At 40.5% G+C, this 72,089-nt stretch overlaps 1 protein-coding gene across 1 annotated transcript; it reads right to left on the bottom strand.

The window, feature by feature from the left end:
- Nucleotides 1-49,862: 49,862 nt before the first annotated feature.
- Nucleotides 49,863-50,768, bottom strand: LOC107823637 (blue copper protein 1a-like). Its single transcript, XM_016650324.2, has 2 exons — nucleotides 50,530-50,768; nucleotides 49,863-50,221 (listed from the first exon to the last, which is right to left on the bottom strand). Exons 1-2 carry the CDS (start codon nucleotides 50,690-50,692, stop codon nucleotides 50,028-50,030), a joined length of 357 nt encoding a protein of 118 aa, XP_016505810.2. The 5' UTR covers nucleotides 50,693-50,768; the 3' UTR covers nucleotides 49,863-50,027.
- Between the last annotated feature and the right edge of the window lie 21,321 nt (nucleotides 50,769-72,089).

The following is a 72,089-nucleotide window of genomic DNA, read 5'->3' as shown; positions in this document are numbered from 1 at the left end:
AGGGCACGGCTTTGGCCGCATGAATCCATGGTCGACCCAACAAAAGATTATAGGATACTGCAGCATCCAACACCTGGAATTCCATTGTGAACTCGACTGGTCCAATAGTCAATTCGAGTACAATATCCCCTACTGTGTTTGTTCCTCCTCCGTCGAACCATCGAACACAAATGCTATTTTTGCGGATTCTATCCTCATCGATCTTTAACTTGTTCAATGTGGATAACGTGCAAATATTAGCGCTCGACCCGTTATCGATTAGAGCCCGAGTAACCATTGAACCTTCACATTTGACCGTCAGATAGAGAGCCTTGTTATGTTCTGTGCCTTCCATAGGCAATTCATCATCAGAAAATGCTACCCTGTTCACTTCAAAGATTTTGTTGGCAAATGTCTCTAGATGGTTCACTGAAATTTTGTCGGGTACATGAGCCTCATTCAATATCTTCATCAAAGCTCGGCAATGCTCATCAGAGTGAATCAGTAACGACAACAACGAGATTTGAGCCGGTGTTTTTCTCAGTTGTTCAACAATGGAATAATCTTGTACTTTCATTTTCTTCAGAAACTTTTCTGCCTCCTCTTCCGTCACAGATTTTTTGACTGGCACTGGATTGTCTTTAGCGCCCCTAGCCTTTCTCAACTCTTCAGGAGCGAAACAGCGTCCCGACCGAGTTAGTCCTTATGCTTCACAACTCTCTTCCTCAATTTCCTTTCCTTTGTATGTCACCGCTACCTTGTCATATTTCCACGTTACGGCTTTGCTATCAACAATAGGTAACTGGACTACTGGTTTTATGACAACCGGTTCTATATAAGCTCCTTTAATAACCACCACGGGCGCAGATACTGACCTTGGTACCACTATCTTGACCGGCTCCTGCTTTTTCTCGGCCACAAACGGTCGCTTTCCCATTACTAACACTGGCTTGTCTTTTATTGCTTTTAACTGAGCCACGGACTTGCACTCACTATCATTTCTTTGGATTCCGTAGAACGAATCACCATAACCACCTGCGAAGGTTTCTTAGGCTCTGCCCCCTTATGTATCAGTTCGATCATGTTGGCCTCATAATGCGCTGGTAACGGATTTTGATAGATGTTCGGGGCCTCTGGATCTTGTACTTCAATACGGCGATTATCAATGAGCTCTTGTATTGCATTTTTCAACTTCCAACATTTTTCAGTATCGTGCCCCGGCATCCCTGAGAAATACTTGCAGCTAACAGAGTGGTCCAGGTTTCTGGTAAGAGGGTTTGGTGCTTTGGATTCAACTGGGGTTAGCATCCCCAACTGTTTCAATCTGTGGAAAAGAGCAGTGTAAGATTCTCCTAGCGGAGTAAATGTTTTTCTGTTTGGGGCCTTCCACTTCTAAAAGCTTAGTTCGGGCGGAAGTTGGTTCCTGGTCTGTTATCCATGGGAGGTGGATAGGCGTTTTGTGAGGGTGGATGTGTATTTTGGGGACTTGGTGTACGCCACTGCGAGTGCACTGAGGGTTGAGTGTAGGTCTGGGAGTGGTGGATAGAAAAGTGTGGTTCTGGTGGTGGATAATAGTGTTGCGGTGGGCCATATGGAGTATATTGGTAGTTTGGGTGGTGGGGTCTGGGTTGGTTGTAGTAGAGTGGAGGGTTATTGGGCCTGGACCAAGCATTAGCTTCAACTGCAGCAACTTCTTCTTTCTTCTTCTTCTTCTTCCCTAGCACACCACCAGTACCGCTTTGAATGGTCTGGGTGGTTGCTTTCAACGCCAAGTAGCTCAATATCTTGTAAGATTTCAATCCTTCTTCAATCATGGCTCCCATCTTTACCACTTCGTTAAACGACTTTCCGACAGATGTTACTAGATGACTAAAATAGGTAGGTTCCAATGTTTGCAAGAAGTAATCTACCATCTCACTCTACCTCATGGGAGGATCAACCCTTGCAGCTTGTTCCCTCCATCGGAAACCAAACTCTCTAAAACTTTCCGTAGGTTTCTTTTCCAGTTTCAACAATGACAGACGATCGGGGACTATCTCGAGGTTATATTGAAAATGACCAATGAATGCTTGTGCCAAATCATCCCATGTATACCATCGACCGGGGTCTTGCCTCGTGTACCATGCTAGCGCTGACCTGCTTAGGCTTTGACCGAAATATGCTATCAACAATTCGTCCTTTCCCCCAGCACCTCTCATTTTGCTACTGAAACCACGAAGATGGGCTACTGGGTCACCGTACCCCTCATATAAGTCAAAATTTGGCATTTTAAACCCCACAGGCAACTGGATATCAGGAAAAGGGCACAAATCATTGTATGCGACGCTAACTTGGTCACCCAAACCATGCATGTTCCAGAAGGATTGCTCTAGGCTTTTGACTTTACGAATCACTTCCTCTTGTTCTGCATTCTTAACCGGTTTCTCAACTTCTCCCGGGATTTCAAAATGGGGAGAATAGGTATATGGCTCAGGCACTTTGAAAGTGGGTTTGGGAGGGTAATATTGGGTGTCATGATCTTGGAATATCGGCTCACTGGATGATCTATGTAGTGGAGCTGGGGGAGGTGCCACAAAGACGGGAACCATGGGTGGTGGAGGGTTCTGTTTAGAGGGTGGAGCTGGGGGAGCGTATGAAGTGGTACCATAACCTTAGGCCTGATAAGGGAAAGCTGAAGATGCGTGGGGAGTGGTAGGCTCCTGAGCTTGAGCCAGGGGTGGGATGTAAGATGGGTTGGCAGGATATAGTGGTGTCGGATGTCCCTGCGACCATGCCCGATGCATTTCAGCCATTTGTGCTTTTAATTTCCTCATCTCTTCTTTCATAGCACCCACATCTGTTACCTCAACCTCATTCGAAGGGTCTACGATGCTGATTTCCGAATCCTGCCCTGTCATTTTTACTTGATCCTTCGACCGGGTGTTGTACGGGTGAGTTTCCAGAATTGCCAATCAACTAACCACCTACCTGGGCTCACACATTTAGACAACCACTTTGTTAGCGATTAGGTCTTATCAGATTTAATAACCGCATGTTGACATGAATGCACTTATACAGTTATTCACTTCTATTATGCGTTTGCTCGATTGCATGCGTCATCCCGGCATTTCGTTCCTTGTTTCTTTTTACCATTCTTTCACCTTATCCCTCTCTTGTGCCTTTTTCTCTCAGTTTTTCCGCTCTTTTCTTTCTTTTTCTCGGTTTTCCTTCTATTTTCCTTTTCATTTTTTGTTTGTTTTCTTTACGGTTATGGTCGAATCCTATGGAGATTGCCTACATATCGTGACCCCACACGAATCAGACCAAGCGTAGTTCGGGCAAATAAATGCAACAATAAGAGTGGAAATAAAATTTTCAACTTTCATTAATAAAACAAATTCTTACAAACTCAACATTTTGTTTTTGGAAAGAAGCTAATAGACGCAACCTAAAAGCAAACCAATAGACTCTAAGACTGCAAACATACTTGATCCGGACATACAAAAGACCGACTCAAAATGATAGAAAATTACAGACACGGACTATGCATATTCTAGTGCTTCAAATCTAGGTGTCCGCGGGGCGTCGTTCGGCCTCGTCGCGGGTCTAGGATCCAAATCCCTTTCAAGCTGCTCTAACTCGTTCATGGTTCGCTTCACATAGATCACTACTGCCGAGACAAAAGTAGTACGGGTCATGTCTTCACAAACCCGACATCTCCTGACAATGGCATGAGCAATGGCTCTAATCCTGTCTTTTGTTTGCTTCTTTTCTATGAGCAAGCGTCTTATCTGATCGCTGCACATCTTTAAAGCTCGGGAGTCTTGCAAGTGCTGGTCTTGCAGCTGCTGCACTTCTGCCTCCATTTGGGCCAACAAGTTGTAACAATGTCCACTTTCAGTTTCAAAATCTCTAGTCTGCCTAACCGCTTTACCCTTAAGGGCAACCACTTTTCTCTTCAAATTGGCAACAATTTTCTCATGGTCCCTTTTCAACTGATTCAAGTATTGGCGACACTCTTCGGTTCTTGTCGCCCACTGTGCTTTAAGTTCTGCCATGACATTTTCAGATTTTTCCAACTCATCCCGCCATTCCCTGACTTTGTTTTCCAATCTTTTTACCAATTGTTCATCGGATCGGCTCCTTGGTTGCTTATCGATGGTTATTTTCAACTGTCGGATTTGGGTCCTAAGCGCTTCATTTTATTGAGCCAGTCTATTCTTTTCACCTTGATCCGCGGCAACCTGTACACTGTTCTCGAATTTCAAATTCTCAACTTGCTGCTTTAGTTTACCAGTCTCAACTCGATAGCTTTCTTCCTTTGCTAACCAATCCCACTGCTCTTGGGACGACTTGGTGAAATCTTCGAGATGAGGTCTTTTAGCTGGTCTCCCACAGGCTACGTCACCCCTGAACCACTCGTGATACCCTGGGGCCACTTTCCCTTTGACCCTATCAGACACACAAGTGTTCGTCATCAGATATTGACACTCACTCCAGATTTGACGAACCTCTTCCTCAGGGAACCGACAGTCAGGACTAATTTCGACCACCTGGGTACTTAGATCTTCATCTCTCGGTACTACTTAATATCTCCTGAGTTGCCTCAGAACTCGATATGGTGCATAGGGTTGTATGCTTTTGAGTCCCATCAACAAAAAATGTGGTCGGGCTGCTGGCATATATATGACTACTTCGATAGGCCACCATCCAAGCACCCACTGTATCTGGCCAGCCTTGAGGTTCCGAAATAATAATGCCCAAGCCGTGACTCCTTCAGGTAGACTAGCCCCTTTGATTCTCGTACAAAATTCTCCTATACAAGTTTTCTCTGCCGAACCATAACTCAATAACTGAGAGCGCGGGCACAAATGCTCAATCATCCACATTTGTAATAATAAGTTACATCCCTAAAAAAATTTGCCCCCAGCTTTGCACGCAGTGAGAGCTCTGAAGATATCATCCACAATCATAGGTGCTAAAGTGCTTTTCCCCATGGTTTGCAAAGTACTGACAACGCCCGCTACTTTCAAATCAATACTACCATCTTTCCTCGGGAATATTACGAGGCCCAAAAAAGCTATCATAAATGCTACTCGTATGTGTTCCTCCCATTTTTGTCGGCTATTTCTGCTGCAAAGCTTAAAGTTTGGATTATTGAACCCGCCCATATGTCCATATCTATCATACATGAATCGGAAACTACAGAAACCCTTAGCAAAATCTGGGTGATGAACTGTTCGGGGTATTTTCAAGGAATCCAGGAATCGGTGTACGGTAATGGCCCTAGGAGCAATCAAGTATTTGAATCTCAATGGAGCTTGATCACTTCCAATGTACCCCGCTATTTTTTCCAATGTTGGGGTGAGTTGAAAGTCTGAAAAATGAAATACATTATGTGCTGAATCCCTATGGGCGACCAATGCCATGATAATATCCCCCCGAGGCTGGATGTTTAATAAATCCGGAAGGTCTTTCAAATATTTTCTCACTTCATCTTGCCCCTTTTTGCCTAAGTCATTCCACCATAATTGCAGCTCAAAAGGGATTTTGGTCATTATTGAAAAGGGCTCATTCATCATTGTGCTCATCCTGCACATTTATTAAAGTGTTTTAAGCAAAAGAAAACTTTTGTTTGACACAAAAAATAAATTGTCTATATTTGCGACTCAAGATTGCCTATTTATTGTCAAGCGAGGAACTTGACTTTCAAACATGGTCTTTCAGTACTCTGAGAAAAGATTTTAAGGCTATTTATGACAAGATGACTCTACCTAGTTTTTTTCAAAAATAAATAAATAAATAAAAAAAACGAAAACACAGGACAAAGGTGGCTATTTACGCAGAATCAGCCTTCCGGCGTCCCGTTTGAGAACATTTTGCTAATTTTGACAAAACGACATTATCTGGTGTAAAAAAAATTAAAATTTTGATATTTTTTGGTTATTTTTGCAAAGGGAAGGTTGGACCCGATGAGGGTTGCCTACGTATCTCATGCCCTGTGAGAATCAAACCATGCGTAGTTCGGGCAAATTAACCGAACTATTTTAAAACATGACACTTTTTCCATTTTTTTAGCGTAAGCGAATAACAACTATTAAAAACAAAACCTTTTCTTTTTTTCAACAACTAAAGCAACTTATTTCCCAATTAAAAAAACGGACTCTCATTTTTATTATTTTCAACAGAATAATGAAACAACTGATGCTTTCCAAGACTCTTTTTCTATAAAATAATTCCCTTTTTTTTCTCGAAAATTTCGGCAGAGTTTTGTCCGTAATTGGTCATTGATTTCTTATTTCTAAAATAATCAATTAACTCTCCAACTGCTATTTATTTCATTCTCTCTTTTTTCCAATTTTCCAACACCTAAGATTCAGAAACCGGTCAACATGCAGGTTCAGAGCAAATAAATGCACAGCACAAGAGAATGCATCAGGATGGTCTTTTCATTTCAGGTTGCTAGTCCTAGACGGACCCAACCCCTGTGTTGAGTCCCCTAAGTCAAAATGCAACGTGATACAAATAAGCGTTCCTACTAGGGATCCGACATAAAGTCATGTTATTCTATGTTTAAAACCTGGGTCAGTGTTCTAGACTGTGTACCCGAGCGGACAACTCAGATCGAGGAAGGGGCAACTTACCCGGAACCAAAAGGCCATCCGGCTTCGTAACTTATCCGGCCTCTTTCTTATTTCAAGGTATGACACTAAAAGAATAGGGAGTCTCAACCAGTAAGCACATCCCCGGAGGTGAAGAGAGAAGGGTGTCGGCACAGTTTATATACAGTTCAGTTAATATCAAAGCGGTAACATTTAGCACATTTAACACAAAACGTGTAGGAAAATCAGATACAATGAAATACAACAATTTATCTAAGCTCGAATTCTGAACCCTGAACCAGAATTCTGGGTTTGGTCCCCAGCAGAGTCGCTAGAGCTGTCACATCTCCTTTTTCTACCTACACCCCTAGAAGGGCGTAAAGGAGTTTTTCCAATTAAAGGACAATCGGAACGGGATTTAATTATTAATTATTCAGAGTCGCCACTTGAGAGATTAATGGTGTCCCAAGTCACCTATTGAACCCCGAACCGAGGAAAAATATGACAACAGTCCGCGAACCAGAAATCCGAGTAAGGAATTCTGTTAACCCGGGAGAAGGTGTTAGGCATTCCCGGGTTCCGTGGTTCTAGCACGGTCGCTTAACTGTTGTATTTGATTTTTTCTGATTTTAATACATGCTAGCTTATGTGCCTTTTATTAATTTTACACCGCTTTTATTATAATTAATTTTAAGAATTGCGACGTCATGAAAACGCATTTCGAACCACGTCGCAATCAATGCACCCGTAGTTGTCCACACACTTCGACTTCGTCGAGATTTAGATTTGAGTCGCATCAATGCGCACCCTAATTTTAAGAATGTTATTTAATTAAATCGTGCCTAAAGATACTAACGTAGTGTTATTTTGGGGAAAAGCCATGAAGTTCGCTAAACGGCCATCCCAAATTCGAATTATTTCGATAATTATTTACTAAAGACCCACATTTATTTATTTTTTTTCGCGGTGAGGCTCGTCTCGATTTGTGAAACTCTTTTCTATCATTATTTATTTTTAAGAATTACGATGTCGCGAAAACGCGTTTCGAACCCCGTCGCAATCAATGCGCCAGTGATTGTCAACATATTTCAACTTCATCGAGATTTGAATTTGGGTCGCATCAATGCGCACCCAAGTTTAGGAAAGTAATTTTTAAGTAAGTCGGGCTTAAAGATTCTAACGTATTGTTATTTTGGGGAAGGTGATAAAATTCACTAAAATAACCTTTCCAAATCTAAATGGTGAAATAATTATGCTATTAATCACTTAAGGGTCCTAATTGGTTAAGCCTACAATTTGCTGAATTCAAACTTGAACATCTGGGCAGAAAAGACTGAGAAAAGGGCTCCCAGCCCCTAAAGTCCAATTCACGCCATTGCACATACTGCAGGCACGGGCTTCTGGGGCTTTCCGCATTGGGCCAAATGCAGGCCTGACTTCTAACGTATTGACAAAAATCGTTACAGCCCAGGGGTCGAGCCTCTTTTATTTATCTAATTCTTACACCTTGATGCACCTAGGCCTTAAATCAATTATCACCTGGCCAAAGTCTGGGCCAACTGTTAATATTCCAGGCCCAAAACTGGCCCAATATGAGGCTGTTAAATATGCAATTCATACTAGACCAAACTTAAAATCAACCATGCATATAGAACTCCAAATCAACTACAACGTTTGCAGATTTGACTTCAGCATACTATGGAATTCAAACAAATTGAAAATGACAATTGCATAAACATGAAATGCACAATTTAAACAGCCCACACCCTGGACTATATACATGAATCTAAATACCCAAATATCCACTTACTAATTAAAATGATCAAATTCATGCTTGACAGTTCATCAGTCTCAATTATACAAATCATTTATGGGCTCGAATCAACGCCAACTAAATCAATTACTAACAGTCAGACAATTTAAACAACTAAACTATGAAAAGGCAATCAACAGACAATGTTTCCAAAGGCAACAGAATTCCAGTAGCATTCTCATTTTTCTCCACTTCAACTTGGAGTTACATAGATGCGAGTCAAGGAAATGTACCTGGGAATTGTAATGAAAATAGAGAAAAGGAGAGGAATCAGCTATTTTCAACAGCAACAGCAACAAACCCAGCAATGTTACACCACAGAAACACAGGCAGATTGCTTCGAAAACCAGAAATATAAGACAATTCCCACAGATCAGTTTAACATACTTCCAACATACCCCTGACCCAACAGCTAAAACCAAACACTCCTACGATACTACTAAACCCCAATACCCAGCTGAAGTCCAAAAACTAGTAATGAGATTGTGAAGCTGTTTCAGATTTCTCCATATTTGATGTTTTTGTTTTCTGAATAGTTTTGGAAATAAAATGCTGATTGAAATCAAAAGCAATAATGAAGGCTCCAATTGAAACTTAGAGCTCAAGGCAGAAAGATGGAGAGCAGCCCCCCTTCCCAAGGCATTTCATACCCTTTTATAAGCAACCCCAAAGAGAATAGATTAGGTTCTGATTTGCCAATTAGTCCCTCCCTATTTTCAATTTAGTCCCTCTAGTTTTATCTTGCTAAACAAGTAACTGCACTACAATTATTAAAATTTACACTTGAACCCCATTCTAGAAGGCCCTAAGGTATTCTCTAACCATACAATACCTATATTGCCCTTCCATATACCTTGATATTACTATTCCTATCGGAACTACCCTTTTCTATACCAAGATTACCCCTGAAAGCCTTTCAAAATCACTGAACCTACCCTCATCCTTAACAGCTATACCCAATACCCTAGCCCAATCTGAAACTAACTGAAATTAATTAACTAGCTTTCAGAAACTAACTAATTAGACTAAACAAAACCAATTCTGTTCAATTATACCAGCTCAAACAGGCTAAACGAAATTAAACTGAGCTTAATCTACCATGATTAATATTAAGTGGACTTTAAACTAATTCTTAAACCATGAACTTACGATCATTCAAACAAATATCAAACTCAGAATCAACAGTAACTGACAAAACTTAAACTAATACAATTAAATCATAAAATCAACAGAAAAAGTAATGAAACAACACTGTAAATAACACTTCAAACATGCGAGTAAAAGGAAGCAATAAAACTCACAAAGGCATGAGGGATTCCGGCCAGTCAGACACATCTGAATCATTTCAGATTTTTGACGTGTAACATCCCTAACCATGTGTTCTTGCAAGAGAACACATGGTTAAGGATACTACGGTTCGAAATCAAAAGGATTTGGTTTTAGGGTTTGGCCAGAAATTCTTAGATCTAAGATTTGGGCCGTTTCATGATGATTTGAAAGAAAACAACCACGGATTAGTATTGGGGAAGGGCTGGGGGTTGTGGGGTGTGATTTTGGACCGACTTGGAGGAACCTATCACTTGGCCGGAAAACTTCAAACCAAGATTCGAAGAGTTCCGACCTTATTCGAGGTAAACCAGTGGGTGCAATGGAAAGATGAGGGTGAGGGGGATCTGTGGTGTTAATCTCAGGGTGAACGGTGTAGTTTGTGTTCACCGCCGGCGAGGGATTTAGGGGCGGCGCGGATTAGGTTTGGGAAGAAGAGGCGGGGTGAGGAAGATGAGGCAAATGGGGGTAGGGGGAAAGGTTCGGACACTTAAATACTAAGAACCTCGTTAGTTCCGGACCGTTGGATTGATGAGATCCAACGGTCCTGATCCAGGGACCCCGAAACGACGCCGTTTCGTCTCTAGAAGGGGGGGCAGACCGGGTAGGGACTTGGGCTGGACTGAATTGAGATGTTTGAGGCGTTTGGGCCTGAAATGTTTTAAGGCATTTGGCCCAAATTTTGGGTCTTAAATAAGACCACTCCTATACTCTTATTTCTTTTTCATTTTCTTTTTTTGCTTTTGCAATTTTTATAATAATTTTTATAATTTTTTATAAAGATGTAAAACTTAACATGAAATCCTGATTGTTTTAAAACAAAAACTAATTAATTCCTAAAATTGTTCAAAAACTATTTTGTGACAAATTCTCAATAAAAATCATTAAGAATGCAAAATTGAACTATTTTTGTGATTTTTCATGTTTTGTTTTAAACAAATTAATCCTTAATTGATACTAAAAATATAAAACTAAAACCTAAATGCAAAAATGCATATTTTTGTATTTTATAAAAATTAACACGCACAAATAAAATGCAACAATTATCAGAAAATGACGCCAAAATGCACAAAAATTGTAAAAATAAAGAAAAAAATATTTTGTTTGGGATTTTGGGAATTATTCATACATAAGGCAAAAATCACGTGCTCACAACAATACAACAAAAATTCTTAAATCCGAAACATCCCGAAACCTATCCGAAACTCACCCGAGCCCTCCCGGATCCAAACTAAAAATGCATACAAGTCTAAAACATCATATGGGCTTGTTCGTGCTATCAAATCGCCAAAATAACATCTTAAACAACAAATTTAGAATCAAAATCAATGAAAATCTCAAGAAATCTTAAAGTTTCCATTTTAACAACCGAGGGTCCAAATCACGTCATATAAAGTCCGTTTCTTACCAAAATTTACAGACAAAACATATATACCATATTAACCTGTACCAGGCTCCGGAACAAAAATACGGGCGTGATACCATCGAAATCAAGCATCGTTAAATTTCCATAAAAACTCTTATATTTTCAGTTAAATAATTTTCTTCAAATATTCATTTCTCGGGCTAGGGACCTCAGAATTTAATTCCGGGCATATTCCCAAGTCCCATATTTTTCTACGGACCCTCTAGGACAGTCAAATTACGGGTCCGGGTCAGTTTACCCAAAATGTTGACCGAAGTCAACTTAAATTCAAATTTAAAGGCAAAATGGCATTTTTCTCAAATTTTTAACATCAAGGCTTTCCAGAAGCGCGCCCGAATGGCGCACGCAAATCGAGGAGAAGGAAAGTGAGGTCTTGAGGGCCTCGGAACCCCAAATTGGGTTCTAAAACATGAGACGACCTTTTGGGTCATCACATTCTCCACCTCTGAAACAACCATTCGTCCTCGAATGGATATAGAAAAGTACTTGAGTCGGGGAAGAGATGGGGATATCGGATCCGCATATCGTACTCGGACTCCCAGGTTGCTGCCTCATAGGCTAACCTCTCAACTGCATACGAACTGAAGGGAAATTCTTAGATCTCAACTGACGAACCTGCCAGTCTAGAATAACTACCGGCTCTTCCTCATAGGTCAAGTCCTTATCCAACTAGACAGTGCTGAAGTCTAACATGTGGGATGGATCGCTGTGATACTTCCAAAGCATGGACACATAAAACACTCGATGCATAGCTGATAAACTCGGCGATAACGCAGGTCTGTAAGCTACCTCTCCCACTCTATCAAGGATTTCAAAAGGACCGATGAACCTAGGGCTTAGCTTGCCCTTTTTTCCAAATCTCATCACGTCCTTCATGGGCGACACCCAAAGCAACACTCGCTCTCCGGCCATGAATGCCACATCACGAACCTTACGGTTGACATAACTCTTCTGCCTGGACTGAGCTGTACGAAGCCTATCCTGAATGATCTTAACCTTCTCCAAGGCATCCTGAACTAAGTCTCTACCCAACATCCGAGCCTCTCCCGGCTCAAACCACCTAACTGGCGATCGGCACCATCTACCATTTAATGCCTTATAGGGAGCCATCTAGATGCTCGATTGATAGCTGTTGTTGTAGGCAAACTTTACTAAAGGCAAAAACTGATCCCACGAACCTCCAAAGTCGATAACACATGCTCGGAGCATATCCTCCAAGATATAAATAGTACGCTCGGACTATCCGTTCATCTAAGGATCAAACATTGTGCTCAACTCGACCCGCATATCCAACTCATGCTGCACTGCTCTCCAAAAATGCGAGTTAAACTGCGTACCTCAGTTAGAAATGATAGACAAGGGTAAATCTATGCCAACCGCTTAGAAGAATATGAAACCGCCACAGGAATGAAATGCGCTGACTTAGTCAGCCTATCCACAATAACCTATACTGCGTCAAACTTCCTCTGAGTCTGTGGGAGTCTAACAACGAAGTCCATAGTGATACGCTCCCACTTCCACTCAGAAATCTCAATCTTCTGAAACAAACCACCATGTCTCTGATGCTCGTACTTTACCTACTTATAATTCAAACACCGAGCTACGTATGTAACAATATCTTTCTTCATCCTCCTCCACCAATAATGCAGCCGCAAATCCTGATACATCTTAGCAGCGGCCGGATTAATAGAATACCAGGAACTATGGGCCTTTTCTAGAATCAACTCATGAAGTCCATCTACATTAGGCACACAAACTCGACCTTGCATTCTCAAAACTCCATCATCTCCAACTGTAACCAGCTTGTCACATCCGTGCCGCACTGTGTCTCTAAGGACAAGCAAATAAGGATCATCATACTGCCGATCTCGGATATTCTCAAATAATGAAGAACGCGCGACTATGCAAGCCAGAATACGACTGCGTTCAGAAACATCCAACCTCACGAACTGATTAGCTAACGCCTGAACATCCAAAGCAAGCGGTCTCTCAACAACTAGAATATACGCAAGGCTGCCCATACTGGCTGACTTCCTACTCAAAGCATCAGCCACTACATTGGCCTTCCTAAGATGATACAAGATGGTGATATCATAGTCTTTCAATAGCTCCAACCACCTCCTCTGCCTCAAATTGAGCTCCTTTTTCTTGAACAAATACTGCAAAATCTTGTGATCCTTGAGCAACTCACATGACACGCCATATAAATAATGCCTCCAAATCTTCAGCGCATGAATAATGGCTGCTAGCTCCAAATAATGAACTGGATAATTCTTCTCGTGAATATTTAACAAACCGACAGTAATAGCCTGCCAAACCCAAGAAACTCCGGATATCTATGGCTGATGTGGGTCTAGGCCAGTCCTTGACTGCCGCAATCTTCTTAGGATCCACTTGAATACCTTCTGATGATACAACATGACCCAGGAATGCTATTGAACTCAACCAAAACTCACATTTCAAAAACTTTACATACAACTGACTGTCTCTCAGAGTCTGAAGAATGACTTGAAGATGCTGCTCGTGCTCCTCCCAGCTGCAGGAATAGATCAAAATATCATAAATGAAGACGATCACGAAGAAATCCAAATAAGGCTTGAACACTCGGTTGATCAAATCCATGAAAGCTGTTGGGGCATTTGTCAACCCAAATGACATTACTAAGAACCCATAATGCCTGTACCGAGTGCGAAAAGCTCTCTTAGGGACGTCGGATGCCCTAATCCTCAACTGATGGTAGCAAGACCTCAAATCAATCTTTGAAAATACATTGGCATCCTGAATCTGATCAAACAAATCACCAATCCTTGGCAATGGATACTTGTTCTTGATGATGACTTTGTTCAACTGCCGATAATCTATGCACATCCTCATAAATTCATCCTTCTTCTTAACAAAAAACACCGGTGTACCCCAAGGTGAGACATTAGGTATAAAAAAGCCCTTATCAAGCAGTCCTGCAACTGTTCTTTCAATTCTTTCAACTCTGGAAGGGCCATAGGATATGGCGGGATTGAAATGGACTGAGTTCTCGGAGCCAATTCAATGCAAAAGTCAATATCCCTATCGGGTGGCATCCCCGACAGGTCTGAAGGAAATACCTTTAGAAACTCACGAACAACTAGCATAGAATCCATAGAAGGAACCTCAACACTAGAATCATGAACATATGGAAAATAGGCCAAACATCCCTTATCAACCATACGCCAAGCCTTCATATATGAGTTAACCCCGCTGGTAGAATGACCAGGAACCCCTCTCCACTCTAAATAAGGCAACCCTGGCAATTCTAAGGTCAGGATCTTGACATGACAGTACAATATAACATGATAAGGGGATAGCCAATCCATCCCCAAGATGACATCGAAATCCACCATATCAAAAAGTAGGAGATCTACGCTAGTCTCAAGACCCCCAATAATAATGACACACGAATGATAAACATGATCTACCACAATAGAATCACCCACCGGTATAGACACATATACAGGAGCACTTAAAGAATCACGAGGCACAACCAGATAAGGGGCAAAATAAGATGAGGAATATATGGACACTAGATCAAATAGAACTGAAGCATCTCTACTGCAAACTGAAAGCGTACTTGTGATAAATACATCAAAGGCCTCAGCCTCAGGTTTGGTGGGAATAGCATAACATTGGGGTCGGGCTCCACCACTTTGAACTACATCCCTAGGACGACCTCCTACTGGCTGACCTCCACCTCTAGCTGCCTGACCTTTACCTCTAGTGGCCTGACATCCACCTCTAGCTGGTTGAGCGGGTGGTGGAACACGCGGTGCTGGAACCATGACACGAGAACCATAGTGTTGAGAACTGCTCTAGGCTCGAGGGAAAAATCTAGAAATGTGCCTCGTATCGCCACAAGTATAACAAGACTTCGGCTGCTGAGACTGCTCACGCTAAAACTGACCCTGATGGCCTGAATAACCACCCTGAAAACTCTAGAGCAGAGGTGCACTAATAGAAGTTGGTGGTGGACTATAGGGAAAGTGATCAGAATACTGCATATGAGAACCACAACTACCTAGAGCACCATGAGAAGCGTGAAGTGCTGACTGAAATGACCTCGGAGGATGGACTCTCCAAAAAGAATCCATGCCTCCAAATGAGGCACCACTGAATCTGCTAGAAGGATGAGGCCTCTTATCAGACCCCTGACCGCTCCCCTGAGCTAGAACCATCTCAACTTGTCTGGCCACATTGGCCGCATCCTGAAAAGAAATCTCGCTCCCAGTTTCCTTAGCCATATGCAATCTAATAGGCTGAGCGATTCCCTCTATAAACCTCCTTACCCTCTATTTCTCGGTGGGGAGTATCAGAAGAGCATGTCAAGCAAAATCAATAAACCTTGTCTTGTACTCGGTGACAGTCATAGAACCCTATTGAAGACGCTCGAACCGCCTGTGGTACTCCTCTCTCTGAGTGACGAGAAGGAACTTCTCGAGAAATAGTTGTGGGAACTGGTCCCAAGTGATAGTTGGCGACCCAGCTGGTTTGGACAAATAATAATATCTCCACCATTTCTTGGCGGATCGTGACAGACAAAAATTAGCAAAGTTGACTCCATTGGTCTCCACTATCCCCATGTTCCGAAGAACCTCATGACAGCTGTCCAAATAATCCTAGGGATCCTCTGAAGATATACTGCCATAGGTAGTAGTGAAGAGCTTGGTGAACCTGTCCAATCTCCACAAGGCATCTGAAGACATAGCTGGCCCATCATCGGTCTGAACTGGAACACCAGGTGGGACTACCCCAAATGGCTGAGCTGCTGGAGTCTGAAACAAGGGAGACATCTTCTACGGAGTGCGAGTAGCGCGAGTCTATGCTCCTCCCCCAGCCTGAGAGATGGCTGGTGCTACAAGAAGTGTGCCTTCCTGAGTGACACTCTCCATAAGGCCCATTAGACGGATCAGAGCATCCTGGAATACCGAGGTAGCGATGAACCCCTCCGAGACCTGATCTGGGCCCGATGGAACTGTCTGGGCTGGAACCTCATCATAAACTCTACATGAGGATCCACCGCTGGTGCTGTTGCTCTGGCTAAGATCTGCCCTTGCCTCAGCCTTTTGCACGGCCTCAGCCTCGTCCACTACCCCTCGTAGGAGCTGCCACTGGGGGCTCGGGCTGCTGATCGGCTGATGAAGCTGTATGTGTTCTCGCTATCTGCGAAAGATCAGAGTATAAGTTCAATTGGCACTTGAGAAATCAAACCACATGACTAAGATGAATAGAAGTGAAACTGTTCCTAACTCTGTAGCCTCTGGGGGATAAGCACAGACGTCTCTGTACCGATCCCTCAGACTCTACTGAGCTTGTCCGTGAATTGTCAGACCTAAGAAACCTAGAGCTCTAATACCAACTTGTCACAACCCGAATTTCCCACCGTCGGGATCGTGATGACACCTAACATTGAACCCGCTAGGCAAGCCAATGTTACCGATCATTTTACCCTTTTACTTTATCCTTTAACGATTTACAAGTTAATATAAGGAAACAACGGAAACAAAAATGCAGAAGAACATAATTTAACAGTTTAACTTAGTAAAATTATGAAGCCATAATAAAACTCCACCCAGAACTGGTCTCACAATCTCGCGGACTATCTACAAATACTACAAATAGTGGTCTGAACAAAGAAAATACACATCTGTCTTAGAAATAGATAAAAACAGAAAGAAGCAGGATAGAAGGTGTTGATACCCAATTTTTCCCTATAATACTTTTAAAGTGCATATATACCTTCAAAACTATGCACTAGCATCAAATCCATAAATTTTACATTTTTAAAATATTTATCCTAGTATTTTATTTATATAAATAATTTCAAAATTGCATAAAAAATGACTTTATAGCATTTTATGATTTAATATTGCTATTTATAGTCATATTAAGTGCAAATTATTTCATAAATGGCCAGATTTACACGTTTTGGTTACAATTGCAATAACTATGCAATCATAGCCCATGCACACACTATTACATTATCTTGCCATAAAATGGCTCATTGTATTTTTAAAATGTTAAGTAATTAGTTTAAAATATTTTTATGCATGAAAGTTATTTTTTATAATCTACTAATTATTTTATAAAATAATTTCATAAATTATTTGAGGTATTTAATAAATAGCCCTTTTATTCCCAAACATAACTCCTCTCTAACCAGCCCAAATCCTCTAAATTTGGCCCAATCCCCTTAGGCCTAAATCTGTACGCCCCGACCCAATACCCCATCTCAATCCTGATCGTTGATTAAACCTAAACGAACCCTCCCACCCCCGGAAACCCTCTCATATCACTCCTCTTACCCGACGTCACCCCTTCCCTTTTTTCTCAACTCTCTCGACTGAACCCTAGTTCTAAAATGCCGTCACCGGCGTAAAAATTCACCTTATGACGCTCCTATGGCTTCTCCGGCCAGTCCGGCCTTCTACGCACCATGGCTCCTCGACTTCTTAGATCCTTGAGACGATCTCAAGGGAACCCTACCAGTTCTGGTTGAAACCCTTGCTTATTATCCTATCTCGGGCCATTTGCATGATTGTGAGTAAGAAATTTCCTCTTGTTTTGTTACGAATCTATGGTCTCTTGACCTATATTCTCATCTATATTAATTTTTAAAAAACCCCTAGTCTATTACCTTCGATCCTTCTCAGATCTGTATAGATCTAAGATGAATCGAGCAACTATTACATGATTTCTTTGGAAATTTCTAGTTTAAATTTATTATTCCGACTTCTCCCTAAATCTAGGGTTTATCCCAGTTGTTTTTAAAGGTTTTTTTTGAATCCTAAATTGTTTGATTAATTATTATCGTCTTTGTGACTGATTTGTGCAAAAATTACTTAAACCTAGTTGATTTTGTGTGATACTCTGATTTTCTAACCTCTGCTTTGATTCTGGGTACTTTCTGTGTTACCTTACTCTATTTCTTGAACTTAGACATTTTTCATTGTCAAATCCATTATTCTGTGGTTTTTGCCCTAATAAATCTCTATTACGGCTAGAATCTGTGTTTCTGACTAATTTCTATGTTTCTGTGATGTTTTACTTAGTCCAATTTTTCTATTTATGGAAGTTGATATCTCTTTCCAGAAATCAATATTATTTTTGAAAGTTTGGTTGATTTATTTGCTCTGGTAGAGATTCGTGTGCATAATTCTTGTTGTTTCCTTGTTAACGACCTTAATTGGTCATCCTTGCCTTATTTGATTGCCTATATAATTGTAGATTCTTACTGATTCCTTTACATGGTATAATCTAGATTCTTTCCTTAATTAGCCCCTTGTGACTTCCTTAATTGACTGAATGATGATTCCTTTACCTTGTTTGTTCCGCTCCTATATTGCTATATAAACACTCTTATTCTACCTCTCAACACACGAACTAAGTTCAGAATACGCACACACACACTCAAACTCTCTTTTCTTTCTCTGTTACTTGTACTAACTATTGGTCTAGCCGACTGAAAGCCAAGGCTAGACAGTGGAATTACACTTGCCTTACATTCTGCACTTTGCTTCTCTAACTAGTATGCCTCCAGTTCAATTCTGAAACTCAAACTCTATGTGTTCCATGTTTTGCACTAGTTCGATTTGCTATGTATTTACTTTATCTTCCTGTTTACTGCTTTACTCAACATGTCTAAATTTTGTCCTCCTTTGTTCAAATATGTAATAAGTATGTCTGGGTCTCACTTGTGTGTTTGATACTTGGCCAACATGTTTATTTAGTTTCTGTTTACTCTCTTTAATTGGTGTGATCAAGTCGATAACTTAGTTGTCTAATGTACTTGGTTGATCCTAATTAGTATGCACTTTGTCTTCAATATGACTATTTCACTACATTCCATGTCTATGTCTTAATTGCTTCTTATCATGACTAACTTGTTAAGTCTCTGAACTAGTAGATTCATGTTTGTTCTGTACAGTTGTTGCTCCATATGCTCCCCTAGACTCTATTTATGTGTTTGAACTCTCCATGTTCCCAACCCCCTTGACCCCTATTTGTAAAGCTGATTGCTGAGTGATTGTGAGTTTGAGCACTCTAAGTTTGTGTGACTATATGTCCGTTCTTTTCAGAATTGATTTCAAGACTGTTTTGACCCCTAGAATCTTCCTGAAAATTCTCATTTAGATACCCTGTTCTAGGACTTCTCTGAAATTACCTGAAATCTGTGTTTAAGACGTGCTACTTATTTGTTTATGTGTGGAGGTAATTATGAGCCCCCTTAACTGTTTCTCTATTTGATATTCCTACATGTTCTTTATTGTCGCTTAGATTTTACCCTTTAGACACCTTAAGAAAGCCTAGAAACTGCCTAAAATTAGAGGTCCTAAACACCTCCAGGAGCACAAGGAAGGGATGGGTAAAGCACGTTTGGAGTTTGTTAATTAAAAATCGCTTATATAAGCGCTAAAGGGAGGGTAATCGATAGTTAAAGGATATGATGACATGTGTGCTAATGCCATGTGTAACCCCTCTATTTGAGGAAGGCTTATTGGGTATTATACAGATGTGATCCTATAGGCTAACCAACTTAGGACTTCCCTTCCTTTATTTAGATATGTGTGCTTAGACTACCTATCCATTAAACTTCCTTTATTTACATATGTGTGCTCAGACTATCTAAACTTCCTTTATTTGCAAATTTGTGCTTAGACTGCTTACCTGTTAAATGACTAATTCACATAACTGAGTTCGGCTGGGACCCACCGTTGTGGACTGCGAGAGGTGCCTCACACCTTCCCCTCATGGTTATTTCGAGCCCTTACTGTAGTCTATGGTAATGCAAACTAGTTATATGAGTTAATTGCTCTAGGTGCCCTAACGCACCTTAATCCGTTATGTGGTGACTCTTGAAATACCCAATTCCCAAAAGGAAACGAGTTATTCCCAATGAATATTGAAACCTGGATTTCGCGAGGAAAAAGGGGGCGCGACAGCATGGCGACTCTGCTGGGGATATTTTTAGGCTCTTATTATAACAAACTTATTTTTGTGAATTATTCTTAAGCATGCTTTATCCCCTGCACCTTCCCCCTTATTTGGATTCAACTGCTTATTTTCAAGCATCTATGATTTCCTTTATTTTCTGAAACTGACTTTTCTCTATGTTTTCTTTTTTCGTAATTGTCTTTCAATTATTTAAATACCACATTTATAGTTTTTTAATGTGCAAATACTTGACAACATGCTATTTATTGTTGCCTAAATTATGCTCAACATCATATTCCACTTGTGCGTAATCAATCTTATAGAAACGCTTGATGAGTGTTTGCGCTCTTGATGTACATCACCCTTTAAATTCGAAAAGGCATATTTGCGGTAAAACTAGTCTATCAGTTGTGTGTTCAATGGTTCCGTGCCTTTCCCCATCAAGTTGTCCACTTTAGGGTCCCAGTCTAGACCTCTATAGGAGCCTTACTCTGATTAATTGTACATGCATCATGGTCAAACCTAGCCGGATTAATATGTTGTCCAAATAATAACCCTTTAAGACAAGCCTCACCCAAAGTCCATCGGGTTTTCAATAATCCCAACAGACGCAATCACGACTGTGTGCATTAATTTGGAGAAATAAGTGCCAATATACTTATCATTGTTGTATAAATTGACGAATCTGGAGGGAGAAAGGGCCTAACCATCTTTTGTTTTGCAAAAAATGAGGCACAAAGTCCCCAGATTTGGTATGGTCGGTAGCATACTTTCACTTTTGCTAGATTGGTGGAGGGATCTTCCCTAAAGTGACCAAAATCATGTGAAACGAGTCTTAGGAAATTTGCCTTCTCTGTTGGATCTTCAGCCAAACAAGATGTTGATTGAGGCTGCCACTATATTTTGGGACAAGGAAAGGGTCGTGTTTCGCTTTGGGGACCTAGAAATAACTCCTCTTCTAGAAGAAATAGGGAGATTTTTTGGGTTGCCTTGGGATAGCCCTGGTTTATTAGCACTTGAAAACCACACTGCTAGAGGATTTCTTAAGATGATGGGGCTGAAGAAAAATGATGATTTGGAGTGCCTGAAGAACTCCTACATACCTTTCAACTTCCTGTACGAATGAAACGGTCACATTAGCTCTTACCATATTTTTTATGATGAGTTCTCAATTACCTCCTTGGGATGGGTTCATCGTAGGGTCTTTGTGTTCATTGTGTATTTCTTGAGCAAGCTGGTATTCCCAATCGAAGGGGATAGAATCCATACTAGGCTAGCTACGATGGCAAAAACTTTGATGGACGGGATCGAAGGGCAAACATATACCATTGTCTCTATGATCATTGCAGATATATATCGGGCCTTGGAATGCTAGCAAAAGAGGTTCAAATTCTTTGAGGGTTGCAATTTGCTGTTACAGGTTTGGTTGTTAGAGCATCTTCGAAGGGGTCAATACCGCCAAGAGTTTCCATGAAGGCCGTGGAATGATCACATAGCTTTCCATCACCCTAAGAGAATGACTTATATTCCATACATGTTCTCCCAACCTAAGGATGATGTAGGATCGGTGTAGTTTTTCAACAAGTTAACTGAGGACCAGGTTTAGTGGATGTTTGAGTGGTTCTCTACCGACGAGTTCATCATCAGATCCAGGGATGTTCCATACTTGGTGTTGATTGGGTTAAGGGGCATATACCCTTAAGCTCCCCTCAAGGTTATGAGACAAGAAGGCAGGAGACAGGTCATACCACGAGTCGCTAAGATGAGTCACTTCATAGCTAATTGTTAGGGTAACACCATCCCATATAAGAATGAAGCACAACATATGTGGACTTTGAAGATTATTGTGAAAAAGGATACTATCGAGCCAGACCGATATCATGCAGGTTACTCATACTTCTACCCCTCATGGTTGGATGATAATATAGCAGAAATCTTCGAGCCAAGGGTTGGTCCAGGGAACAGGGTCATAAACGAGTTTGCCGAAGCACAGGAGAAGTATAACAAGCTGCGCAAAAGAATTCGTGAGTCCGAAGCTGAGCATATGGAGCAGCATAAAGCCTACATGGAACTGATCAATGAGTGGAAAGAGAGCTATTAAATCCAGCGAAAGGCTGGAATATCTGGAGTACAGTTTTATGGAATTGGAGGGGAAAATGAAAAAGAGAGTCACAGATTGCCAGAACACTGAAGGAAATGAAGGAGGACATTTGGTAATGGCATTCTTACTGTTAAACCTGCGCGAGCTGGGAGAACTGATCGACAATAGCATCCGGTCAGGAGAGGGTCCTTCTGAGACCAAGTAGATTAGGTTTACTTGCTTTTCTTTCAAATGTAATAAGTCCGAGTGCCATTAGTAACATTATTTTATTTAGTGTCATTTTGGGTCATCTATTTTTAACATTAATGAAATGAGGCAATTATTGACAATAAATTTCTCCAAGTCTATTTGTCACTAGGCCTACCTCAGGCATACTGAGGCTCCCAAATTAGGACACGAATTTACATTCCCGCACTATGTGTTTAAATACTGCAAACATTTCAGAACCCTTACTTACTTGTTAACCTTTTGTCTTTCTTTATTCTTTATTATTCTTATTCCCTAAGGTTGGTTTGCATACACTGCCATCATCAGCATATCACACCAGATCTAGAGGCCCACCACCTCCTCCTCCTCCAAGTATTACAAAGAACAGAGGGAAAGCTAAAATGGACGACTTAAGTGGTATTCGAAAGGAAAATGCGAAGAATGCAGAAACTTCAGACGGTCGGAGCACTTCGGCACCAAATGATTTGGTTTTACCACTGGAAAAACGATACTGGAGTTACAAGGAGAACTTGAGTAGGTCTACAACTTAGCAAACCTATCCCTCACCCTGAATGTCCCCGATGTCAACCAACAAAACACCAAAAACCCAGCACCTCCCCAAAACACACCAAACTAGCATCCACAAAAGCCTCACACACCGCATCAATATGCAACTCCACCTCAAAATCTCAATCCTTTACCGATGCCAACTCCACCACAACACCATTATCAAACAATCCAATACCCACCAACCACTACCTATCACACTCCTCATAACACACCACAACCCATTCCCAATCTTCAAAACTCAACCAATGACCACCACTACACCCAGGTTCCTGGCACTCACCAAAACAACCCTAGATATGTGAAAACCATACCTCACTCTACTCAACCAATATCCTATACACCAAAATCTGCTAAGAAGGACATGCTCATCATGAACATGGCTCAAGAACTCAAGAAATTGACAAGTCGAGTTTAGGGTGTTGAAGGAGGCAAGGGGATAGAGGGTTTGAATTATGAAGACCTACTCATACAGCCGGATGTAGAACTGCCAGAGGGTTACAAACCTCCCAAGTTCGAGATGTTTGACGGTATATGTGATCCCGGGGTTCATCTAAGGACCTATTGTGACAAACTTATCAGGGTCAGAAAGGATGAAAAGATCCGGATGAAACTTTTTATGAGAAGTCTTACGGGAGATGCTTTGTCCTGGTACATCTACTAGGATACAAAGAAATGGTCCAATTAGGTAAGTATGGCATTAGAATTTATGGACCGGTTCAGGTTCAACACGGAGAATGCACCGGATGTATTCCACATCCAGATTTTAAAGAAGAACCCAACTGAGTCCTTCCATGAATATGCTACATAGTGGAGGTCAGAAGCAGCCAAGGTTAGACCAGCACTAGAAGAAGAACAAATGAACAAGTTCTTTGTTAGGGCACAGGACCCACAATACTATGAAAGGTTAATGGTCATTAAGAATCACAAATTCTCCGATATCATCAAACTCAGTGAAAGGATTGAAGAAGGTATCAAAAGCAGAATGGTGACAAATTTCGGGGCATTACAGGCCACGAACAAAGCACTGCAATCAGGCAGCATATCAAAAAAAAAAAGACGTGGGGGCAGTAACGGTGACTCAAGGCCCAAAATCTCCACTCAAATACCAAATGCCTCCACTTACATACCAAACACTGCCACCCACATACCAAATGCCTCCACCCATATATCAACCCTCATCTCCTAGATATTCCTAACCAGCCACTGCCTATCACACATATAACTCTCAACCATCTCATTTTTAGTCACCTTCAACTTTCCAAAACTACCAAATACCCCGACCTAACTATGATCACAAACCACCCAGACAATACACCGCTATTGCTGAACCCATTGACCAGCTGTATGAAAGGTTGAAGGCTGCTAGTTACGTCACTCTTATTCCCGCTATGGAAGTGGAGAACCCATCTCAATGGGTCTACCCAAAGAAAACCTGTGCATATCACTCCGGTATGAATGGGCATACCATCGACGAGTGCCGAACATTGAAAGATAAAATCTAGACATTTATTGACAACAAGGTCATACATGCAAAAGAAGTTGCACCCAACGTCCGCAACAATCCTCTCCTGAATCATATGAGCGGTGGATTATATGTGATAGAGATAGATGAAGAATGGGACCCTGAGGGGTCAATCGGGCTTATTTGAGAAGGCGATAATTTTAAACCTACAGTCACACTCACTCCTATTGTAGTACAAATGCAGTAGCCAGTCAAGGTTGAGGTAGCCGCATCGGTTCCATTTGAGGTAGAGGTAGCTCTACCTGCAACCACACCTATTCCATTTGAAGTATAAGTGGCCACACCTTTCACATTGATAGTAACAACCACACCTCCTTTCGATTCAAAAGCAATACCCTGGGATTACGCTGCCGAAGCTAGGCGAAAGGGAAAGGCAAAGATGGAAGAATCTGATGTTGTACAAGGAATGACCCCGGAAAGGTTTATACACCTGAACACTTGGGAGGATCAAGTAAGGAGGCCACTACCAAGCAGCCTATCATTGAAATAGGGCCGGATGATCTTCATAGGAAAGTACAGATGAGGGAATACTTTATCATTGATCATTTAAACAAAACCCCCACTCAGATATCCATCCTATCACTATTGCAATATTCAGAGGCGCACAAGAATGCTTTGATGAATGTGTTAAACGAAGCTTACGTACCCAACAATATCACCTGCAGAAGAGGAACCACTGAACCTACCAGAATAATGAGGCCTCTTATCAGACCCCTGACCGCTCCCCTGAGCTATAAACATCTCAACCCGCCTAGCCACATTGGCCGTATCCTAAAAAGAAATCTTCCTCTCGGTCTCCTTAACCATCTACAATCTGATAAGATGAGCGAGTCCCTCTATAAACCTCCTCACCCTCTTCTCCCTCTCTCTCTCTCTCTATCTCTCTCTCTCTCGGTGGGGAGTATCAGAAGAGCATGACGAGCCAAATCAATAAACCCTATCTCGTACAGGGTGACAATCATAGAACCCTATTGAAGACGCTCGAACCACCTGCGGTACTCCTCTCTCTGAGTGACGGGAAGGAACTTCTCGAGAAATAGCTGCGAGAACTGGTCCCAAGTGAGAGCTGGCGACCCAACTGGTCTGGCCAAACAATAATCTCTCTACCATTTCTTGGCGGATCATGACAGACGAAAAGCATCAAAGTCGACCCCATTGGTCTCCACTCTCCCCATGTTTCGAAGAACCTCATGACAGTTGTCCAAAAAATCTTAGGGATCCTCTGAAGATGTAAGCCATAGGTAGTAGTGAATATCATGGTGAACCTGTCCAATCTCTACAAGGCATCTGAAGACATAGCTGACCCATCCTCGGTCTGAACTACAACACGCGGTGGGACTACCCTAACTGGCTGAGCTACTGGAGTCTAAAACTGGGGAGCCATCTACTTCGGACTGCGAGTAGCGGGAGTCTATGCTCCTCCCCCTGCCTGAGAGACGACTGGTACTATATGAAGTATGTCTGCCTAAGTGACACTCTCCATAAGGCCCACTAGACAGATCAGAGCATCCTAGAGTACCACGGTAGCAATGAACCCCTCTGGGACCTGAGCTGGGCCCACTGGAACTGTCTGGGCCGGAACCTTATCATCACACTCTACCTGAGGCTCCGCCACTAGTGCTACTACTCTAGGCTGAGCTTTTCCCGTGCCTCGGCCTCTAGCACGACGGCCTCCTCCTCTACCCCTCGTATGAGCTACCACTGGGGGCTCGGGCTGCTGATCGGCTGATGAAGCGGTACGTGTTCTCGCTATCTACAAAAGATCAGAGTAGAAGTTCAATTAGCATTTGAGAAATCAAAGCGCACGACAGAGATGAATAGAAGTGAAACTATTCCTAACTCTGTAGCCTCTGGGGGATAAGCACAGACGTCTCTGTACCGATCCCTTAGACTCTACTAAACTTGTTTGTGAATTGTGAGACCTAAGCAACCTAAAGCTCTGCTACCAACTTATCACGACCCAAATTTCCCACCGTTGGGATCGTGATGGCGCCTAACATTGAACCCGCTAGGCAAGCCAACGTTACTCATCATTTTACCCTTTTACTTTATCCTTTAACAATTTACAAGTTAGTATAACGAAACAGTGGAAACAAAACTTAAAGTGAATTTCATAATTTAATAACTTTCAACCTAGTGATACTAAACTTGGGATCATGCGCATTATACTTCCATTTCAGGGAGTTTGATTGAATTTAATAGTTTTGACATAAATTTTGTATTTGTGTATGCGATCAAAATCAAGGAGCCCGATTTAGAAGTCTTGGATAAGGCTATGAGTTCGAGCCCGGGAGACTCTAAGTGGGGAGTAGATTCGGCTAAAGGACACCAACCTCGAGAAAGGTGATTGAAGGCCCGACACAGCCTGCATCGAGGGCAGCATAATCTCGAAGTCAATTAAGAAAGAGTGGGAACTTCTTTAGGACATGTGGACCAGCATATTAATTATAGGATATGGGTTGTACGAAATGGTACATGTCCGTACTAGGCTGCTATACACCTATACCAATAGGATTCTTTACTTTTATGAGCAAGGTAAAACTCTAATAGGATTCTTCACCTGTACCAATAGTATTATTTACAGAATTTAACAGTTTAACTTAGTACAATTACGAAGCCATAATAAAACTCCACCCAGAACTGGTGTCACAATCTCACAGACTATCTTCGAATACTACAAAAAGTGGTCTAAACAAAGAAAATACACATTTATCTAAAATATAGATGAAAATAGAAAGAAGCAGGATAAAAGGGGACACCAAGGTCTGCGGACACCTGTAGGACTACCTCGGGTCTCCACTGGACAAAAGGCATCAACCTCAATCTGTGGTCCGTATGGTCCAGTACCGGGATCTACACAAAAACTGTAGAGTGTAGTATCAGTACAACCGACCCCATGTACTGGTAAGTGTCAAGCCTAACCTCGACGAAGTAGTGACGAGGCTAGGACACAACAAACATTATAACCTGTGCAATTAAACAATATCTAACAAAATAACAATAATAGAAGCTAAATAGAAATTAACGGAAAGGGGCAACATGCTATGGGGGACACCAGAAAAAGGAAACACAGAAGTAATGGAAACGAAACAATTAAGGCACTTGATCCGATAACAGCAATTAATCACAGCAAACAGAAAATGAATGCACGGCATCACCCTTCGTGTTTTTACTCTCAATCCTCACCATGCAATCAATAATGAAAATGTGCACGACATTCCCTTCGTGCTTTATCACTCTTCCTCGCCATATGAATATTAGAAATGTGTACGGCAACACCCTTCGTGCTTTCTCTCTCTTTCTCACCATATGCATCAATATTAATGTAAATGTGCACGGCATCACCCTTCGTGCTTTATCACTCTACCTCACCATATGCATCAATGTAAATGTGCAGGTATCACCCTTCGTGACCTATCGCTCTTTCCTTAACCAAACAGCAGAAACAACAACATCTTGACAAGGGAATCAACAATAGAAATAAATACATCCCGACAAGGGAGTCAGCTGTAACCAATCTTGTTCCAACAATTAACTTCATAAAATAAGTCCCAACTTTTCCCAATACTCAAAAATGGACAAATACCAAGAAAATATCATAGGTCTTATTCAACATGGAATATCATCAATTTAGGCATAGATAGTACATAACATGAATCGCAACAATCACAGTATAAGACTCACGGGCATGCTCGAAACTAACGTATAGATACTCGTCACCACACCTATTCGACGTACACAACACTAACACGTAGCAAATAAGACACAACACCTATTCCCTCAAGCTAAGGTTAGACCAAACACTTACCTCGGATTCCACAGCCAAACTCAAGCCTCAAATACTGCTTTTCCTTTAGATTCCACTTCCAAATCACTTGTATCTAACCATAATTAACTTAACAACATCAATAAATGCTAAAAAATTCAACTCCAATCCTTAATTATAGGTTGTCTATCATTTTCCCCAAAAAGTCAAAAATCGACCCCCGGGCCCGCTTAGTCAAAACTTGAGGTTCAGTCCAAAACTCAATTACCCATTCAATCACTTGCCCGAATATGTAATTAGCTTCGAAATCCGACCCCAAATCGAGGTCTAAATCCTCAAATTTGTAAAATTCTCAATTCTTCTAAAATCCCTAATTTCTGCCCTTAAGAACAAAATTTAGGCCTAGAAATCTAATGGGTGTTGATGGAAAATAAAGGAAATGAGTTTAAGATTACAAGCCTATGAGTTGGTGATGAAATCCCTCTTAAAAAATCGCCCAAGATTGATTTCTATAGAAGAAGATATGAAATTATGGCCTTTTCCCGACTTAGGTTCTGTTTTTTATTCGATGGACAGGTCTTCTTCGCATTCACGAGAAGCATGTCGCGTTCGCGAAGCATTGGCTAGAAGAGCCTTCGCGTTTGCAAGATACTGTATGTGTTCGTGAAGGTTCACCCCTCTGACCTTCGCGTTTGCGAGCCATTCGCCGTATTCGCGTAGAGTATTTCCCCCTCCCCGGTTCCCTGCCAAAATGGCCTTTGTGTTCGCGATAGCCAGGTCGCGTTCGCGAAGGGTAATGTCCCCAACACTCTGCATTCGCGACCTGTGCCTTGCATTCGTGTAGAAGGAAATTTCCCTCAGACTAAGTTACTATTCGCGTTCGTGAGAGTTCCTTCACGGACGCGAAGAACAAAGTATCAAAACACCAGAAGTAGCAATACAACAGAAATTCTTAAGTCCAAAACATCCCGAAACCAATCTGAAACACACCTGAGTCCTCGGGGTTTCAAACCAAACATGCATACAAGTATAAAAATATCATACAGACTTGTTCGTGCGATCAAATCGCCAAAATAACATCTTAAACAATGAATTTAGCATCAAAATCAATGAAAATCTCAAGAACTCTTAAAGTTTCCATTTTTACAACCGAGGGTTCGAATCACGTCATATGGAGTCCGTTTCTTACCAAATTTTACAGACATAACATATATACCATATTAAACGTGTACCGTGCTCCGGAACTAAAATACAGGCCCGATACCATCAAAATCAAGCATCGATAAATTTTTAAAAACTCTTATATTTTCAGTTAAATAATTTTCTTCAAAAATTCATTTCTCGGGCTAGGGACCTCGGAATTTAGTTCTGAGCATACGCCCAAGTCCCATATTTTTCTACGGACCCTCCAGGATTGTTAAATCACAGTTCCGGATCCGTTTACCCAAAATGATGACCGAGGTCAACTTAAATTCAAATTTAAAGCCAAAATTGTCATTTTTCTTAAATTTTTCACATAAGGGTTTCCGATAGCCCGCTTGGACTGCGCACGCAAATAGAGGAAACAAATAAGGTCTTGAAGGCCTTGGAACCCCGGATTGGATTCTAAAATACGAGATGACCTTTTGGGTCATCACAGGTCGTGTCATTTCATCTTTCTTTGTTGAATGTCTGTCAATTTAATTAATTAGCTAAACGGTTGATATTTCTTTTACATAAAGCACCTTTTAAGAATTGACTTTTGATTTTTAATATAGCACATAAATAGGGAAAAATACGATAAATGTCAAAAACTTGAGAAAAAAGATAAATGTGGTCCTTGGCCAAATAGATATGCCACATCATCTTTCTTAGGCCCTACTTTATATAGATATATATATCATCATACTATTTATTTTATTCTTCTAATTATTTCTCCAAAACCATTGACCACTAATTTAGGTTATCATTGAAACATTATCAACCTGAGATAGCTAGTTATTAAAAATATAAATAGGTTGACTCATGTTAATACCATACAAATATTCGGTTTGTTATCATATATTGGAAGGAACATACATAAAATCAGTTTATATTACTAAAATGAAATAATAAACAGTTAAAAATAATAGTAATATAGAAATATATATGATTGAATTTTATTATCCTAATATTTAGGTTTCCTTAATTTTACTGCTTCTGTTTATTTTTTCAAGCATATCTTTTTCAAGTCCCTTTCTAATTTTATAATAGCTATAGATTATTCCACTTCCCTTGGGATAATTCCCTACTTATTATATGGTCCTATAAGACATTCACTTCTATTTTACATTATCGGCCTAACAGAAACTTGGTATGTCAACATAGCTAGAGGAACAACTCAATTAAATGAGTGAAGTGTCAATTTGTAATTAGTGAAAGTAGAGGGAGCTCAAAGAAGAAGGTAGTTAAAGTTCAGTTAGTGCGCCTTGTTCTTCTATATAATCAGCTCCACTTGTAACAGATTTGGTAATGAAAACATTTCTTCTGCCTTCTCCTCTTTCTCTCGAATGTACTTAGCTTTCAGGGCCATGTACTCTGCCTTGAATGGCATAACATAGAATCTCCATTAACGAGTAGATCTTACCTCTGTCTAGCTTAACTTAACATGGTATCAGAGCGACGATCGTGATTTATAGAAGCTCTGGAATAAGATCCGACGAAATTCTGGCAAATTGAAGTCATAACAAAACCCTAATTCTTGAGGCATGACAGGAAATGAGGTAACCCTGCTTTTTTTTTCATCCGCTAGGAAAATGCCTAGGGCTAATTTTTTATTAATAAAAGAAGAACAAAAATACAACAATTAGGAAAAGTATAAATAAGGGGGACAATAGCACCGGTATTGTTACCCATATGCCTTGGCTATATAATCACTCCTATGCACCTCACATTGCCTTATGATAGCAGCCTCATGTAGAGGTTCATGGTGTAGCTGCCGGCAACGTCTCACGAGGGCATATAATCTCATAGCCATGTGGATATTTCCAAAGGCATAGGACCAAGACAACACTAACCGTGCAAAACCTTACCTTACCAATCCTATTGAGGCAAAGAGAAAGCCTCATCTTCTAGCCAGCATGTAAAAAAAGGAACTTGAAAGTACCAAGTACTCTATGATCGTCATAGAGTTTATAACACACTCTATGATGCTATTACAAGTGATGATGCTTTGAAAATGATAAACTAAGACAATGTAGAAATTAGAATCTTGCCCCTCATTTATCAAACTTGTGAGTTCTTCAATTTGAATGTCCTTAAAATCCTCTTTAACTGTCTTCAAATAATCTTCAAAGTTCTTCATTTGTTGTCGTATCTATTGGACTTCGTAGATTTGGAGGAGGCAACCCCTTTTTTCTTTGCATCTCTTATTAGGAGTTGCCTGAGTGTTATTTCTTGAGTCACCTTCTTTTTTTCAGTTTTCTTAGAAGTTAAATCTCCAGTTGTACCCACCTCTTCCGGACAAGATTCAATCAAGTCATCCTCTTTTGCTTCTTCGGAGATGGCAACGCGTAAGTTGGCCTCAAGATTTTGATTAGCTTCATCTTGTATAACCATCCACAATAGTTCATGCCTCTTCAGTGTCTTTGTATTACTTGGTTCCTGTCTGTTTGTCACTGAAAAATTCAGCTTCAGTCCGGTCATTTTTGAGTATGATGAGTATGCACTTTTGTGTGGTTTTGGACTGCCCAAAGCATCCAGCAACTTTCTGTCCTCCAACGAAATAGCAGGTATATCAGTTACCATTACTTTGGCTCCAGTCATGTTTGCATTATACTGCTGCTACCCAGTCATGTTTGCATTGGACTGCTTCTGCCCAGTCTTGTTTGCATTGGACTACTGCTGCCCAGGATTAGTATTAACATCAGCTGCAGTTGTTGTATGTTGCTGATGCTGCCCAGTCGTGTATGTTGTTGATGTTGCAGTTGAGTATGATCAATCAGCAGAAGAATTCAATGCAACAGTATCAAATTGAACTCCTGGTTGCATAGCTGATTGAATAGCTGCTCTGTCAGCATATATTTCTATTGCTAGGCCTGCATCAGAAATAACCTTATGCTCCTGTTGTTTCTCAGATTGTCCTTGTGCATCAGAAGTTTGGTCGACCCCTGCACCATCTGATGCAATATTCACAGCAAACTCAAGGGGAGCTGCTTGTGTAACTGCTTCAGCATTGTGAGATGTACCAACTAGTGTAGCTGGTAGTTCTGCATTATTTCGAATTGCAGTACTTAATGTACTAGCAGCCATCATCTGCTGATTGTCGGATTTCCCATTTTCATTTAACGCGACAGTTTTTGCCAGACCATCCTCTTCCTTACCCACTTGTGCAGATGTATCAGCTCGATTACACCTTGAGTTAGAACCTGTAGCACCTTTGACATTTGCACCAATTTTTGACTTAGCAGGAGCATCCCTTTTGACCATATTTTCCTTTTTTCCATCAAATACTGATGCAATTCGACCAAACTCCTCACCATCCTGCACATCAATAATCCTAGTGGCCTCAACTGAACCTCCAACACCAGCTCGACCACTTGTAACATCTGATGGAACAGTAGCTTCCAAATTTGACACCACCATAGCTGACTGTTTTTCAGTTACTGCATTACCACCTAGAACTAGTAAAATTGGCTCAACATCAGCTGAGCCTCGATTACCATCTTCCACACCATTCACTACATTACCAATTTCTGCAGCATCTTCAGCTCGATCATCAATTGGTTCTTTTGTAAAACAACCAGTTGAATCTTTAGACAAATTCTGCTTATCATAGGCTTCCACAACTGGATTCACCACATTATAAATCCTTGCTAATGCTATCTTAGCAGGGACGTCACGTGAAGGTTTAGGTGGACCTTTATCGATCATTGAAACTTCACCTACAGCTGTACCATTACCTGGACAATTCACAAGATTTCCTCCATCTGTTTGCGATACCTGCTGCATTGCAGAGTTTTCTTTTGGTGCTTCAACTTCCAGTTGACCACTATTGGAATCCGGTAATTCGTTACCTTTTTGTCCTGCTCTTTTGGCATTCAAATAAGCCCTTGCATCTCCTTGCAGCTTTTCAACTCCAGTTGTCTCAACAACAGGCAGCTCTTGCACATCCATGTTTTTTGTCCCAACTCCATCGCCTTCCTTATCCTTTTCAGCCATCAAATGACATGTTCTTTCCTCATGCCCCTGATGCTTACAAATAGTGCAAAATTTGGGGAGATTATCATACACTACCTCTTGATAATGCTCGACAAATTTTCCAGTCGACTTATCAACGATGTGCAACTTTACTCGCTTAGGGTGCTTGTCTAACAGGTCTAACAAAATCTTTACCCTAGCTGCACCTTGCCTTGTTCGATCTTGTGTTGCCTTATCCACTGCAAGAGGCTTTCCTACAGCTGAAGCGATTGACAGTAATGACTTCTTTGCGAAAAAATTCGGAGGTAAATCAGGCAACGAAATCCACACCACAGATTTTGATGTTTCCTCCTTAGGATTAAATCCTATCATCCATGGAAACGTTTTAAAAAAGAATTCGTCACCTTTATCTTTTATGTAACCAACTGACCTCGACAAGAACTGGACATAATCTTCAAACAAATTGAGCCTCACCAGAATATGTCGAAATTCAAGCTGTCCAATAATACACATACCTTTAATGTCGTACTGTTTCGGGATGAGTTTACGCAGGTCATGTACATCTAGTTTCCCATATGAGAATTTCATAATAACTGCTTGGTGTAATCCCTCTTCAATGGTAAATTGATTTACCTCCTCCATAGTGAATTCTATAATTAGCTCGCCATGAACAAACTTCACAGGATTCAAATCAATTTTTGTCGAAGTAGCAGCTGTTTTTAAGGTTTGTAAACGAGCAACATATGATTGTGACATAATATGGGTAGGATTTGGATTATTATATTTTTGGTTTGGCTCTCCCACATCCAAAAGCTGGGGAGAGACGACAGCATCCATGGCTGCTCAAAACGTCACCATATTGACGTGAAGAGTAGAATTCAAGACAAAAATCTGGAAAAAAGCTGTTGCTACAGTAACTCGCGTGATAGAATTTAAGATCTGGAAATATTGGTTACGAATTTGAGGATGAAACCAAATGGGAATTGTGCGCAAAGAGTAGATGTTTCTTTTGACACCAAGATTGCGACAATCCACCGCCGGATATCGGAGTTATGGCCGAATGAATAGTGATAGAATTACTATTCACCTTCTTCCTAGAGAGAAGGTTTGTGTCAGGTAACCCTACTTGAACACAGTCATCTACTTTTTCTACAAGCATCCGATGCTCCAAGACTAGTTTTGAATCCTATAAAACTGATTAGGCAAGAAAATTATGCCCTATGGAGTAGGGCAATGAAACTAGCTCTTAGGGGTAAAAGTAATCTTGGATTTGTGGACGAAAGTTATGTTAAGAGCACATATAGGGGAGAATTAGCAGAACAATGGTAGAAATGTAAAGTGATTGTGTTGTCTTGGATTGGATGTACAGTTGCGATTGAGCTAATGCCAAGTATAGTTTTCGTATCTAGTGTTGGAAAAGTATGGAGTGATTTCGAAGAAAAATTTGATAGATGTATCTTGACAAGGATTTATCATCTGTGGACTGAAATAGCCACACTAAGACAGGACATTGATCAATGACTTGTTACTACTCAAAGATGTCAGATTTGTGGAGTGAATTGGATGTTTTGGCACCTAAGACTTCTTGTGATTATGAGGAATCTACAGTTCATTTGCAGAAGCAACGATTGCTTCAGTTCCTCATGGGGTTAAATGAGAGCTACAGTAATGTGCAGAGTAATGTGTTGATGAGAATGCCAGTGATGTTTGTGAATGAGGCGTATGCCATTGTTACACCGGGGGAGAGTCAAAGGACACTAGGTGTGACTGACACCAATAGAGATTCCTTGACTATGTTAGCAAGGAAGACTCATGGTTTTAAGCCAAGGAAACCTGGTTTGATCTGTGAACATTGTGGATACAAAGGTCATTTGAAGGAGAATTGCTATAAAATAGTTGGATATCCAATCGATTTTAAAAGTAAGAAGAAGCCTCAGTTTGGTGGACACAAAACCTATGCCAACACTGCCAGTGTAGATGATGCAACTGGGAGCACTAATCAGCCACAAGGACATTATCTTATAGAGGAACAATATAAGCAATTGTTAGGATTGTTAAACCAACCTGTAGAAGGTGAATGTTCTACTAATATGGCAGGAATTGTATCCTTGTTGCCAATGCTGCCATAACTAGTTGGGTAGTAGACTCAGGAGCTACTCATCACATTACTTATAATAAGGAAGTACTAAACAATGTTAAAACAAGTGAGAAACAAGGATGTAATATGTGCAATTGTCAACTAGTAACAAGGAAGGGATAACACATACATGAGATGTAGTAATTTTAGGAGACCTATTCATAAAAGATGTACTGCATGTACCAGATTTTAAGTTCAATCTCTTATCTATGGCTAAACTCACTAGAGACCTCACTTGCACAATCAAATTCTTTCCTGACTTTTATGTGCTGCAGGGTCTTTACAGTGGCAAGGTCTTGGGGATTGGTAAGGAGTCTGAAGGTCTTTACATATTAAGAGAATATGGAAAGGCAGCAGGAATAACAATCTGTGATGTAAAGAAGAAGGAGAGGACCAGGGTATGACATCTTAGACTAGGACATGCCTCTATAAAATCAATACAACATATCGTTTCACTTAAAAATGATATTTGTGGAAAGGAAGTAGAAGATTGCATTGTTTACCCTCTTGCTAAACAATGTAGATTACAGTTCCCTACTAGAAATACTAAGACCATTAGTATATTTCATCTTGTTCACTTAGATGTCTGGGGACCTTATAAGACCCCAACTTATGATAGAAAGCAATATTTTGTTAGTATTGTTGATGATTTCAGTAGATATACATGGGTCTGTTTGATACAATCAAAGTGTGAAGTTTATGTTGTTCTAAGGAATTTCATTTGTGTAATAAGAACTCAATTTGAGGTGAATATCAAGATTCTGAGAAGTGACAATAGTACAGAGTTTTTTGATTCTAAATGTAATGAATTGCTTTCCTCACATGGTATTATTCATCAAAATAGTTGTTCCTATACACCTCAACATAATAGGATTGTGGAAAGAAAACACAGACACATTATGGAGGTAGCTAGAGTTTTAAGATTTTAGAGCAATATGCCTATCAAGTTTTGGGGTGAATGTGTTAGAACAACAGTCTACCTAATAAATAAGCTACCTACACAAGTTCTAGAAGGCAAAACTCCTTATACTGTGTTGTATGGGAAGGTACCAAACATAGATCATCTAAGGGTGTTTGGGTGACAATGCTATGCTAGTGTATTACCCAGAAGGGACAAATTTGTAGCTCGAGCATCAAGGGCAGTGTTTGTTGGTATTCAGAAACTTAGAAGGGTTATAGATTGTATGACCTTGAAACCAACACTTTTTTTGTCAGTAGAGATTTCAAGTTTCACGAATATGTATTTCCCCAACCCTCTTGATGATAAAGAACTATTTCTACAGCTCTCAGAAAATACTCAATTCACAGAACCATCTTCCACACCAACTTATAGTGAGCAAAATACACTAGCATCTCTAGTCATTTCACCTAAACCTCATCCAAATTCAATTGAACCTCATCCAAATTCCCATAAACCTCTTGCACCTTGTACGACAGATACCAACATAACCTCTGCAGAAGAGGATTCAACTCCAGACAATGCAGAGATTCATGATCTCTCATTAACTCAACAGCTTGACACAACTAATTCTACAACTTCTCGGCCATCTTCTCCACCAGCAGTGGTTGCCTCAACACCACAAAGGCATACAGTACCTCCCATTTGGCTCAAGGATTACATCACTGCAGGCAATCTACCAGGAAAGAGCAAATATCCTATCTCCAATCATGTTACTTATGATCACTTATCCCCACCATATCAATCCTACTTGAAGGCATTCTCAGTTGTTATTGAACCAAAGACCTACAACGAAGCTGCAACTTATTAGAATTGGGTTCATGTAATGGAACAGGAAATCAAAGCTCTTGAAGATAATCACACCTTGGAGATAGTAAATTTACCTATTGGCAAACAAGCTATAGGCTTTAAATGGGTCTACAAAGTTAAGCATAAAGCTAATGGTGAGATAGACAAGTACAAAGCAAGATTAGTGGCCAAAGGCTACACTCAACAAGAAGGTCTTGACTACCACGAGACATTCTCACATGTGGCAAAAATGGTGACAATAAGGGCAATCATTGGTGTTGCAGCATCCAAAGGTTGGCTTCTCTTTCAAATGGATGTCAACAATGCATTTCTCCAAGGTGACTTATTTGAAGAAGTCTATATGTAGCTTTTACAAGGTTTCATAGCCAGGGGAGTCTAGAATATGCAGTCTACTGAAATCCTTATATGGCTTGAAACAAGCTTCAAGACAATAGAATATAAAGTTGACAGATGCACTTCTTCAAGATGGTTTTATGCAAAACAACTATGATCACTCCTATTCACAAAGAAAAACAACAAAGACATTGTGGTTGTTTTGATATATGTTGATGCTCTACTAATAACAGGAAGCAGTAACAGTCTTATTGAATAGGCAAAGGCAACATTACACAGGAACATCAAGATGAAGGACCTATGTGAGCTCAGGTACTTCTTCAGGATTGAAGTGATGAGATCAGATAAAGGCATTCTTCTAAACCAAAGAGAGTATGTGTTGGAGCTGATTTCAAAAGTAGGATTGAGTGGTTATAAGCCAGTCTCAACACCTATGGAGCAAAATCACAAACTTACTACTGTTGACTATGACAAGCATGTTGGTAATACTAGAGATGCTCCACTGGAAGATGTATGTGGTTACCAAAACTGATTGGTAAATTGCTATATCTGACAATTGCAAGGCCTGATATATGTTTTGCAATCCAAGTATTGAGCCAGTTTATGCAATCTCCTGAGGAGTCCCATATAGAAGCAACATTAAGGGTGGTTAGATACATTAAAGGAAGCCCTGGACTAGGAATCCATTTGAGCATTGGACAAACCAATACTCTAACAGATTACTGTGATTTAGACAGGGCAGCATGCCCAAATACAAGAAGGTCTGTCACGAGCTATGTGGTTAAACTGGGAAACTCATTGTATCTTGGAAGTCAAAGAAGTAGCAGACAGTGAGTAGAAGCTCTGCAGAGGCAGAATACAGAAGCATGTCAACAACTATGGCATAAGCAATATGGATGACAGGTTTACTAAAGGAGCTAGGGAACAATGTGGAAGAACTTGTACACTTACATTGTGATAGCAAAGCAGCTATACAAATATCTACCAATCCAATCTTCCATGAGAGGACCAAACATATAGAGATAGATTGCCATTTTATCAGGCAAAGAATCAAACAAGGATTGATCAAGACAGAGTATATACCTACAAAACAACAACTTGCAGACATGATGACTAAAGGACTGAGGGTAGCTCAACATAAGTTGTGTCACGACCCGAATTTCTCACCCTCGGGAGTCGTGATGGCGCATACTGGTTAAAGCTAGGCAAGCCGAGTATTATAAATTCATTAACACTTAAATTTAGCCTTTTTTAACAGTTCAATAGAACAGGTGATCAACAACAGAATAATCATAATAAACAGAAATGCGGAAGACAAAAACTGATAATATCACTAAATAGTAATACGGAAATCCAAAATACAACTCTACCCAGAATTGGTGTAATAGTGTCATAGACTATTTAAGAATACTACAAATAGGGTCCAAACGAAATAGATACATGTCTATCTCTGAAATAATAAAGAACAGAAGAAAAACTAAATAGGAAGGGGACACCAAGGCCTGCGGACGCCTGCAGGACTACCTCGGGTCTCTTGATGGACTGAAGGAAACAACCTCACTATGGTCCAAAAGCTCTAACACCGGGATCTACACACAGTGCAGAGTGTAGTTACAACACAACCGACCCCATGTGCTGGTAAGTGTCAAGCCTAACCTCAACGAAGTAGATGAGGCTAGGACAAGATTACCCAAATAAACTTGTGGAGTTATATCATATACAACAAGTAATAATGATAGAAACTAGCAGTTAAAGATGGGAAGGGGAAACATAATGCGAGGAATATCATGTACAAACAATATTTCAGTAAAGAAGTGAACGGAACAAGAAAATTCAATTGTAAGCAAGAATAGGAAAATCAATGACAAGTGCACGATATCACCCTTCGTGCTTTTACTCTCGTCCTCACCATAAGAATCAATATAATCGGTACAACATTACCCTTTGTGCTTTTACCTCACATAATCATGGCACGAAATTATCCTTCGTGCATTATCACTCATATCATGGCACGACATTGTACATCATGCGGCACGACATCACCCTTCGTGCATTAACACTCTCTCACAAATATCATGCACGGTATTACCCTTCGTGCTTTTACACTCTTCCTTAACTAAGCAACAATCACAAAGCAATATGGGCAAGAGAATCAATAAAATCACAATAGAATCCCAACAAGGGAACAATAGCATAACAACAATATCCTGGCAAGGAAAATAATATCATGAATAATAACATCCCAGCAGGGGAGATAATATCAAAAGCAATAACATCCCGGCAAGGGAGACAATATCATAAACCTCTTCTTTTTTCCACATTTATTTCACAACTCAATTCTCAACTTGATCCAATGCTATACAATGTTCAATTACCAATAATACTTCCACAAGCCTTGTTCAACAATAGAAATCATCATATAAAGTATGAACAATATGAAACGGAGTCACATCAATTATAGTATAAGACTCACAGACATGTTTGACACCGATGTATAGATACTCGTCACCACACCTATACGTCGTACTCAACAATTAACACATAGCAAATAAGACACAACTCCTAATCCCTGAAGCTAAGGTTAGACCAAACACTTACCTCAATGCCACGAACACAATTCAAGCCTCAACTACCGCTTTACCTCTTGTTTCCATCACTAATTTACTTGTATCTAGCCACAATTTACTTAATGATGTCCTTAAATGCTAAATGAATCAATTCTAATGCATGAAAATAGGTTTTCTAATGATTTTCCCAAAAAGTCAAAAATAAAACCCGGGCCCACATGGTCAAAACCCGAGGTTCGAACCAAAATCTGATTACCCATTCACTCACAAACTCAAATATATAATTTGTTTTGAAATCGGACCTCAAATCGAGGTCCAAATCCCCAAAATTTAAAAATCCTCAGTTCTACCCAAAACACCCAATTTCCCCCATGAAAACCCTTGATTTTGAATTGAAATCATGTGAAAAGATGTTATGGATTAAAGAAAATAAGTTAGAAACGACTTACAATTGATTTGGAGAAGAATGTTTCTTTAGAAAATCGCCCAAGAGAGCTTAGAGTTTGAGAGAGTTTGAAAAATGAAGAAAAATCCGTCTAAGTCCCAATTAACTGGTCGTAGATGTTGCAATTGTGACAGGGGCTTTGCAATTGCGAAGCTCGCAAATGCGAACAAGGCCTCGCAATTGCGAACCTGGGCATTGTCTGCTAACCTCGCAATTGCGAACAAGTTGTCGCAATTGCGATACTGTCCCTCCCCTGATGACTTCGCATTTGCGAAGGATGGTTCGCAATTGCGAACACTGGTAGTCCTGGGATTTCCTCACAAATGCGATCAAGCCCTCGCAATTGCCAAGCCTGTTGGGCTCGCAATTACGAAGCCTAACCTCACAATTGCGAGATCAGAGCCTGCAACACAGCTGAACCTCCAACAGCCATTTCTCTAAGTTTAAATTCACTCTGTGGTCTATCCAAAACTCACCCCGAGTCCTCGGAGCTCCAAAACAAACATGCACGCAAGTCCAAAAATATCATGCGGACTTGCTCGTGCAATCAAATCATCAAAACAACATCAACAACTATGAATTAAACCTCAAATTCATGAAATCATTCAAGAACATTGAAATTACTATTTTCTCAATTAAAGGTCCGATTTATACCAAATGAACTCCTATTGTTACAAAACTCCACAGATTCAACTTAATTATTATTTCAAACTTGTACCGGGCTTTGGAACCAAGATACGGGCCCGATAACATCAAGAAATTACATCAATTCACTTCTAAAATCCTTTACATTTTCTAGAAAATAATTTTCTTTATCATTTCTCAAGCTTGAGACCTCAGAATTTGATTCCGGACATACGACCAAGTCCCATATTTTACTACGGACCCTACACGACCGTCATATCACGGGTTTGGTTTACCAAGAATATTGATCAAAATCAACTTTAATCAATTTTAAAGGTCATTTTTCTCATTTTTCTTAAATTTTACATAAAAGCTTTACGGAAACGCGCCCGAACTGCGCACGCAAATCGAGGTGAGACAAAAAGTGATTTTTAAGGCCTCGAAACACAGAATTTGCTTTCAAAACGAGTAAAAGGTCATCACATTCTCCACCTCTAAAATAATTGTTCGTCCTCGAACGGACATAAGAAAAGTACCTGAGTCAGAGAAAAGATAGGGATATCGGCTTTGCATATCAGACTTGGACTCCCAGGTTACTGCCTCAACAGGCTGACCTGTCCACTGAACACGAACAGAAGGAAAACTCTTCGATCTCAACTAACGAACCTGATGGTCTAAGATAGCTACCGGCTCCTCCTCATAGGACAAGTCCTTGTCCAACTGGACAGTACTAAAGTCTAACACGTGGGGTGGATCGCCATGATACCTTCGAAGCATGGACAAGTGAAACATTGGATGCACGACTGCTAAATTCGACGGTAATGCAAGTCTATAAGCCACTTCTCCCACTCGATAAAGAATCTAAAATGGGCCAATAAATCCAGGGCTAAGTTTACCCTTCTTCACAAATCTCATCACGCCCTTCATAGGCGACACCCGAAGCAACACCCGCTCATCGACCATGAATGCCACATCACGAACCTTATGGTTGGCATAACGTTTTTGCCCGGATTGAGCTGTATGAAGCCTATCCTAAATAATTTTGACCTTTTCCAAGGCATCCTGTACTAGATTCGTACCCAACAACCAAGCCTCTCCCGGCTCAAACCACCCAACCGGCGACCGACACCGCCTACCATATAAAGCTTCATAAAGAGCCATCTGGATGCTCAACTGGTAACTGTTGTTGTTGGCAAACTCCGCTAAAGGCAAGAACTTATCCCACGAGCCTCCAAAGTCCATAACATAAGCTCGGAGCATATCCTACAAAATATGAATAGTACGCTCGGACTGCCTGTCCGTCTGAGGATGAAATGTTGTGCTCAACTGGACCCGTGTGACCAACTCACACTGAACTGCCCTCCAAAAATGTGAGGTAAACTACATACCTCGGTCCAAAATGATATACACGGGCACACCATGAAGATGAATAATCTCCCGGATATAGATCTTGGCTAATCTCTCAGAAGAATAGGAAACTGCCACCAGAATGAAATGCACTGACTTGGTCAGCCTATCAACAATAACCCATACTGCATCAAACTTTCTCTGAGTCCGTGGGAGTCCAACAACGAAGTCCATAGTGATACACTCCCACTTCCACTCAGGAATCTCAATCTTTTGGAACAAACCACCAGGTCTCTGATGCTCGTACTTTACCTACTGACAATTCAAGCACCGAGCCACATATGCGACAATATCCTTCTTCATCCTCCTCCACCAATAATGATGCCGCAAGTCTTGATACATCTTAGTGGCGCCCGGATGAATAGAGTACCGGAAACTATAGGACTCCTATAAAATTAACTCTCGAAGCCCATCCACATTAGGCACACAAATACGATCATGCATACTCAAAACTCCATCATCTCCCACTGTAACCTGCTTGGCACCACCGTGTCGCACTGTGTCCCTAAGGACACACAAATGTGGATCATCATACTGCCGATCTCGGATATGCTCAAGCAATGAAGAACGAGCGACTGTACAAGCTAACATACGGTTGGGCTAAGAAACATCCAACCTTATGAACTGATTGACCAAAGCCTGAACATCCAAAGCAAGAGGTCTCTCACCGACTGGAATATACGCAAGGCTGCCTATATTGGCTGACTTTCTACTCAAAGCATTGGCCACCACATTGGCCTTTCCCGGATGATATAAGATGGTAATATCATAGTCTTTCAATAGCTCCAACCACCTTCTCTGCCTCAAATTTAGCTCTTTCTGCTTGAACAACTACTGTAGACTCTTGTGATCCGTGAACACCTAACATAACACGCCATACAAATAGTGCATTCAAATCTTTAGTGCGTGAACAATGGCTGCTAACTCTAAATCATGAACTGGATAATTCTTCTCATGAATCTTCAATTGTCACGAAGCATACGCAATGACCTTGCCATCCTGCATCAACACCGCACCAAGTCCAATACGAGATGCTTCACAATAAATTATATATGGCCCTGAACCTGTAGGCAAAAACCAACACCGGTGCCATAGTCAAAGCTATCTTGAGCTTCTAAAAGCTCGCATCATACTCGTCCGACCACCTAAATTGGGAACCCTTCTGGGTCAACCTGGTCATCGGGGCTGCAATAGATGAAAACCCCTCCACAAACCGACGATAATAGCCCGCCAAACTCAAGAAACTCCGGATCTCTATAGTTGATGCGGGTCTAGGCCAGTTCTTGACTGCCTCTATCTTCTTCGGATCTACCTGAATACCCTCTGCTAATACAACATGACCCAAGAATGCAACTGAACTCAACCAGAACTCACACTTCAAAAACTTAGCATACAACTGACTATCTCCCAAAGTCTGAAGGACCACTCTTAGATGCTGCTCATGCTCCTCCCGGCTGCAGGAATAGATCAAAATATCATCAATGAAGACTATCACGAACAAATCCAAGTAAGGGTTGAACACTCGGTTCATCAAATCCATGAAAGCTACTGGGGCATTTGTCAATCTTAATGAAATCACCAATAACTCATAATGCCTGTACAGAGTGCGAAAAGCTGTCTTAGGGACATCAGATCCCCTAATCCTCAACTGATGGTAGCCAGATATTAAGTCAATCTTCGAAAATACCTTGGTACCCTGAAGCTAATCAAACAAATCATCAATCCTCGGCAATGGATACTTATTCTTGATTGTGACCTTGTTCAACTACCGGTAATCTATACACATCCTCATCGATCCGTCTTTCTTCTTAACAAACAACAACATAGGCGCACCCCAAGGCGAGACACTAGGTCTAATGAAGCCTTTATCAAGCAAGTCTTGCAACTGTTCCTTCAATTCTTTCAACTCAGGCGGGGCCATACGATATGGTGGGATAGAAATGGGCTGAGTGCCCGAAGCCAAATCAATGCAGAAGTCAATATCCCTGGCCTCCACCTCTAGCGGCCTGACCTCCACCTCTAATACCTCTACCTCCACCTCTAGAACCTCTACCCCCACCTCTAGCTAGCTGAGAGGGCGGTGGAATACTCGGCTCCTGGACCATGGCACGGGAACCCTAATGCTAAGAGCTGCTCGGTGCTCGAGGGCAAAATCTAGCAATATGCCTCGTATAGCCACAAGTATAACAAGTCCTCAGCTGCTGAGACTGCTGACCCTGATGGCCTGAATAACCACTCTAAAAACTCTAGAGTGGTGGTGCATTGATAAGATCTGGCGGTGCACTATAGGGCAGTTGATCGGAATACTGCATATGAGAATTACGGCCATCTAGAGCACCGTGAGAAGCCTCAAGTGCTGAATGAAACAACATGGAAGAATGGGCCCTGCCAAAAGAATCTTTTCCTCCAAATGAGGCACCACAGAACCTGCCCGAATGACGGGCCTCTTGTTCGACTCCTGACTACTCCCCTGTGATAGAGCCATCTCAACTCTCCTGGCCACATTGGCCGCATCTTGAAAAAGAAATCTCGCTCCCTATCTCCTTAGCCATCTGCAATCGAATAGGCTGAACGAGTCCCTCAATGAACCTCCTCACTCTCTCTCTCTCTCTCGCAGTGGGAAGTATAAGAAGAGCATGACGGGCCAAGTCAATAAATCTAGTCTCGTACTGAGTAACAGTCATAGAACCCTGCTAGAGACGCTCAAACTGCCTCCGATAGTTCTCCCTCTGAGTGATAGGAAGAAACTTATTCAGAAATAGCTGAGAAACTGATCCCAAGTCAAAGCCGGTGACCCAGTGAGTGTAGCCTTATAATAATCTCTCCACTAAGTCTTGGCAGATCCAGACAAACGAAAAGCAACAAAGTCGACCCCATTGGTCTCCACTATCCCCATGTTCCGTAGAACCCTATGACAGTTGTCCAAATAATCATGGGGATCCTCAGAAGATATACCAACAAATGTAGTAGTGAAAAGCTTGGTAAACCTGTCCAACCTCCATAAGTCATTAGCAGACATAGTTGGCCCCTCTCCGGTCTATGCCCCAACACCAGGCTGAACTACCCTAATTGGCTGAGCTGCTGGAGTCTAAAACTGGGGAGCCATCTGCTCCAGAGTACGAGTAGTAGGATTCTGGGCTTCTCCTCCACGGCTGGTGCTACAGGAAGCAAGTTTGCCTGGGAGACACTCTCCATAAGGCCCACTAGACGGACCAGAGCATCCTAAAGTACCGGGGTGGAGATGAACCCTCTGGGACCTGAGCTAGTCCTACTAGAACTGTTTGGGCTGGAACCTCATTGTCAAACTCAACCTGAGGCTCCGTCGTTAGTGTTGTTGCTCGAGCTCTAGGTTGAGCCCTACCTCTACCTCGGGCCCTAGCACGGCCTCAACCTCTGCCCCTCGCATGAGTTTCTACTAGGGGCTCGGGCTACTGGTCAGCTGATGAAGCGGTATATGTTCTCACCATCTGCGAAAGAATAGAGTGGAAGTCCAATTAGCATTGAGAAATCAAGTCGCACGACAGGAAATAATAGATGTGAAGTTTTTCCTAACTCTGTAACCTCTGGGGGATAAATAAAGACATTTCAATACCGATCCCTCAGACTATACTAAGCTTGTCCGTGAATTGTGAGACCTAAGCAACCTAGAGCTCTAATACCAGTTTGTCACAACCCAGATTTCCTACCCTCGGGAGTTGTGATGGCGCCTACTCGTGAAAGCTAGACAAGCCGAGTATTACAAATTCATTAACCCTTTTACTTAGCCTTTTTAACAGGTCAATATAATAGGTGATCAATAGCGGAATAATCATAATAAACAAAAATGCGGAAGACGAAAACTGATAATATCACTACATACTTATACGGAAATCCAAAATACAACTCTACCCAGAATTGGTATTACAATGTCACAGACTATATAAGAATACTACAAATAGGGTCCGAACGAAATAGATACATGTGTGTCTCTGAAATAGTAAAGAACAGAAGAAAAACTAGATAGAAAGGGGACGTTAAGGCCCGCGGACGCCTGCAGGACTACCTCGGGTCTCCTGATGGACTGAAGACTGCAACCTCACTGTGGTTCAAAAGCTCTAGCACCGGGATCTGCACACAGTATAGAGTGTAGTATCATCACAACCGATCCCATGTGTTTGTAAGTGTCTAGCCTAACCTCGGCAAAGTAGTGACGAGGCTAGGACAAGACTACCCAAATAAGCCTGTACAGTTATATCATATACAACAAGTAATAATGACAGAAACTAGCAGTTAAAGATGGGAAGGGGAAACATGTTGCGGGGAATATCATGTGCAAACAATATTTCAGTAAAGAAGTGAACGGAACACGAAAATTCAACTGTAAGCAAGAATAGGGAAATCAATGACAAGTGCACGGCATCACCCTTCGTGCTTTTACTCTCGCCCTCACCATAAGAATCAATATAATCAGCATGGTATCACTCTTCGTGCTTTTACCTCACATAATCATGGCACAGAATCATCCTTCGTGCATTATCACTCATATCATGGCACGACGGTGTACGTCGTGCGGTACGGCTTCACCTTTCGTGCTTTTACCTCACAATATCGGCACGACATCACCCTTCGTGCATTGACACTCTCTCACAAATATTATGCACGACAACACCCTTCGTGCTTTTACACTCTTCCTTACCCAAGCAACAATTACAAAGCAATGCGGGCAAAGGAATCAATAAAATTACAATAGAATCCCGGCAAGGGAACAACAGCATAACAACAATATCCCGGCAAGGGAAACAATATCATGATTAATAACATCCCAGCAAGAGAGATAATATCAAAAGCAATAATATCCCGGCAAGGAAGACAATATCATAAACCTCTTCTCTTTTCCATAATTATTTCACAACTCAATTCTCAACTTGAGCCAACGCTATACAATGTTCAATTATCAATAATTCTTCTACAAGCCTTGTTCAACAATAGAAATCATCATATAAAGCATGAAAAATACAAAACAGAGTCACATCAATCATAGTATAAGACTCACGGGCATGCTTGACACCGACGTATAGATACTCGTCACCACACCTATATGTCGTACTCAACAATTAACACATTGCAAATAAGACATAACTCTTAATCCCTCAAACTAAGGTTAGACCAAACACTTACCTCAATGCCACAAATACAATTCAAGCCTCAACTACCGCTATACCTCTTGTTTCCACCACTAATTCGCTTGTATCTAGCCACAATTTACTTAACGATGCCAATAAATGCTAAATGAATCAATTCTAATGCATGAAAGTAGGTTTTCTAATAATTTTACCATAAAGTCAAAAATTGACCCCGGACTCACATGGTCAAAACCCGAGGTTCGAACCAAAGCCCAATTATCCATTCACTCACAAACTCAAATATATAATTTGTTTTAAAATTGAACCTCAAATCGAGGTCCAAATCCCCAAAATTTGAAAATCCTAAGTTCTACCCAAAACACCCAATTTCCCCCATGAAAACCCTTGATTTTGAATTGAAATCATATGAAAAGATGTTATGGATTAAAGAAAATGAGTTAGAAATGACTTACAATTGATTTGGAGAAGAACTTTTCTTTAGAAATCGCCCAAGAGAGCTTAGGATTTGAGAGAGTTTGAAAAATGAAGAAAAATCCGTCTAAGTCCCAATTAACTGATTGCAGATATCATAATTGCGACAGGAGCTTCGCAATTGCGAAGCTCGCAAATGCGAACAAGGACTCACATTTGCATACCTGGGCATTGTCTGCTAACCTCGCAATTGCGAACAAGTTGTCAGAATTGCGATATTGGCCCTCCCCTGATGACTTCGCATTTGCGAAGGATGGTTCGCAATTGCGAACACTGGCAGGCCTGGGCTTTCTTCGCAAATGCGATCAAGCCTTTGCAATTTCCAAGTCTATTGGGTTCGCAATTGCAAAGCTTGACCTCGCAATTGCGAGATCAGAGCCTGCAACACAACTTAACCTGCAACAGCCATTTCTCTAAGTCCAAATTCACTCCGTGGCCTATCCAAAACTCACCCGAGCCCTCGTGGCTCCGAACCAAACATGCACGCAAGTCCAAAAACATCATGCGTACCTGCTCGTGCAATCAAATATTCAAAATAACATCAACAACCATGAATTAAACCTCAAATTCATGAAATCACTCAAGAACATTGAAATTACTATTTTCTCAATTAAAGGTCCGATTTATACCAAACGAACTCCGATTTTTACCAAACTCCATAGATTCAACTTAATTATTATTTCAAACTTGTACCGGGCTCCGGAACCACGATTCGGGCCTGATAACATCAAGAAATTACATCAATTCTCTTCTAAAAGCCTTTATATTTTCTAGAAAATAATTTTCTTTATCATTTCTCAGGCTTGAGACCTCAGAATTTGATTCCGGACATACGACCAAGTCCCATATTTTACTACGGACCCTACGCGACCGTCGTATCACGGGTTTGGTTTACCAAGAATATTGATCAAAGTCAACTTTAATCAATTTTAAATGTCATTTTTCTTAAATTTCACATAAAAGCTTTCCGGAAACGCGCCCGAACTGCGCACGCAAATCGAGGTGAGACAAAAAGTGATTTTTAAGGCCTCGAAATACAGAATTTGCTTTCAAAACGGGTAATGAATTTTTGGGTCATCACAAGTTGTTACTCTCCAAGCTAGGAGTGTTGAATGTCTTTCACCCTCCAGTTTGAGAGGGAGTATCAACATAGCTAGAGGAACAACTCAATTAAATGAGTGAGGGGTTAACTTGTAATTAGTGAAAGTAGAGGGAGCTCAAAGAAGAAGGTAGTTAAAGTTCAGTTAGTGCGCCTTGTTCTTCTATATAATCAGCTCCACTTGTAACAGATTTGGTAATGAAAACATTTCTTCTGCCTTCTCCTCTTTCTCTCGAATGTACTTAGCTTTCAGGGCCATGTACTCTGCCTTGAATGGCATAACATAGAATCTCCATTAACGAGTAGATCTTACCTCTGTCTAGCTTAACTTAACATGGTATCAGAGCGACGATCGTGATTTCGCACAAACAAGATAAGTATCTAGAAAAAAAAAGGTACTTTATTCCAAATCATTTCTCAAAATTGAATCAAATGCAAATGATAGAAAAAGAAAAAAGTTAAAAATAACCAAACAACAGACAAAGAAAAAATTAAACCATTATTCTTAGGCGATGATCATTAAGAACATGGCAAATGTGGCAACAATGCAAGAAACAAATTTGGAAGGAGTAATCCCAGAGGCAGCTAATGAGCCAAGGGAGTTAGAAGGTGCAATAAAAGGAGATCCCACTTCGGGCAAAACATTAATGGCAACCTTCATCCCTTGATCGCAGTGGTCTATTATTCCGCAGAAGTACCCATTTCTTGCCGGGAGATGTCAGCTCAATCACATCATTTCCAGTGTGGAAGGATGTAGTAGTAGTTGTTGGTGCACAGTCTTGGAAAGATATTAGATCTGCTTTGAACACATTATGTGCTCCTTCCTTGTACTTGAAAACTGTATGCACCACAATAATAATATTCAGTATGATCCCAAAATTAAATGAGTTTAACTTCTAACAATGACAGTATATAAAGATTTTTTAGCGTGCACTATCCAAGTTACTCAAAAATATAGTGCAGGTAATATTCGGTAACAAGAGTAACTTGTTACAACAGGTAAAACTGCATGCATTGATAGTGAAAAACTTTTATTTTACAAAGTCGCCTAAGAGATAATTGCATGCAACTGTTAATAAAGAGTGGAGTAGTAACATGAGAAACAATACATTACTAGCATGTCATACATAAAATATAAGAACATACTGAGCTTATCTCCAATATGGAACTCTTTGCTCTCAGCCCATGCTTTGTAGTCAAAGTTGAGCTTCCAACCTTGATCATCCCCAACCAAATGCTCAATTGCAATTGTTGGTGCAACAATCATACTAACAACAGCAATTGCAATCAAGAAAGCTTTCGAGGCCATTTGTAAGTATTTGTTGTAGCTACTGCTCGTGAAAGCTTCTCTATTTTGATTCTTTGTTTGTTGTAGAATGTTATTAAGCTTGATGGTTTGAAGGTCAGCATCTAGGTAGGAACATATTTATAGGATGTTGAAATTGAGAATTTCAGCCGGCTAATGACGGCAGTTACTTACATTGTGCTATTTGGCGAGGCCATTTTGCCTAAGGAATATCAATGATGTCTCAATTCATTTTATTAATCGACCCGGATTTCTCCATCTTCGGGAGTCGTGATGGCTCTTACTCGTGAAAGCTAGGCAAGCCAACAATTACCGTTTTTACCACCATTTTTATTAATCAAACAGAATCAGATATTAGCTAAGCAAAATAATTAAGAAATGCGGAAGTAAAGTAATAGTGCCACAACGCAAGTACATAACTACCCCATAGAATCTGGTGTCTCAATCCACGAATGACTAAGATTTACTACAAATACAAGTCTAAAAGAAGTACAATTGTTCTCGAAATATATGAGACAGCAGGAAACAAAAGCGGGATAGGAGAACTTCGGGCTCTGTGAACGCCAGCCGAACTACCTTGGTCTCCCTGGACTGAAGGCAGCTACCTCAAGCTACTCATAGGATCTGGCATCGAAATTTGCACAGGAAGTGCAGAGTGCAGTATCACTAGTAAGTGTCGAGCCTAACCTCGGCGAAGTAGTGACGAGGCTAGGACATGACAACAATATAAACCTCTGCAGTTAAATCATATACTAACAGTACAATAATAACAAGAAATAACAGAAAAAGATGGGGGGAGGAACATGCTACAGGGAATATCAAATTCTGACAGTAAATCAAAAAAGAAGCAATAATGAGCACCATACTAGTAACAACGGGAATAATGAAATAGTAACATGTGCATGACATCATCCTTCGTGCTTTTACTCTCATTCTCACCATAAAGAACAACAGAAACGGCACGACATCACTCTTCGTGCATTAACTTTCATAATCATGGCACGGCATCACCCTTCGTGCATTAACTCTCAAATCATGGCACGACATCACTCTTCATGCATTAACTCTCACAATATCGGCACGACATCACCCTTTGTGCATTAACTCTCACAATATTATGCACGTCATCACCCTTCGTGCATTAACACTCACTCACAATATCATGCACAACATCGCCCTTCGTGCTTTACACTCTTTCTCACCCAACCAATAGAAATAATAACTTCCCGGCAAGGGAATCAATAATAGAAATAATAACATCCTGGCAAGGGAATCAACAATGGAATCAATAACGTCCCGGCAAGGGAAACAACTATAACCAAACTCGTTTCAATAATTAACTTCACATAATAAGTCTCAAATTGAGTCAATACTAAACAATAGTCAATTACCAAGAAATATCATAAGTGTTGTTCAACATGGATAATCATCAATTTAAGCATGGACAATACATAATAATAGTCATAACAATAATGGTATAAGACTCAAGGGCATGCTTGACACCAACGTATAGATACTTGTCACCACACCTATACGTCGTACTCAACACTAACACGTATCAAATAAGACCACAACACCTATTTCCTTAAGCTAAGGTTAGGCCAAACACTTACCTCAATTCCATGGACAAAATCAAGCCTCAATTACCGTTTTACCTCTCGGTTCCACTTCTAATCTGCTTGTATCTAGTCATAAATTACTTAATAACATCAATAAATTCTAAATAAACCAATTCTAATGCATAAATATAGATTTCCAAATGTATTCCCCAAAAGTCAAAAACTGACCTCGAGCCCGCTTAGTCAAAACTCGAAGTTTGAACCAAACCCCGATTACCCATTCACCCATGAACTCAAATATGCAATTGGTTTTGAAATCCGACATCAAATGGAGGTCCAATTCCCCAAAATTCAAAAATCCTAACTTCTACCCAAGAACGCCCAATTTTCCCATGAAAATCCTAGTTTTTGAAGTAAAATCATGTGAAAAGATGAATTAGATTGAAGAAGATGAGTTAGAAATTACTTACCTATGATTTGGAGAAGTTTAGGTCTTTGGAAAATCGCCTAAGGATGTTTAGGATTTGAGAGAATTTGAAAAATGATGAAAATCTCGTCTGAAATCTCAACTAACAGGCCACAGATATCGCAATTGGTGAACCCTTCTGTTGCCTTCGCATTTGCGTTGAAAATGTCGCATTTGCAACATAAGGGGCCTCGCAATTCCGGCCAAAACATCGCATTTGTGAGGATGGCATGCCCAGGCCTGGTTCACATTTGCAACATTATTGTCGCATTTCCCAGGCCTGTTCACTTCACAATTGCAAAGCCTGTAAATGCCTAATTTTTGCCTTATATATATATAATATATGTGTGTGTGTGTGTGTGTTTGTTCTTATTTGTGTATGTATAGGTTGTAAGAGTTGAGTAATAGTTTGATAAATGAGGTAGGGTTTGGGCTAGTGTAATTTAATTAAAATTGTGCCAAAATTGGCCCAAAATTTGAGCCCAAAGAGCCCAAACCCGGTCCAAAAGGGGGCTGCCAAGAAGAGCTTAAAACGACGTAGTTTTGTATTGAAACTACGTCGTTTTGGCTAAGTGACTTCAATCTCATCCACCCATCTTGATTTAATCCAACGGTCCTAGTTTGATCTTCATCCTAGGTATTTAAAGCCTAAAATCCCCAAATATTTGCCCCATTTCCCCATTATTTCCTCTCTCTTCTTTCCCTCTCATCACTTTCTTCTCTCTCCCCCCAAGCCGCTGCCGCCGCCCCACCGCCGCCGGCCGGAGGCGGACCACCTCTACACACCTCCAAATTCACACCATGTAATCTCCACAACTTCCTCTTTCCATATCTCCAAACCAAATCCTTCAAAAATCCCTCAAACTCCTTGAATCTTAGATCTAGGAAACTTTCCCGTCACTTTTTTACCCAAATTATTGAAGCTCCAACCACTACGACCCCACAATACCTACATCAATGGATAGAGCTCCTCAAGACCTAGCTATTGATGCCAATTTCACCCTGAAAATCCGGCAAAATTCCGGCGACCTCCCCGAACACCCTCTTTTGGCATACCACCATTTTTTCAGCCACTTGAATTGTAAAATGGTAAAATCCTATTCTTTTTCATGGCTGATTTTTTATTTTTATTTTTATTTTTCAAATTTTATTTTGTCTATTATTAATTATTTTAGCATTAGTTTTTGAAGTTTGAATTGTTAAATTTTCTGTTTTTGCACTTGTTAAAGCAGTAAAATAGTTTTGTAATGATAAAAGTGAGGTAGTGAAAAATACTTAAGAGTACATGGTACTTGTTGGGTTGTTTATTTGCTGCTGAAGACTCTTTGAGTAGAACACTCAAAGGTCAAATTGTTGTTAAGAAAATGTAGATCTTTGGACAGTGTTTGAATAAAAGTTTGTCTTTGAATAGTGGAGAGCAAATTTGTTTGAAATACTTGACAAGATTTGAACCAAAAAGTCTGGCCTTTTGAATTTAAGAGCAGATTTTGTAGAAAAATCTGTCAAAAAGATTGATTTTTAATTTTTTGAAATAGCTGGTTGTTTTGATATATAAGGGGGACTCCATCACACTTCCAGGGGGGCATTTTTTATAATTGCTTTGTCACAAAAACAAAAAAATTCAGCAGTTGAACACATGAAAAGTAAGCTGAAATGGTGAGCTTTGGGAGTGAATCTTAGAGTGCAAACTTTTAAAAAAAGTATAAGTCCTCTTTAGAGTTCGTTTCTGGGTTTCCTCTCTAAGTTTTCGGGTTGTTTTAACACGGATTTGCTGCTGGTTTTGCTGCTGTTTTGCTGCTATTTTTATGTTGCTTTAGTTGTTGACTACTGTTTATTCTTTTGCTACCAGGTAATCCTTTAAGACTCGTAATGTACGTATTTTCAGCAATGGGAACAACTTGAACATGCTGCACCATTTAAATGTGTTTGATGTGATGAATAGTTTGATAACAAAAGAGCTTGTATGTTATTGTTATGTATCAAGCATGTGATAATGTGAATATAGTCCTTCATAATACTTGAATATTGAGTTGTAAGTTTTTAAATGTGATATGTAAGTCATTTATGAATTTTTTAAGAATGTTTTCAATCTATTATATCCGAGTAACAATGCTAAGTATGCCATGAATGACTTTAGGTGTATAACACATAGCATGAGTTCGTTTTAGTTGCTAAAATTTCACTTCCAACATATGCTTCTAGGAATGTTATGATAATATCTTTGTGAAACTGGCCATTTTGCCGGATTTGCGAAAATGGCTATTTTTGTAAAGTGGGCGTTTATACAATTGTGACTATGTATTTAATGGTCATGAACTCAAACTAAGTAAAGAGCTAAAATTGTATCAACTTTGGGCCTTATTGAAACAAAGATAAAAGTTGGCCCATTTACCTTTAAACAACAAAATTACCCATTTTCTTCTATATAGCGGGCCAATTGAAATTCATTTCTTGGCCCATTTTAATAATAAATTCCAGCAGCCCAAAAGCTCCATACAAGCTGGCCCATTTTGTTTTAACAAGAAGTTGGCTCATTTCTTTTAAAATAGATAAAGTTGGTCCAACATTTATTTGCATAATTTTTCCCAACTATAAAGCTCGAAAAAATAATAATAATATCAAATTTTTCTACTATTTTAATTAACTAGTTTCCCTTTAATTAATTTAAACGTTAGGCAAATAGTAGGTGCACTTTAACTTTACGGACTCACTTGTGTAGCGTGACGCTTAACTTTTAACAAGTAATTCATCAATTTTATGTCATATTCAATAGTTTCATCAATTTTAAGTTAATTTATTCAATAGAAAAAAGAGGGTTAATGTTTCCTCCAACACAATTGCAGCAAATTTTCAAAAGTAAATAACGTGTTAACAATCGTCTGTCATGACTACGGATTCGCTTGCGTAACGCCGTTATGACTAAATAATAAATTTCATCGATCACGCATTCGCTTGCGTAGTGTGGTTATGACATCTTATTATTCAAAAATATTCTTTAATTTTTTCTAATAATCAAGAGATAAAAGAGGATAGGTAAAACATGAAAATAATACACATCAGAGTTTGTCCAAAATTAATTCAAGCCAAGTTTAAGTCAATAAAGCGACCGTGCTAGAACCATGGGACTCGGGGAATGCCTTATACCTTCTCCCCGTTCAACAGAATTCCTTACCCGAACATTATTTTTGCGGACCGATTAAAATAGAGTCAAACCTTCCTTTGACTAGGGATCCAAATAAATGGTTACTTGGAACACCGAAAAAATCAATTCTAAGCGGCGACTCTGAACAATAAAATAATCCCTATTCAAATTTTGTCACTTTAATTGGAAAAACTCTTTGGCCCATACACATATTATTATTATTATTTTGACGGGTAGAAAAGGGGTGTGACAGCTCTGGCGACTCTGCTGGGGATATTCGTAAGAATTCGAGCTTGTACATGTTGACTTTTTATTTGGCTTTATTAATTTTGTAAATATTGTGATTTATTTGTGCCTAATGTGATACCTGTTCGCTTTTTATCATTTTGATATTGTTGAACTGTACATATAAACTGTTTTCTCACGCACCCCCTCTGAGTCTTTTTAAAATTAAAAATTGGGCATTTGCTTGACATAGCCCGCTTTCTTTGAGATAGCCGAGGTGTTCGTCACCCGGTGAAGAATTTTAGTCACACCTGTTTTAGGCGGGGAGCACCACCAGTTAAGCCGGAAAGCAATGCTACCGGTACATTGACCCTCCTCGGCTCGAGTTATCCGCTCGAGTAAGCCAGTCTAGATACCTTCTCCAATAGGATCTAAACCTAGAAGAACAAGCCTCATGCCGGATATCCTTAGTAGGTTCGCTTTATTTGCATCACGTGCATTTGACTTAGCGAAACTCGGCACAAGGGGCCGGGTCCGTATAAGACAGGTATCCTCTTTGAGACCATCATGTTCACGTATGTGCTACTTGATACATCATTTGGAAGGCTTACTTGCATTGTCGACCGGTTTTAAAAAAAATTAGTGTAATTATTAAAAATGAAAAAAAAGAGAATAATTCTCCTAGTTTAGTGCAAATAAACCTTATATATATATAGTAGTCTGGTGTGAAAAAAATATATATTTTGTAGTAGTCTGGTGTGAGTTGTAAAGATTAATTTTCATTAAAAAAAACAAAAGGGGAGAGTACCCTGTTTTACTGAACTACGCGGGTTTGATTCTCACCGAATGTGAGATACGTAGGCAACCTCCATCGGGTTCAGCCCACATGTTTCAAAAAAAAAGGGAGCATAAATTTTCAAAAAAAAGGCCTATTTTGGTCACCTTTTACTGTCTGGCCCTCATGTTCCAGCTGTTTTGCCAAGACAGCCTTAAAATCTTCCTGGGAAATGCTGAAGGGCCATTTTTGTAAAAATAGTTACTTTCTCCATATTTATTCACCTTTTACCATTTTGCCCTTATGTCTGGCCATTTTTGTCAAAGCAACTTTAAACCTTTCCGGAAAGATTGTTTTTGCAAAAAGTAGCTATTTTTATCTGGTTATACTCATATTGCAAAGGGTCATTTTCGAAAAAATAGTTTTTTTTATTTATTATTTTGTCTATATTTATTGTTTGGTTCCTATGTTTGGCTGTTTTTGCCGAGACATCCTTTATGCCTTCTATGGAAGTATTAAAGGGCCGTTTTTGTAATAATAGCCATTTTTTCACTTTTATTATCTCAACTTTTGTGTCCGGTAATTTCACAATATATATTATAATTAAAAAAAATATAGATCGAGTCCTAAATTGACCAAAAAAATAAAATAAAATAATGAATGATCATAATTTGCATATAGTTTAGGTAAGTCCTAACCCTTTTCTTATCTTATTCTTATGATCACCATGAGTTCTCCACAAAGAAGCAGTCAGAAAAGGGTAAGGGACGAGACACCTCCTATGTTCTTGATCAGAGATAAGACCCTGAGTAGTCTCTGTAATTGGTGGGCTAGTTTTGCTACATGGGAACGAAATCGAGTATTTAAGCACCTCAAGTTCCTCACCAACCTCATGGGAATTAAGCCTAATAGAGACTTAATCGAGGCTCTAGTAGGTTTTTGCGACCCCGCGAACAATGTCTTTAGGTTCAAAGATTGTGAAATGACACCCACATTGGAAGAATTAGGTGGGTTCACCGGATTGGGGAGAGACCTTCGTGGGAAAAAGCCTGCTGCTCCGAGAAAAGTTGGTGTGAACAACTTTTTAAAGAAGTTATGCCTTCGTTGAATTCCAATGGTTTGCTTAAACGAAGGTTGGGTTCCGTTGGAATAGTTTTATGACAGATTTGGGGACGAGAAAGGGTTTGAGAACTTCTCGGGCATAGAATTCGTCAACCAGTTGAGTTACGACGCTTGGAGGGAGTTGAGAATCTTCGCGTTCATGATATCATTTCTAGGGATCATGGTCTTTCCGGAGCATGGTGGGCGCATCAAAATTCGATTGGTTGCGGTAGTCTCGTATTTGCAAAGTAGCGAGGATCATACCATTCTTCCCATGATTTTGGGAGATATTTTTCGGGCTTTGACCCGTTGTCAAGAGGGTGAAGATTACTTTGAGGGATGCAACATTCTGCTGCAGATGTGGTTCATAGAGCACCTTTATCATCATCCAATAGTAGTAAATTTCAATGATGATTGGCTGAATTACATTGGATGTCACCCAGACAGAGCTGTGAGTTATAATCTTCCAGAGGGGGTGAGGGCTTGGCGGACATTACTTGGTTCATTGAGTGCTGATAGAATCACTTGGAACTATTACTGGTTCCCTTCTGCTAGGGTCATGCATATGTCGACGTATCGCCCATTCTTCATACTCATGGGTTTTAGGGGTTTCCAACCCTATGCGCCTTTACCTCAAGAACATGCAGGAGTTGCCAGGGCATGACGCCCCAACGGTTTGCAGAAGTATCATTGAACGTTGCTCGTCATATATCTGCAGACTTGGAGATGATATACCGCAATGTTGGGGGTCAACCGCAGGAACAAGAGCCTTCATTACAGTAATGCTGGTGGATTCTACTGCAGAAATCAAAGTCTTCTTTTAGTTATCGATCCTTTTCATTATGCTTTTGTTGTTTCTAAGTCTATAAGAGTCTTTTGGTGTTGTTTTGACTTTTATTCTAAAAAGACTATTTGAGTCAGGTTTGGTCTCGTTTATCTTTATGTAACTCTTGATTTTTGAGTCTTGTATCAAAATATTATATCAAAAATCAATGAAAAAGTTTTTGATGTTTGTTTTGTAAAAAAAAAAAAAAAATCAAGTGTCTTGCATATCTGAACTACGTAATGATCTGATTCATGCGGCGACATGATACGTAGGCAACCCACAAAAGGCTCGATCAGCTATTCATTTTAAAATGGCTCTAAAGTAAGGGATCAAATAAGGCGAGTGAAAAAAAAAGAAAAAAAAGAAAAGAAAAAGAAGGAAATAACAGTGTCAATAAGCAACAAGCTGATAGGCCGGAATGAAACATTGAAGCCTTCCAAAAGCATTTTAGAAATGGTGGCGATGTTAGGAGCATGACATATTACGTGTAATTCATATCTATAAAATGTCTAACCCTAACACGTTTGTTGTCTCTTAAACTAGTAAGTTTAAGGTGGTTGGTTTGTGGTAAATCTGGTAGCACATCATTACTTCACAAGATCTAAGGGACCAGTAGTAATGGATAACAGTGATGAAATCGAGTTGGTCAGTGACAATCCGCAGGGTCAGTCAGTTGAGCAAGAGTCTGAGGAGATAAGAAAATTGAGACAACAACTGTCAGATGTATATCATGCTTGGGTTTCCGGTCGACCTCCACCCCAGGGTCCCTCAGGGGGAACTTACACCATACTCCAGGCTACTCAACCACCGCTCCATGCAACGAGCGACCCCATTCTACCACCAGGGTATGTTCCGAACTACAGCCTCCATGCTGCTCCCAGCACCTCTAATATGCGACCTCCAGTCGCACCGGTCAGGAACACCCCTCTAGTCATGTCTGGCGCACCGGTATATACAATCCTGCCACCACCTCCCGTGATGAGGCCAAATAATGAGCCACCATCTCATGCTTATGAGGGACAATACTATTCTCCGAATATGGCTTTTGGGGTCTCGACTCCATACAATCAGACTCCTCGATACGAATCACCAGTGGAAAATGAAATGCCTGCCACGACGATTGAGCCAGTGGAAAGTGTTTCATTCAGTGATCTATGCATGTTCCCTCATATCCATTTGCCACGAGGGTTCAAAACCCTAAAATTTGAGAAATATGATGGACACGGCGACCCTATCACCCACTTGAAAAGGTACTGCAACCAGCTGAGGGGTGCAGGAGGAAAGGAAGAGCTGCTGATGTCTTACTTTGGGGAAAGCCTTGTGGGGGTAGCTTCTGAATGGTTCATTGACCAAGACATCTCTCATTGGCATGTTTGGGATGACATGGCCCAGGCCTTCGTCAAGCAATTCCAATACAACATTGATATTGCACCAGACTGCAATTCCCTATCCAATATGAAGAAAAAGCTGACGGAAAGCTTTAGGGAGTACGCCATCAAGTGGAGGGAGCAAGCGGCCAGAGTTAAGCCGCCCATGGATAATCATGAGTTGATCACTCTCTTTTTGGAGGCTCAAGAGCCTGATTATTTACAAAACATGATGTCTACAATGGGTAGGCCTTTTGCTAAAGCAATCAAGATAGGGGAAATAGTCGAAAATGGCCTAAAGACTGGCAGAATTGTAAGTCAGGATGCTCTCAAAGCCACCACCCAAGCGATCTAAAATGGGTCGGGAAGTTTTGCAAATAGGAAAAAGAGAGACGAAGGTTCTATAATGACCTCGGGATCTAGGTAAGTTCAAAGAAGGGCATCGCACCCTTATGTGCAAGTTAAGCAGGGGCGATCCAGCTACCCTCAACATTACTATCCCTCACCAATTCCTCAATACTTTGTGGGCCCACCACAATATACAGTGTTCAATGCTTAATCATATGCTCGGCCTCCCAATCAACAGGTACGGGTACCAGCTCCAAGGGGCCCCCGACCTCAGCAACAAAATTTTCGGGCACCCTACAATGCTCGTCCCAGGCAGGATTATGGTCGAGAGCAGAGGCCGGCAGAAAAATTCACTCCATTGGCTGAATCATACTCTAATCTATTCCAGAAGCTGAAGCAAATGGGCGTGATTGGACCCATCGCTCCCCACCACATGCATCCAAATTCACATGGATTTCAAGCAAATGCTAGATGTGAATATCATTCAGGTGCCCCGGGGCATAGCACCAATGACTGTTGGACTCTGAAAGGAGCCATAGAAAGACTCATTTCTGAAAAATTAATTATAGTAACGTATGGCGAGGACCCTCCTAATGTGACAAACAACCCGTTGCCGGAACACAACGATGTTTATTTCATGGGAATGATTGGCCGAGATCAGGAATACAAGCCGGTTGACCAAACAGAAATGACAGTAGGAGCAATTCAAGAACGAACAAGTCTGGAAGTAAGACCAAGTTGAGATGTGCCGTTGATTGTGAAAGGCGCCCCGAACTCAGAAAAGGTAACTTTATTTGTGCCCAAGGTCTCGAGGTTAGAGGTTCGCTCCAATGTTCCAAGCCCAAGGTTGTATGTCCTTGGAGGCCACCCCGTCACAAGGCAGAATCGGGGCGGTACGAATGGCATAACAGAGCCGATCATAATCAAATCTGCCATGTAACCCCATATCACAAACACAAAAACTATTCCTTGGAACCACAATAAAACTGTGATGACCTACAAAGGCAAGGAAATCATAGAGGAAGTGGGGGAAACTGGAGGTTTGACTCGATCGGGGAGGTGTTATTCTCCAGAAGAGTTGATGAAAGCCAAGAAAATGAGAAGAGGTCAATTGCCAATAGAGAAGCCAGTCACTGAAGCAGAGGCAGAAGAGTTTTTGAAGAAAATGAAAGCTCAGGATTACTCAATCATTGACCAGCTAAGAAAGACTCATGCCCAAATCTCTCTACTATCTCTGCTCATACATTCCAAAGAGAATGCCCGTGTACTAATCAAGGTCCTGAACGAGGCACATATCTCAGAGGAGACCACAGTGAATCAGTTAGAGAAGATGGCCAATAGATTTTTTGAGGTAAATAGAATCTCATTTACTGATGATGAACTTCCCGAGGAAGGAGCCGGGCACAATAGGGCTTTGAACTTGATGGTCAAATGTGAGGGGCATTATGTAAAGAGAGTCATGGTTGATGGAGGCTCAAGTGTAGATGTATGCCCTCTCTCTACTTTGCAAAGCATGAAGATCAATACGGACAGAATCCGACCCAGCAATGTTCGCATCCGGGCTTTTGATGTCTCAGTGAGAGATACCATGGGGGAAATCAACTTCACCATGACGATTGGGCCGGTGGACTTTGAGATTGTTTTCCAAGTAGTGGACATGGTCATTTCTTATAACTTTCTTCTTGGAAGGCCATGGATCCATACAGCCCAAGTTGTGCCATCCACCTTGCACCAGATGCTCAAATTCAAACATGACGAGCAAGAAATTATTGTTCACGGAAAAGACGAGTCTTCCGTTTATAAAGACCCATTAATCCTCTGTATTGAGGCTAAGGAAGGGTCTGAGACCATTGTCTATCAGGCTTTTGAAGTGGTTGTTGTGGACCATGTCGAGGAAGGAAAGCCCATTCTGCATCCTTGTCTTTCTGCAACATCTGTAATGGTGGCTACGGTTATGATGAGACAAGGTTATGAGCCAGGAAAAGGTTTGGGGGCATCATTGCAAGGAATTTCAGAGCCTATTTCTCCGTTAGGCAACCGGGGTACTTTTGGCTTAGGCTTCAGGCCAACACAAGCAGACAAAAACAAATCCAAACACCACAAAAAGAGTGGATTGGTCTTGCAACATCCTATCCCTCATATTTTCTACACTTTTGTCAAGCCACGACTCCGAGAGGGTCAAAATTCCTCGGCGCATGCAAACATTGATGAAATTTGCCATGGCCTCAGCGAGATGTTTTCTGAAGTGAATATGATCCAGGCTGGTGAAGGCACTAGTTGTGCCGATGTGCAACTAATTGACCCAGACACCATGCTCACCAACTGGGAAGCAACTCCTCTCCCCACAAGGAAGGAGTCTTGGTAGTCTGCTTTTGCAGCTTCTTTTTTGTATTTTGGGTTACTTTCAGGGTTATAATCCAAATATCTTAGGATGATTGTTCTGTTTTGATGTTAACCCTTTTATTCTTTCGAATTCAATAAAATGCAGTTCAGTTTCCTATTAAGTTTCCTATCTTTTCCTTTTCCTAATTCCTATCATTTTATTTTCATTTCAGTTTTGTTAATGTCGGCTTTAATAATATGACATGCATGCGGAATTCATGCCCAGATCTTGAAAAGCTGTCTAATATCAAAATAACACATCAAGAGGTTGAATATGAGGAAGATGAGATTGTTGAGGAAATAAAAAGAGTGTTGGAACAATTTGAAAACAAGCCTAAGACAAACCTCAATGAAACTGAGACGATTAATATCGGAAGTCCTGAAGAAGTTAGAGAAACGAAGATAAGCATTCACACTGAACAAAAAACCAGAGATATCTTGATTCAATTTTTATTTGAATACAGAGATGTGTTTGCTTGGTCTTACGATGATATGCCTGGTTTAAGTGCTGATCTGGTGGTTCATAAGCTTCCTACATATCCTGGTTTTCTACCAGTCCAACAAAAGCAATGAAAATTTAAAACAGATATGAGCGACAAAATCAAAGAAGAAATAATGAAGCAACTAAGCGCCAATGTGGTTAGAGCTGTCCGATACACCACCTGGGTGGCAAATGTTGTGCCCGTGCTAAAGAAGGATGAAAAAACCAGAGTTTGTGTCGACTATAGGGACCTGAACAAAGCAAGTCCAAAGGATAATTTTCCTTTGCCAAACATCCACATTCTTGTAGATAATTGCGCAAAGCATGAGATCCAATCATTTGTGGATTGCTATGTTGGGTACTACCAAATTCTAATGGATGAGGATGATGCAGAAAAGACCGCTTTCACCATGCCATGGGGTACTTATTGTTACAGAGTCATGCCATTTTGTTTAAAGAATGCAGGGGCAACTTACATGAGGGCCATGACCACAATTTTTCACGACATGATGCACAAAGATATTGAAGTATATGTCGACGATGTCATCATAAAATCAAAGACACAAGCCGATCACGTGTGTGATTTGAAAAAGTTCTTCAAGCGGCTTTGTAGGTATGACCTTAAGCTTAATACAGCCAAGTGTGCATTTGGGGTCCCATCTAGGAAACTCCTCGGTTTTATAGTCAGTCGGAGAGGCATCGAATTGGGTCCATTTAAGATAAAGTCCATTCGAGATCTGCCACCCCCGAAGAACAAAAAAGAGGTCATGAGTTTGCTCGGGAGGTTGAACTACATTAGTAAGTTCATTTCTCAGCTCACAACCACGTGCGAGCCCATCTTTAAGTTGCTGAAAAAGGATGCCGCTGTCAGATGGACAGACGATTGCCAAAAGGCTTTTGATAGGATCAAAGATTATCTATCAAAATCCCCTGTACTGGTCCCACCTGAACCTGGTAGGCCTTTGTTTTTATATCTATTAGTGATGGATAATTCCTTTGGATGCGTTCTGGGGAAACATGATGCAAAAGGCAGAAAAGAATAGGCAATATATTATTTGAGCAAGAAGTTCACCGATTATGAGGTTAAGTACTCCCTTTTAGAAAGGACATGTTGTGCCTTGACTTGGGTCGCTCAAAAGTTGAGGCATTATCTTTTGGCCTACACTACTTACCTCATATCCAGAATGGATCACTTGAAGTACATCTTCCAAAAGCCAATGCCCACTGGCAGGCTCGTAAAATGGCAAATCCTACTCATAGAGTTTGACATCGTCTATGTCACTCGCACCGCGATGAAAGCACAGGCTTTGGCAGATCATTTGGCAGAGAATCCAGTTGATAATGAGTACATGCCACTTAGCACATACTTCCCGGACGAAGAGGTCAACTCGATAGAGGAAGTGGTTCCAGACGATCACCCTGTATGGAAAATGTATTTTGATGGGGCTGTCAATATCAAAGGAGTTGGGATCGGGGCAATCCTCATCTCACCTATTGGACACCATTACCCTGCGATGGCCCGACTTCGGTTCTTCTGTACTAATAATACGGTAGAATATGAAGCTTGTATCATGGGTTTGAAAATGGCCATCGATTTGGATGTGCGTGAACTATTAGTTATGGGAGATTCTGACTTGCTTATCAGGCAAGCCTAAGGCGAATGGGAGACTCGAGACATCAAACTTATTCCGTACAGACAATGTGTGCGAGACTTGAGCAAAAGATTCAAATCTATTAAGTTCAGGTACATTCCCCGGTTTCACAACGAGCTAGCCGATGCATTGGCTACTCTAGCCTCGATGCTCCCTTATCCAGGCAACACTCATATTGATCCACTAGAAATCCAGGTTCGGAATCAACACGGTTACTATAATACAATCTAGACAGAACCAGATGGTGAACCATGGTATCATGACATAAAACGATTCCTGAAAACAAGAGAATATCCAGAGCATGCCAAAGGAGATCAAAAAAGAACTATAAGGCGACTCGCCAGTAGTTTCTTCCTGAATGGGGAAATTCTATACAAGAGGACCCCAGATTTAAACTTGTTGAGATGCATAGATGTTACAGAAGCAGAGCGAATCATGAGTGAAATGCATTAAGGAGTATGCGGACCTCATGTGAATGGATATGTTTTGGCGAAGAAGATTCTACGGGCAGGGTATTACTGGCTTACCATGGAGCGAGATTGCTTCAGATTTGTTCGCAAATGTCACTAGTGCCAGATTCACGGTGACCTAATTCACCCGCCTCTTTCAGAATTGCATCCCATGTCCTCTCCTTGGCCTTTCGTTGCTTGGGGAATGGATGTTATAGGGCCGATCGAGCCAAAGGCTTCAAATGGGCATAGATTCATTTTGGTTGCAATTGATTACTTCACCAAGTGGGAGGAAGTCGTTACTTTCAAAGCAGTCACCAAGAAAACAGTGGTAGACTTTGTTCACTCCAACATCATTTGTCGTTTTGGTATCCCAAAGACCATTATCACTGACAATGCAGCCAATCTAAATTGTCATTTGATGAAGGAGGTATGCGAACAATTTAAAATCATACATCGTCATTCTACCCCTTACCGGCCAAAAGCCAATGGAGCAGTTGAAGCGGCAAACAAGAACATCAAGAAGATTCTTAGGAAGATGATCCAAGGTTCCAGGCAATGGCATGAAAAGTTGCCTTTTGCTCTTTTTGGATACCGTACGATTGTTCGCACATCTGTTGGCACAACTCCGTATCTGCTTGTATACGGAACTGAAGCTGTAATACCCGTTGAAGTCGAAATTCCCTCTCTCCAAATTATTGTGGAATCAGAGATTGAAGACATTAAGTGGGTCAAGACCCGATTAGAACAACTGATGTTGATCGATAAAAAATGGCTAGCAGCAATGTGTTTCGTCCAGTTATACCAACAAAAAATGGCACGCGCTTACGATAAGAAAGTGCGCCCAAGGCAGTGGTAGGCCAGCTGATTTTGAAACGCATCCTTCCGCACCATGTAGAAGCTAAAGGAAAGTTCGCCCTGAACTGGCAAGGACCCTACATCATCAAGAAAGTGTTACTAAAAGGGGCCTTGCACTTGGTAGATGAAGAAGGGCGAGTACCAGACATGGCTATTAACGCAAATGCAGTCAAAAGATATTATGTCTGATATATACCCATTGTAGAATTTTTGCCCATTGATTTTCTCAGATTGAAGTGGCGAAGGCTATCATTTGCTCGTTATTCCAAATAGGTGTCACCCTTTTTGTTAATCCTTTTGAGCCGTATTTGTCTTCCTTGTTTCTAACTTCTTGGAACTTGTGTACTTGTAAAAGAAAACAACAACAACAAATCTCTGAGTCATTGAACTACGTCCGACCTGATTCCGAAAGGATACGTAGGCAGCCTTACCCTGAGTTTGGTCCCATCAGAACAAAAAAATCCATATTCCCAATACTTCAAAACTGGGGCAGAAGTTTGTTTTATTTCACGGTGTTTTCTGTAAAAGTGATTCCAAAAGTTGTAATTCAGTTCAAGGTTCATTTCACCTTTTTATCTTTCAAGAACTTCTGATTGATATTTTTTAAGAATGATTGAAGTCCCCATGCCAAAGGCATTGGATAACCTCCCCCATACAGTATCTTAGTCAAAAAATAAAAGAAATGAGAGAGTCTTATCAGTGAAAACAAATGCGGGCACTATAAGGCGATAGTGAGCAGAGAAATGAGAGAGTCTTATTGGTGAAAACCCAGATGGGCACCATAAGGTGACAGTTAGTAGAGAAATGAGAGAGGTTAGTTAGCGAAAACCTGCAATGGGCGCTACTAGCCGAATAAGGGTCTTTGATTCTCCGGCATGAGCACAACCAAGACAAATTCAAGATGAACATTTGCGGCGGATTTTGAGAATTAGACAGCTCAGATAGATCAGGCATCCAGTCCAAAATGCATGTCATGATTCATTAAAGTCGGCACATACCTCCAGATAAGTCTCCCTATTCCTTTTCCCGAAAGGGACACCTTTTGTTTATGCACAATTCTTTTTCACCTCCACTTATTATACTATTTTTACCCATAATTTTTCTTTGAGTACCCTTCGGTCTAATCCTGCATCAAAATCGAAGCAAAGAAAGGACTGCAAAACTGGCTATAGCTTCCCCGTAATATCGAGCACAATTTGGGGCATATATGGCATTGACGAAGGCACGAATCCATCTCTGATATAATTCGATAAGACAAACAAAGTGTCTAAAAAAAGAGCTATAAAGGTCGCCTAAGCAAGACCTGCTTTACGAGAAAAGTTGATGAGCACTACGGACACAAACTGATACTGGGTAAGACAACTGAGTTTGATTTTAGATAAAAATGCATTGCATTAGAGACAAGGGTAGCGGTACCATGGACATCTGGGTATGAAATAGTTGGGGGCAATATTATGAAGCCAAGGTCTCTAGAAAATGATACAGAGTGGCATAACATCTCGGTACCACGCTGACAGAATCGGTTCTTCGACAACAGTGGTCGTGAATCAAGCTACTCAGGGCATCAAGGCCACAAACCAACCACCACTTTAAAAACTCACAAGTTTTTCTTTGTTTAAAGGAGGAACAAAGTAGTGTAGAATGTCAGTCCTAAATGAACGAATGTCACCAAACGTAAGATCCTTCAAATCTCCATTTTTCTTTTATTTTCAGCATGCAACACTATTGTTCACACCTCCTATTTCTGAAGCTTAACTCAGGTAGAACCGTTTTGCCTAGGGGGATCCAGCTCATAGTTTCCGGGTAGAAGTACTCTTCACTCAGGGTGTTTTCTGAAGCTTAACTTAGGTAGAACCATTTCGCCTAGGGGGATCCAGCTCATAGTTTCCGGGTAGAAGTACTCTTCACTTAGGGTGTTTTACGTAGCTTAACCCAAGTAGAACCATTTCTCCTATGGGGATTCGGCTCATAGTTTCCGGGTAGAAGTACTCTTCGCTCACGGTGTTTTACGTAGCTTAACCCAGGTAGAACTATTTCGCCTAGGGGGATCTAGCTCATAGTTTCCGGGTAGAAGTACTCTTCACTCAGGGTGTTTTACGTAGCTTAACCCAACTAGAACCATTTCTCATATGGGGATTCAGCTCATAGTTTCCGGGTAGAAGTACTTTTTGCTCAGGGTGTTTTACGTAGCTTAACCCAGGTAGAACCGTTTCGCCTAGGGGGATCTAGCTCATAGTTTCCGGGTAGAAGTATTTTTCGCTCAGGGTGTTTTATGTAGCTTAACCCAGGTAGAACCGTTTCGCCTAGGGAGATCTAGCTCATAGTTTCCAGGTAGAAGTACTCTTCGCTTAGGGTGTTTTACGTAGCTTAACCCAGGTAGAACCGTTTCGCCTAGGGGGATCTAGCTCATAGTTTCCGGGTAGAAGTACTCTTCGCTCAGGGTATTTTACGTAGCTTAACCCAGGTAGAACCATTTCGCCTAGGGAGATCTAGCTCATAATTTCCGGGTAGAAGTACTCTTCACTCAGGGTGTTTTACATAGCTTAACCCAGGTAGAACCGTTTCGCCTAGGTGGATCTAGTTCGTAGTTCCGGGTAGAAGTAATCTTCGCTCAGGTTGTTTAAATACAGTTTAACTCAGATCGAACCATTTCGCCTAGAGGGATTCAACACTTTATCGATAATACATGGCGCTAACACCCGATTCTATTTCCTTCCAGTAAGAGAGGGTACCAGCCTATGATTACATTTCCTTTTAGTTGCACAAGGTACCGATCCCTGGTTAAACTATCCTTCGTTATCAAATTTTATCTCTTTCAGCTAGTTTATACTATTGTTTCTATCTGCCTTTTCAATAAATTAGATAATTTACAGATTTCTCTAATAACTCACAGAATATTCCTAGTGCCAGACTGGGGCAGAAAAATTTTGTTCGTTTTTGTTTGTCTTTGATGGCTTTATAGGCTCTGCCGTATAGCACAAGTGACGATTAAAGCTTGCAGTTTCAGTTTCTCATCAGAAGAAAGAAATCCTTCGATCACAAGATAGTCGGAGTTTAGCTTTGATAATGTGTCAGCAGCCCAGCTTCTCAAGATTCATCTTCTCAAATTCTGATCTAGAAAGCAAGCCATCGAGATTGAGTCATAATCTTTTCTTCAAAAGAATTAAGATCCAATCTAAGGTCAACACAAGCGAGCAGGTCAAGAATTGAGATTTGACTCTAGAAGACACGTGGATAGGAATTTTTGTACTCTTAGTTTGCAGACAAATGTAGTGCTCTTCTCTTTTTCTTTTGATGTAAGAAGCAGTAACGGTAAGAGTAACAACAACAACAGCAGCAACAATAGTCTTAACTCCAGTGTCTGGTAGTCCCACCTACCAAATTTTCCCAGAACTACACTGACCTGATTCCTTTATAGCCAAGGATATGTAGGCAACCTCAGAAGCAAGGTTCGGTCACCAGCTTTTTCAAAATGCTTCCACTAGAGTGAATGTGAGCAAAATATTATCCATGGCATTTATTTGTCTTTGCACGAAAACTCTTCATGTTCTCGAGCAAAGAGGGGCAGCTGTAAATGCCTAATTTTTGCCTTATATATAATATATGTATGTGTGTGTGTGTGTTTGTTTGTTTTTATTTGTGTATGTATAGGTTGTAAGAGTTGAGTAATAGTTTGATAAATGGGGTAGGGTTTGGGCTAGTGTAATTTAATTAAAATTGTGCTAAAATTGGTCCAAAATTTGAGCCCAAAGAGACCAAACCCGGTCCAAAAGGGGGCTGCCAATAAGAGCTTAAAACGACGTAGTTTTGTCTTGAAACTACGTCGTTTTGGTTAAGTTACAAGATTCAATCTCATCCACTCATCTTGATTTAATCCAAAGGTCCTAGGTTGATCTTTATCCTAGGTATTTAAAGCCTAAAATCCACAAAAATTTGCTCCATTCCCCCATTATTTCCTCTCTCTTCTTTCCCTCTCATCACTCTCTCTTCTCTCTCCCCCAAGCCACTGCCGCCGCCGGCGGACCACCTCCAAACACCTCCAAATTCACACCATGTAATCTCCACAACTTCCTCTTTCCATATCTCCAAACCAAATCCTTCAAAAATCCCTCAAACTCCTTGAATCTTAGATCTAGGAAACTTTCCCGTCACTTTTTTGCCCAAATTATTGAAGCTCCAACCACTACCACCCCACAATATCTACATAAATGGATAGAGCTCCTCAAGACCTAGCTATTGATGCCAATTTCACCCTGAAAATATGGCGACCAAAATCCGGCCAAATTCCGGCGACCTCCCCGAACACCCTCTTTTGGCATACCACCATTTTTTCGGCCACTTGAATTGTAAAATGATCAAATCCTATTCTTTCTGATTTTTTATTTTTATTTTTATTTGTCAGATTTTATTTTGTCTATTATTAATTATTTTAGCATTAGTTTTTGAAGTTTTAATTGTTAAATTTTCTGTTTTTGCACTTGTTAAAGCAGTAAAATAGTTTTGTATTGATAAAAGTGAGGTAGTGAAAAATACTTAAGAGTATATGGTACTTGTTGGGTTGTTTATTGCTGCTGAAGACTCTTTGAGTACAACACTCAAAGGTCAAATTGTTTTTAAGAAAATGTAGATCTTTGGACAGTGTTTGAATAAAAGTTTGTCTTTGAATAGTGGAGAGCAAATTTGTTTGAAATACTTGACAAGATTTGAACCAAAAAGTCTGGCCTTTTGAATTTAAGAGCAGATTTTGTAGAAAAATCTGTCAAAAAGATTGATTTTTTATTTTTTGAAATAGCTGGTTGTTTTGATATATAGGGGGGACTCCATCACACTTCCAGGGGGCATTTTTTATAATTGCTTTGTCACAAAAACAAAAAAAATTCAGCAGTTGAACACATGAAAAGTAAGCTGAAATGGTGAGCTTTGGGAATGAATCTTAGAGTGCAAACTTTTAAAAAAAGTATAAGTCCTCTTTAGGGTTCGTTTCTGGGTTCCCTCTCTAAGTTTTCGGGTTGTTTTAACACGGATTTGCTGCTGGTTTTGCTGCTGTTTTACTGCTGGTTTTATGCTGCTTTAGTTGCTGAACTACTGTTTATTCTTTTGCTACCAGGTATTCCTTTAAGACTCGTAATGTACGTATTTTCAGCAATGGGAACAACTTGAACATGCTACACCATTTAAATGTGTTTGATGTGATGAATAGTTTGACAACAAAAGAGCTTGTATGTTATTGTTATGTATCAAGCATGTGATAATGTGAATATAGTCCTTCATAATACTTGAATATTGAGTTGTAAGTTTTTGAATGTGATATGTAAGTCGTTTATGGATTTTTTAAGCATGTTTTCAAGCTATTATATCCGAGTAACAATGCTAAGTATGCCATGAATGACTTTAGGTGTATAACACATAGCCTGAGTTCGTTTTAGTTGTTGAAATTTCACTACCAACATATGCTTCTAGGAATGCTGTGATAATATCTTTGTGAATCTGGCCATTTTGCCGGATTTGCAAAAATGGCTACTTTTGTAAAGTGGGCGTTTATACAATTGTGACTATGTGGTTAATGGTCATGAACTCAAACTAAGTAAAGAGCTAAGATTGTATCAACTTTGGGCCTTATTGAAACAAAGATAAAAGTTAGCCCATTTACCTTTAAACAACAAAATTACCTCTTTTCTTCTATATAGCATTGGACCAATTGAAATTCATTTCTTGGCCCATTTTAATAATAAATTCCAGAAGCCCAAAAGCTCCATACAAGCTGGCCCA

The sequence above is a fragment of the Nicotiana tabacum genome, chromosome 20 (assembly GCF_000715075.1).
Source record: "Nicotiana tabacum cultivar K326 chromosome 20, ASM71507v2, whole genome shotgun sequence".
Lineage (NCBI taxonomy): Eukaryota > Viridiplantae > Streptophyta > Magnoliopsida > Solanales > Solanaceae > Nicotiana > Nicotiana tabacum.
Note: the sequence above shows the minus strand (reverse complement) of the source record. Positions and strands in the feature narration are given on the sequence as shown.

Coding starts and splice junctions, on each gene's coding strand:
- LOC107823637 (XM_016650324.2), bottom strand. CDS start 50,692: ATGGCCTCGAAAGCTTTCTTGATTGCAATTGCTGTTGTTAGTATGATT. Junction 50,222..50,529: donor CCATATTGGAGATAAGCTCA/GTATGTTCTTAT, acceptor TGGTGCATACAG/TTTTCAAGTACAAGGAAGGA.